This window comes from Rattus norvegicus, chromosome 2 (genome assembly GCF_021556685.1).
Source record: "Rattus norvegicus strain SHRSP/BbbUtx chromosome 2, alternate assembly SHRSP_T2T, whole genome shotgun sequence".
Taxonomy (NCBI): domain Eukaryota; kingdom Metazoa; phylum Chordata; class Mammalia; order Rodentia; family Muridae; genus Rattus; species Rattus norvegicus.
In genome coordinates this window covers 145,073,467-145,145,555 of record NC_141535.1, presented here as the reverse complement: position 1 = coordinate 145,145,555, position 72,089 = coordinate 145,073,467, and the positions used below count along the sequence as shown (strand labels likewise).

Here is a 72,089-nt window from a genome sequence, read left to right as displayed (position 1 = left end):
AATGCAAATGAAAACAACCCTGAGATTTCACCTCACACCAGTGAGAATGGCTAAGATTAAAAACTCAGTAGACAGGAAATGCTGGTTAGGATGTGGAGAAAGAGGAAAACTCCTCCATTGTTGGTGGGATTGCAGACTGGTACAACTATTCAGGAAATCAGTGTGGAGGTTCCTCAGAAATTTGGACATTGACCTACATGAGGATCCAGCTATACCTCTCTTGGGCATATACCCAAAAGATGCCCAAACACATAACAAAGACACATGCTCCACTATGTTCATAGTCGCCTTATTTATAATAGCCAGAAGCTGGAAAGAACCCAGATGCCCTTCAACAGAGGAATGGATACAGAGAATGTAGTATATTGACACAATGGAATACTACTAAGCTATCTAAAACAATTACATTATGAAGATCATAGGCAAATGGATGGAATTAGGAAATATCATCCTGAGTGAGGTAACCCAATGACACAAAAACACATATGGTATGCACTCACTGATAAGTGGTTTTTAGCCCAAATGCTTGAATTGCCTTAGATGCACAGAACACATGAAACTCAAGAAGGATGACCAAAATGCAAATGCTTCACTCTTCTTTAAAAGAGGAACTAGAATACCCTTGGCAGGGAATAGGGAGGCAAAGTTTAGAACAGAGGCAGAAGGGACACCCATTCAGAGCCTGCCCCACATGTGGCCCATACATATACAGCCACCATATACAAACTAGATAAGATGGATGAAGCAAAGAAGTGCAGGCCAACAGGAACCGGATGTAGATCTCTCCTGAGAGACATACCCAGAATACAGGAAATACATAGGCGAATGCCAGCAGCAAACCACTGAACTGAGAATGGGACCCCCGTTGAAGGAATCAGAGAAAGGACTGGAAGAGCTTGAAGGGGCTCGAGACCCCATATGTACAACAATGCCAACCAACCAGAGCTTCCAGGGACTAAGCCACTACCCAAAGGCTATATATGGACTGACCCTGGGCTCCAACCTCATAGGTAGCAGTGAATATCCTAGTAAGAGCACCAGTAGAGGGGAAGCCCTTGGTCTTGCCAAGACTGAACACCTAGTGAATGTGATTGTTAGGGGGAGGGTGGTAATGTGGGGAGGATGGGGAGGGGAAGCCCTTATAGAAGGGGAAGGGGAAGGGTTAGGGGGATGTTGGCCTGGAAAACGGGAAGGGGAATAACAATTGATATGTAAATAAGAAAGACTCAAGTTAATAAAAATAAAAAAATTAAATTAAAAAACCAAAAGGCTATAGTGGTTTCAATGCCTTCATTTAAAAGTGCAGTGTCATTCCAAAAAAACAAAAAAAAACAACAAAAAAAAAAAACAAAAAAAAACTTAATCTTATTAAGAATCATAAAATATCCTGAGCAGCAAAAGAGTTCTAGGAAAAGAATGCAGTTTGACAAATACTCACAAATCCTCATAATAAATTTCTTACAGTGCCTGGCCTTAGGAATGAAATACGGGTGACACAGACTTAAAAATAGATGCATAAATGCTCCCAAGAGGAAAAGGCAGAAGGAAATAATCAAATTAAGGGCTGAAATCAACCAAATAGAAACACAAAGAACCATCCAAAAGATCAATAAAACCAGGAGCTTGTTCTTTGAAAAAGTCAACAAGATAAATAAACACTTCACCAGACTAACCAGAGGGCACGAGAGAGTGTACAAATTAACAAAATCAGAAAAGAAAAGGAAGACATATTAATAAAATCTGAGGAAATTAAAAAAAAATCACCAAATCCTACTACAGATGCCTATATTCCACAAAAGTGGAAAATCTGGTTGAAATGGACAATTTTCTAGACAGATATCAAGCACCAAAGTTAAATCAGGCACCATCTAAACAGTCCCATAACCCCTAAAGAAATGGAAGCAGTTATTAAAAGTCTCCCGGTCTTCCTGGTTGCTGCCGCTGCAGAGAGCCCGTGGGCAGCACCCCACGAGCGAACCTGAGCCTCGGGACCACAGGTAAGACCAAATTTTCTGCTGCAAGAAAACTGCCTGGTGAGCTTGGGACACACGGAAGCAGAATTTCTCTAGGACCAGGAACGTTCTGTGTTTACCGGACATCCCACACCCGCGGATCCCGGCCCGCAGCAGCTCTCTGCTCCCAGACCCGGTGAGAGAGAGACCCAACCGCCTGGTCAGGTGGGCACTCCTGAGGCTGCAGAGCGGAAGAGACCACCAACACTGCTCACCCCTGCCCACATCCCTGGCCCAAGAGGAAACTGTATAAGGCCTCTGGGCTCCCGTGGGGGAGGGCCCAGGAGCGGCAGGACACCTGCCTGAGACACGGCTGGAACCTGAAAGAAACAGAAAGGATAAACAGTTCTCTGCAACCAAATCCCGTGGGAGGGAGAGCTAAACCTTCAGAGAGGCAGACAAGCCTGGGAAACCAGAAGAGACTGCTCCCTGCACACACATCTCGGACGCCAGAGGAAAAAGCCAAAGACCATCTGGAACCCTGGTGCACTGAAGCTCCCGGAAGGGGCAGCACAGATCTTCCTGGTTGCTGCCGCTGCAGAGAGCCCTTGGGCAGCACCCCACGAGCGAACTTGAGCCTCAGGACCACAGGTAAGACCAAATTTTCTGCTGCAAGAAAGCTGCCTGGTGAACTCAAGACACAGGCCCACAGGAACAGCTGAAGACCTGTAGAGAGGAAAAACTACACGCCCGAAAGCAGAACACTCTGTCCCCATAACTGACTGAAAGAGAGGAAAACAGGTCTACAGCACTCCAGACACACAGGCTTATAGGACAGTCTAGCCACTGTCAGAAATAGCAGAACAAAGTAACACTAGAGATAATCTGATGGCGAGAGGCAAGCGCAGGAAGCCAAGCAACAGAAACCAAGACTACATGGCACCATCGGAGCCCAATTCTCCCATCAAAACAAACATGGAATATCCAAACACACCAGAAAAGCAAGATCTAGTTTAAAAATCATATTTGATCATGATGCTGGAGGACTTCAAGAAAGACATGAAGAACTCCCTTAGAGAACAAGTAGAAGCCTACAGAGAGGAATCGCAAAAATGCCTGAAAGAATCGCAAAAACCCCTGAAAGAATTCCAGGAAAACATAAATAAACAAGTAGAAGCCCATAGAGAGGAGACACAAAAATCCCTGAAAGAATTCCAGGAAAACATAAATAAACAAGTAGAAGCCCATAGAGAGGAGACACAAAAATCCCTGAAAGAATTCCAGGAAAACACAATCAAACAGTTGAAGGAATTAAAAATGGAAATAGAAGCAATCAAGAAAGAACACATGGAAACAACCCTGGATATAGAAAACCAAAAGAAGAGACAAGGAGCTGTAGATACAAGCTTCACCAACAGAATACAAGAGATGGAAGAGAGAATCTCAGGAGCAGAAGATTCCATAGAAATCATTGACTCAACTGTCAAAGATAATGTAAAGCGGAAAAAGCTACTGGTCCAAAACATACAGGAAATCCAGGACTCAATGAGAAGATCAAACCTAAGGATAATAGGTATAGAAGAGAGTGAAGACTCCCAGCTCAAAGGACCAGTAAATATCTTCAACAAAATCATAGAAGAAAACTTCCCTAACCTAAAAAAAGAGACACCCATAGACATACAAGAAGCCTACAGAACTCCAAATAGATTGGACCAGAAAAGAAACACCTCCCGTCACATAATTGTCAAAACACCAAACGCACAAAATAAAGAAAGAATATTAAAAGCAGTAAGGGAAAAAGGTCAAGTAACATATAAAGGGAGACCTATCAGAATCACAACAGACTTCTCACCAGAAACTATGAAGGCCAGAAGATCTTGGACTGATGTCATACAGACCCTAAGAGAACACAAATGCCAGCCCAGGTTACTGTATCCAGCAAAACTCTCAATTAACATTGATGGAGAAACCAAGATATTCCATGACAAAACCAAATTTACACAATATCTTTCTACAAATCCAGCACTACAAAGGATAATAAATGGTAAAGCCCAACATAAGGAGGCAAGCTATACCCTAGAAGAAGCAAGAAACTAATCGTCTTGGCAACAAAACAAAGAGAATGAAAGCACACAAACATAACCTCACATCCAAATATGAATATAAAGGGAAGCAATAATCACTATTCCTTAATATCACTCAATATCAATGGCATCAACTCCCCAATAAAAAGACATAGATTAACAAACTGGATACGCAACGAGGACCCTGCATTCTGCTGCCTACAGGAAACACACCTCAGAGACAAAGACAGACACTACCTCAGAGTGAAAGGCTGGAAAGCAACTTTCCAAGCAAATGGTCAGAAGAAGCAAGCTGGAGTAGCCATTCTAATATCAAATAAAATCAATTTCCAACTAAAAGTCATCAAAAAAGATAAGGAAGGACACTTCATATTCATCAAAGGAAAAATCCACCAAGATGAACTCTCAATCCTAAATATCTATGCCCCAAATACAAGGGCACCTACATACGTAAAAGAAACCTTACTAAAGCTCAAAACACACATTGCACCTCACACAATAATAGTGGGAGATTTCAACACCCCACTCTCATCAATGGACAGATCATGGAAACAGAAATTAAACAGTGATGTCGACAGACTAAGAGAAGTCATGAGCCAAATGGACTTAACAGATATTTATAGAACATTCTATCCTAAAGCAAAAGGATATATCTTCTTCTCAGCTCCTCATGGCACTTTCTCCAAAATTGACCATATAATTGGTCAAAAAACGGGCCTCAACAGGTACAGAAAGATAGAAATAATCCCATGCGTGCTATCGGACCACCACGGCCTAAAACTGGTCTTCAATAACAATAAGGGAAGAATGCCCACATATACGTGGAAATTGAACAATGCTCTACTCAATGATAACCTGGTCAAGGAAGAAATAAAGAAAGAAATTAAAAACTTTTTAGAATTTAATGAAAATGAAGATACAACATACCCAAACTTATGGGACACAATGAAAGCTGTGCTAAGAGGAAAACTCATAGCGCTGAGTGCCTGCAGAAAGAAACAGGAAAGAGCATATGTCAGCAGCTTGACAGCACACCTAAAAGCTCTAGAACAAAAAGAAGCAAATACACCCAGGAGGAGTAGAAGGCAGGAAATAATCAAACTCAGAGCTGAAATCAACCAAGTAGGAACAAAAAGGACCATAGAAAGAATCAACAGAACCAAAAGTTGGTTCTTTGAGAAAATCAACAAGATAGATAAACCCTTAGCCAGACTAACGAGAGGACACAGAGAGTGCGTCCAAATTAACAAAATCAGAAATGAAAAGGGAGACATAACTACAGATTCAGAGGAAATTCAAAAAATCATCAGATCTTACTATAAAAACCTATATTCAACAAAATTTGAAAATCTTCAGGAAATGGACAATTTCCTAGACAGATACCAGGTATCGAAGTTAAATCAGGAACAGATAAACCAGTTAAACAACCCCATAACTCCTAAAGAAATAGAAGCAGTCATTAAAGGTCTCCCAACCAAAAAGAGCCCAGGTCCAGACGGGTTTAGTGCAGAATTCTATCAAACCTTCATAGAAGACCTCATACCAATATTATCCAAACTATTCCACAAAATTGAAACAGATGGAGCACTACCGAATTCCTTCTACGAAGCCACAATTACTCTTATACCTAAACCACACAAAGACACAACAAAGAATGAGACTTTCAGATAAATTTCCCTTATGAATATCGACGCAAAAATACTCAATAAAATTCTGGCAAACCGAATTCAAGAGCACATCAAAACAATCATCCACCATGATCAAGTAGGCTTCATCCCAGGCATGCAGGGATGGTTTAATATACGGAAAACCATCAACGTGATCCATTATATAAACGAACTGAAAGAACAGAACCACATGATCATTTCATTAGATGCTGAGAAAGCATTTGACAAAATTCAACACCCCTTCATGATAAGAGTCCTGGAAAGAATAGGAATTCAAGGCCCATACCTAAATATAGTAAAAGCCATATACAGCAAACCAGTTGCTAACATTAAACTAAATGGAGAGAAACTTGAAGCAATCCCACTAAAATCAGGGACTAGACAAGGCTGCCCACTCTCTCCCTACTTATTCAATATAGTTCTTGAAGTTCTAGCCAGAGCAATCAGACAACAAAAGGAGATCAAGGGGATACAGATCGGAAAAGAAGAGGTCAAAATATCACTATTTGCAGATGACATGATAGTATATTTAAGTGATCCCAAAAGTTCCACCAGAGAACTACTAAATCTGATAAACAACTTCAGCTAAGTGGCTGGGTATAAAATTAACTCAAATAAATCAGTTGCCTTCCTCTACACAAAAGAGAAACAAGCCGAGAAAGAAATTAGGGAAACGACACCCTTCATAATAGACCAAAATAATATAAAGTACCTCGGTGTGACTTTAACCAAGCAAGTAAAAGATCTGTACAATAAGAACTTCAAGACACTGAGGGAAGAAATTGAAGAAGACCTCAGAAGATGGAAAGATCTCCCATGCTCATGGATTGGCAGGATTAATATAGTAAAAATGGCCATTTTACCAAAAGCAATCTACAGATTCAATGCAATCCCCATCAAAATACCAATCCAATTCTTCAAAGAGTTAGACAGAACAATTTGCAAATTCATCTGGAATAACAAAAAACCCAGGATAGCTAAAGCTATCCTCAACAATAAAAGTACTTCAGGGGGAATCACTATCCCTGAACTCAAGCAGTATTACATAGCAATAGTGATAAAAACTGCATGGTATTGGTACAGAGACAGACAGATAGACCAATGGAATAGAATTGAAGACCCAGAAATGAACCCACACACCTATGGTCACTTGATTTTTGACAAAGGAGCCAAAACCATCCAATGGAAAAAAGATAGCATTTTCAGCAAATGGTGCTGGTTCAACTGGAGGGCAACATGTAGAAGAATGCAGATCGATCCATGCTTATCACCCTGTACAAAGCTTGAGTCCAAGTGGATCAAGGACCTCCACATCAAACCATATACACTCAAACTAATAGAAGAAAAACTAGGGAAGCATCTGGAACACATAGGCACTGGAAAAAATTTCCTGAACAAAACACCAATGGCTTATGCTCTAAGATCAAGAATCGACAAATGGGATTTCATAAAACTGCAAAGCTTCTGTAAGGCAAAGGACACTGTGGTTAGGACAAAACGGCAACCAACAGATTGGGAAAAGATCTTTACCAATCCTACAACAGATAGAGGCCTTATATTCAAAATATACAAAGAACTCAAGAAGTTAGACCGCAGGGAAACAAATAACCCTATTAAAAAATGGGGTTCAGAGCTAAACAAAGAATTCACAGCTGAGGAATGCCGAATGGCTGAGAAACACCTAAAGAAATGTTCAACATCTTTAGTCATAAGGGAAATGCAAATCAAAACAACCCTGAGATTTCACCTCACACCAGTGAGAATGGCTAAGATCAAAAACTCAGGTGACAGCAGATGCTGGCGAGGATGTGCAGAAAGAGGAACACTCCTCCATTGTTGGTGGGATTGCAGACTGGTAAAACCATTCTGGAAATCAGTCTGGAGGTTCCTCAGAAAATTGGACATTGAACTGCCTGAGGATCCAGCTATACCTCTCTTGGGCATATACCCAAAAGATGCCTCAACATATAAAAGAGACACGTGCTCCACTATTCATCGCAGCCTTATTTATAATAGCCAGAAAATGGAAAGAACCCAGATGCCCTTCAACAGAGGAATGGATACAGAAAATGTGGTACATCTCCACAATGGAATATTACTCAGCTATCAAAAACAACGAGTTCATGAAATTCGTAGGCAAATGGTTGGAACTGGAAAATATCATCCTGAGTGAGCTAACCCAATCACAGAAAGACATACATGGTATGTACTCATTGATAAGTGGCTATTAGCCCAAATGCTTGAATTACCCTAGATGCCTAGAACAAACGAAACTCAAGACGGATGATCAAAATGTGAATGCTTCACTCCTTCTTTATATGAGGAAAAAGAATACCCTTGGCAGGGAAGGGAGAGCAAAGATTAAAACAGAGACTGAAGGAACACCCATTCAGAGCCTGCCCCACATGTGGCCCATACATATACAGCCACCCAATTAGACAAGATGGATGAAGCAAAGAAGTGCAGACCGACAGGAGCCGGATGTAGATCGCTCCTGAGAGACACAGCCAGAATACAGCAAATACAGAGGCGAATGCCAGCAGCAAACCACTGAACTGAGAATAGGTCCCCTGTTGAAGGAATCAGAGAAAGAACTGGAAGAGCTTGATGGGGCTCGAGACCCCAAAAGTACAACAATACCAAGCAACCAGAGCTTCCAGGGACTAAGCCACTACTTAAAGACTATACATGGACTGACCCTGGACTCTGACCCCATAGGTAGCAATGAATATCCTAGTAAGAGCACCAGTGGAAGGGGAAGCCCTGGGTCCTGCTAAGACTGAACCCCCAGTGAACTAGTCTATGGGGGGAGGGCGGCAATGGGGGGAGGGTTGGGAGGGGAACACCCATAAGGAAGGGGAGGGGGGAGGGGGATGTTTGCCCGGAAACCGGGAAAGGGAATAACACTCGAAATGTATATAAGAAATACTCAAGTTAATAAAAAAAAGAAAAGAAAAGAAATTCTCCCAAATAAAACAAACAAACAAACAAAAAAGGCTAGGACCAGATAGGTTGAGTGCAGAATTCTGTAAGACCTTCACAGAAGACCTCATACTAATACTGTCCAAACTATTCCACAAAATAGAAACAGAAGGAACACTGCCCAAGTTCTTCTATGAAGCCACAATTACTCTTATAACTAAACAATACACAGACCTAACAAAGAAAGAGAACTTCAGATGAATTTCCCTTGTGAAATCAATGCAAAAATACTCATTAAAATTGTCTCAAACTGAATCGGGGAACACATTAAAACGATCATCATCAAGTATGCTTCATCCTATGGGTGCAGGAATGGTTTAATACATCTAAATCCATCAAAATAATCAAATATACACAATACCCAAAGAAAAAAACTGCATTATGATCTCATTAGATGCTGAGAAAGACTTTGACAAAATTCAACAGGCCTTCAAGTTAAAAGTCCTGGAAAGATCAGAAATTCAAGGCCTATACCTAAACATAATAAAAGCGATATACAGCAAACCATTAGAAAACATCAAACTAAATAGAGAGAAACTTGAAGCAATCCCACTAAAATCATGGACTAGACAAGGCTGCCTACTCTCTCCCTACTTATTCAATATAGTACTCCAAGTCCTAGTCAGAGAAATTGTACAATAAAAGGTGGTCAGAGGGATACAAATTGAAAAGGAAGAAGTCAAAATATCAGTATTTGCAGATGATATGATAGTATATGTAAGTGACACCAAAAGTACCACCAGAGAACAATTAAGCCTGATAAACAACTTCAGCAAAGTGACTGGATATAAAATTAACTCAAACAACTCAGTAGTCTTCCTCTACTCAAAGGATAAACGGGCTGAGAAAGAAATGAGGGAAATGACACCCTTCACAATAGTCACAAATATCATAAAATACCTTGGGGTTATTCTAACCAAACAAGCGAAAGATCTGTAGGACAAAAACTTCAAGTATCTGAAGAAAGAAACTGAAGATCTCAGAAGATGAAAAGACCTCCCATGCTTATGGATTAGCAGGATTACTATAATAAAAATGGCCATCTTGCCCAAAATAATCTACAGATTCAATGCAATCACCATCAAATTCCAACTAAATTCTTTACAGAGTTATAAAGAGCAATTTGCAAATTCATTTGGAATAACAAAAACCCAGGATAGCAAAAACTATACTCAAAAATAAAAGAACGTCTGTGGGAATCACCATCCTTGACTCAAGCAGTATTACAGAGCAACAGTGATACAAACTATATGGTTTTGGAACAGAAACAGGCAGATAGCTTAATGGAGTAGAATTGAAGACCCAGAAATGAACCCACACACCTATGGTCACTTGATCTTTGACAAAAGAGCTAAAAATCGTCCAGAGGAAAAAAAGATAGCATTTTCAACAAATGGTGCTGGCTCAACTGACGGTCAGCATGTAGAAGAATGCAAATTGATCCATTCTTAACACCCTGTACAAAGACTACAAATGGATCAAGGATCTCCACATAAAACCACATACACTCACACTAATAGAAGAAAAGGTGGGGAAGAGCCTGGAACATATGGGCACTGCGGAAAATCTCCTGAACAGAACACAAATGGCTTATGCTCTAAGATCAAGACTCAACAAATGGGATCTCATAAAACTGCAAAGCTTCTGTAAGGCAAAGGACACTGTCATTAGGACAAAACGGCAACCAACAGATTGGGAAAAGATCTTTACCGTCCTACATCCAATAGAGGACTAATATCCAATATATACAAAGAACTCAAAAAGTTATACTCCAGATAATCAAATAATCCTATTAAAAATGAGATAGAGCATTAAGCAATGAATTCTCAGCTGAGGAATATTGAATGGCTAAGAAGTACCTAAAGCAATGTTCAACATCCTTGGTCATCAGGGAAATGCAAATCAAAACAACCTTGAGATTACACCTCATACTATTCAGAATGGCTAGGTTCAAAATCTCAGGTGACAACAGATGCTGGCAAGGATGTGGAGAAAGAGGAACACTCCTCCACTGTTGGTGGGATTTCAAGCCATTACAACCAGTCTGGAAATCAGTCTGGAGGTTCCTCAGAAAATTGGACATATTACTACCTGAGGAACCATCTATACCACTCTTGGGCATATACCCAAAAGATGCTCCAACATATAACAAGGACACATGCTCCACTATGTTCATAGCAGCCTTATTTATAAAAACCAGGAGATGGAAAGAACCCAGATGTCCCTCAACAGAGGAATGGATACTGAAAATGTGGTACATTTACACAATGGAGTACTACTCAGCTATTAAAAAACAATGACTTCATAAAATTCATAGGCCAATGGATGGAACTAGAAAATATCCTGGGTGAGGTAACCCAATTACCAAAAAACAAACAAACAAACAAACAAAAAACACCACACATGTTATGCACTCACTGATAAGTGGTTATTAGCCCAAAAGCTAAGATTATCCAAGAAACAATCCACAGACCAAATGAAGCTCAAGAAGAAGGACAACCAGAATGGGGACACTTCAGACCTTCTTAAAAGGGGGAACAAAAAATATTCAAAGGACGAGATATGGAGACAAAGTTTGGAGCAGAGACTGAAGGAATGGCCATTCACTGCCTGCTCCACATGGGGATCCAGCGCATATACATGCAGCCACCAAACCCAGACAATATTGCTGATGCCCAGAAGTACGTGCTGACAGGAGCCTGATATAGCTGTGTCCTGAGAGACTCTGCCAGAGTCTGACAAATACAGAGGTGGATGCTCACAGCCAACCATTCAACTGATTACGGGGTCCCCATTGGAGGAGTTAGAGAAAGGATTGAAGGAGCTGAAGGGGCTTGTAACCCCAAAAGAGCAGCAATACCAACCAACCAGGCTTCCCAAGGACTAAACCACCAACCAAAGAGTGCACATGGACAGACCTATGGCTCCATCTGTATGTGTAGCAGATGATGACCTTCTTGAACAGCAATTGGAGGAGAAGCCCTTGGTCCTGCCAAGGCTGGACCACCCCCCCACCACTGTAGGAAAATGTCAGGTTGGGAAGGTGGGAAGGGGTGGGTGGTTGGGTGGGGGAACACCCTCATAGAAGATGGGGGAGAGGGATGGAATAGGGGTTTATGGATGGGAAACTGGGAAAAGGGATAACATATGAAATGTTAATTAAATAATAGCCAATTTAAAAAACAGATGCATAGATCAAAGTACTCAATATATCAGACTAGACGCCATGAAAATAATTCATGTGACCTCATTGTCCTAAAGTCAGACAAATATCCCAGAAATATGCCTCAGAAGAAGCACCTGTGATAGAGGTGGAAGATCTGAACCCACTCCACCTCATCTTGCTTGGTACTTGTCGGATACTTGTCTGCCTTCTGATAGCCTAATGCCACTTCAATTTTTTAATCAAATTGGTCCCTCACACTCTCCCACCCTCTCCCATATTCATGTCCATATCCATTCCTGTGGCCTTCCCTCCTCTCTCTCCCCCTAACCCTCCCCACTCTCCCTCACTTCCCTCTCCCTCTCCTCTTACTTTATCTATTTTTATTCTTCCCCTCCCTCTTCCCTTTCACTCTTTCTCTCTCTTCTCCCATTCTTCCTTCTCTTTTTCCTGCTTCTCCTCTCCCATCTCTTCGTGTCTCTTCCTCCCTGCTTGCCTCTTTTATATTTTGAGAAAAGGCATTGCCTCATAGGAAAACTGACCTGGAGCTTGCTATGCTGCCCTGATTTACTTTGAACTCATAATTTTTCTTGCAAGTGAACTCCCACATACTGGAAACTTAGCTGTGCACCACCATACCTGGCTTAAATTTGTTTCACGCTAAGACCAAGCAAAATAAATAGTGGGTTGATATTTCCAGGATGTAAACACAGGATTGTTTTGTTAAACTTGTTTGTAGCCTCTTTAGTGTTGTTCCATCCATGTGACTTTTGACTCTGATGTTCAGATAGACATCAAAGCAGGGTTGCGTTAAGATTGTGACCTGGAACATCTACACAATGGAATGTTACTCAGCTATCAAAAACAATGACTTTATGAAATTCATAGGCAAATGGATGGAACTGGAAAATATCCTGAGTGAGGTAACATAACCACAGAAAACACACATGGTATGCACTCACTGATAAGTGGCTATTAGCCCAAATGCTTGAATTACCCTAGATCCCTAGAACAAACGAAACTCAAGACGGATGATCAAAATGTGAATGCTTCACTCCTTCTTTAAATGAGGAAAAAGAATACCCTTGGCTGGGAAGGGAGAGGCAAAGATTAAAACAGAGACTGAAGGAACACCCATTCAGAGCCTGCCCCACATGTGGCCCATACATATATAGCCACCCAATTAGACAAGATGGATGAAGCAAAGAAGTGCAGACCGACAGGAGCCGGATGTAGATCTCTCCTGAGAGACATACCCAGAATACAGCAAATACAGAGGCGAATGCCAGCAGCAAACCACTGAACTGAGAACAGGACCCCCGTTGAAGGAATCAGAGAAAAGACTGGAAGAGCTTGAAGGGGCTCGAGACCCCATATGTACAACAATGCCAACCAACCAGAGCTTCCAGGGACTAAGCCACTACCCAAAGGCTATATATGGACTGACCCTGGGCTCCAACCTCATAGGTAGCAGTGAATATCCTAGTAAGAGCACCAGTGGAAGGGGAAGCCCTTGGTCTTTCCAAGACTGAACACCTAGTGAACGTGATTTTTGGGGGGAGAGTGGTAATGGGGGGAGGATGGGGAGGGGAAGCCCTTATAGAGGGGTGGGGTTAGGGGAATGTTAGCCCGGAAACCGGGAAGGGTAATAACCATCGAAGTGTAAATAAGATTAAAAAAAAAAAGAAAGAAAAAGGAAAGGTTATGACCTGGAAAGGCTTCTGTCCCACAGGTTAACGAGGAAGGTGGGAGACTGCTCACCTGAGTCAGGTATTCTATGGAAGAGTGGATAGAATGTGATTAAGAGAAAGAAGAATTTTCACAGGAGAACAGATGATGCCAGTTCTTACTCAACTTTTAAATTTTTTCATTTAATCTGAATATATGGAATAACAGAATCCACAAGTATTTATTTAATCAAAGTGTAGTCTTTCCATGATTGTACAAGTTAACTATATAAACCTACAAGCTTTATGTTTAATATGTGGTGAGCTACCTACAAATCTAGGTGTCACATGAATTGGTGTGTAAGTTGGAAAAGAATAGCAATTTTATTTCATTGAAAGTCTCTAAAGGATTTGTGCTGTGGGTGTTAGCTTTAAGGATGATCAAATGTTACCTCACATTTTATCTTGCTTTCATGCTGTTGCCACTACTCTTTGCAAAGGGCAATAGAACAAAGGGATTTCTTATCTCTTGTTCATTTGCTCTAATTAGGTTCCAAAATGCGTCTGCTCTTCTCGTGTTCTGCAGTGAAATATGTACTCACTGTTCTCCTAAGATTTTGCCACTGTTGCCTACTTTATCAGACATTTTGTAGTAAACTCTGTTTCACAAAACCTCAAAGTTGCATAACCAGTTTTAACAGTGACTTGATCTTAGAACTCAATTGCAGGTCACTATTGCTAAAGCCACCATTGTACCTACCCTTGTCTCACTGCTCCATATATGGGATGCCATTCACTATCACAGCACGAAGGTTTGCAGGAGATTTATCATGGGCTACAAAACTCTGTGCTTTGGATTCTCTTGTATTTTATTTGCTTACTTTCTTTATTTACCCATTCCAGAAAATGTTGAAGAACCCTGGAAAGTGAAATATGTGGATACTCTTATAAAAGCAGCTTCATGTATGGTAATATTATTTTCAATGGGAAATTGGAATATCATGTTATAAGTATATTTGAAAATTCTTTTATTTCAAAGGGTTTGAAACTTTTTTCAAGGTTTTTTTTCCTTTGTTTTGTTGTCAGTTGGTCGGTTGGGTGTTTTTGTTATGTTTTTGTTTGTTTATTATTGTTGCTGGTTGGTTGTGGGGCTTTTTTGTTATGTTTTTTGTTTTTATTTTGTTTTGTTGGTTTTGAATTTTTTTTTAGTTTCTTTGTTTCCTTGTTTTGATTTTGCTTTTAAGAATAGATTTCTCTGTGTAGCTCTGTCTGTCCTGAAACTTGCTCTACAGACTAGGCTGTCCCCCAACTCACAGTTCTCTCTCCTGAGTTTTGGATCAAAGGTGTGTGCCACAATCACCTGACTTTCTTTGTGATGAGTAAACCAGATAATCCTGATTTTAAAAAAATTCTTAACTTATTTTCTATAAATGGGGACATACAGTGTTTGTTATAATACTAAATGTAGTTATCATATATCAACATCAGGATAAAAAATTAGTGTGTCTGAATGGAATGTTTGGGAATTAACAGGCTTGCATATGTTTGGTGCTTTCAACAATGTTATAGGTTAATACAGTCTTTGAAAACTCACTGGTTTATTTCCATTAAGTTTAAATTTTTGATGCACTTAATTATTTGTTATTCTAGTGATTTTGTCTTATTAACTAGTTCTCAAGATTTCTCCTCACAGAAGCTTTGTATATTTGTATTAATTTACTGAGGCTTCCAAATAAATTTTGATTTGAGTATATTTGTCAATATTAACTATGTGAACAGTTTTCCTTATGATGATGTTGGCGGGGGTGGTGGTGGTGGTGGTGGTGGTGGTGATGATGATGATAACAGCATTATAAGTTAGTACAACTAATATATTTACAATTAGATGAAATATGCTTTAATAACATGCAGAAGAGATATTGGTCTTTATTTTGTTTCCCGAATCTTTTTAACTACATTTATTTGTGGAAGATAATTGGCTTTTCTATCTGGTTTTAATAGTCTGTTGTGATATCCCATCTGCAAAATCTTATCAGAGCTGCACTATGTACTCACAAGCAAAACAGATTTATTTGTAATCTGAAATTTCACTGACATGTCCCCAAGACCTGCAGTGGCCCAAAACCAGTTCTTGCCATCTACTGCTATTATTATCTTTCTTGAGTCCCAAGTTGCTGGCTGGAATTTAAACCTCTTTTTTAATGGCAGTGATATAATTTGAACAAAAGTCTACCACATAGAATAGATCATGCTACCATTAACCAAATTATGCTTTTGGCTGGAAGCCTTACCGATACAGAAATGACAGGAAGCTTAGGTGGAAGACAGAAGAAAACAACGAATGACAGCATCATGCAAAAGTGTAGATGAGAAATTACTATCTAATGCATAAGAGAAGGGCTGCAGGCTTTCGCATCTAGACATCTAACACATCTTATTCCCAGAGTTCAACATTTGCTGGGTCATCCTGGGACCACTTTTTTTCTCTACTAATTCATATTTCACTTTACTGAACACGAGAAGAGGTGGATGGACAGTATGCTTCAGTAGAGAAGCTGCTATATCTTCTCTGAGTCTATCATGAATAAGAGACTGACCCTGATCTCCTAATCAATAAGAATATATTCTGAAAACACACAATAGTTGAATTTGACTCTTATTTCTCATATTTCAAATGTAAAGGCTGATGCATGAAGATGCATAAATGATTTTACTTGTAATACATATATATGAATGAACTGAGTTATTTAAATAGTCTTCATAGTGGTTGACAGAATTCCACTTACAGTAAATTGATAAGTACTTGGTTATTGTTATCACTAAATTAGCAGCTCAGATCATTTCCAAAAGAAGTTAATTTTGAAATATATTTCATGAAATATAAATCTGAAGATCTGATAGTGTGGAAAATTTAGTATTTGATGGTAATTCAGTTAAATTGTACACCATTTAAGATAGTCAAAAGCAAATAAACATAAACTCAGTTTAGTCTACTTAATTTTCCATCTTTCTTTTCTTATCAAGATTAACATAGATACTACATTGTAGCATTGGCACTAGAATAGGAAAGTGTATGTTACCAAAACCCACTCAGTAACTTCTAAATGAGATCAGGCATACTCAGTATGATATACCTTTATACTCAATAATATTGAGAATCTTAGCCAATAAAATATGGAGAAGAACAACATGAATCCCATGATTGGAGCTAAGACAAATATGGAAGTTAACTCTATAATGACATATTTACTTAACTGAGACTATCTTTATCATTAATTGTAACATTGATTGAGCGAAAATTTATTGTGTTACTATTGTACCTTGACTTATTTTAATTTTCATACAATATATTTTTTATAATTCTGAATTTTCTTTTTTATTGGATATTTTCTTTACTGAAATTTAAATGTTACCCTCTTTCCCAGTATCCCCTCTGGAGACAACCTAAACCATCCCACCTCCCCTTGCTTCTATGAAGGTGCTCTGCCATCCACCCACCCAGTCATTCCTGCCTCCATGCCCTGGCATTCCCCTACACCTGGGCACTGAGCCTTCACAGAACCAAGAGCCACTCCTTCCACTGAAGCCTAAAAAGACCATCCTCTGCTACATATGCAACTGGAACCATGGGTCCCTCTACATGTACTTTTTGGTTGGTTGTTTAGTCCCTGGAAGCATTGCAGTATCTGGTTGGTTGATATTGTTGTTCTACCTATGAATTGCAAACCCCTTCAGCTACTTCAGTCCTTTCTCTAATTCCTCCATTGGAGATCCCATGCTCAATCCAATGGTTGGTTGTGAGCATCTTCCTCCGTATTTGTCAGGCTCTGGAAGAGCCTCTAAGGCTCCTGCTAGCAAGCATTTCTTGGCATTCACCATAGTGTCTGGGTTTGATGTCAGTATATGGGATAGATTACCAGGTGGGGCAATCTATAGATGGCTTTTCCTTCAGTCTCTGCACCACTCTTTGTCATCCCATGAGAATTTTGTTCCCCCTTCTAAGAAGAACTGAAGTAGTCCCACTTTGGTTGTCCTTCTTGAGCTTCATGTGGTCTATGGATTGTATCTTGGGTAATTCAAGCTTTTGAGCAAATATCCACTTATCAATGAGTGCGTACCATGTGTGGTTTATTCTGTGATAATCACCCAGGATGATACTTTCTAGTTCCATCCATTTGGCTATGAAATTCATGAAGTCATTGTTTTGAATAGCTGAGTAATACTCCATTGTGTAAAAGTATCACACTTTCTATTTTCATTCCTCTGTTGAAGGGCATCTGGGTTCTTTCCAGCTTCTGGCTATTATAAATAAGTCTCCTATGAACATAGTGGAGCACGTGTCTTTGTAATATGTTGGAGCATCTTTTGGGTATATGCCCAGGAGAGATATACTTGGTCCTCAGGTAGAACTATGTCTAATTTTCTGAGTAAACACCAGACTGATTTCCAGAGTGGTTGTACCAGTTTGCAATCCTACCAACAATGGAGGAGTGTTCCTCTTTCTCCACATACTCGCAAGCATGTGTTGTCAACTGAGTGTTGGATCATAGCCAATCTGACTGGTGTGAGGTGGAATCTCAAGGTTGTTTTGATTTGCATTTGCCTGATGACTATGGATGCTGAACATTTTTTAGATGCTTCACAGCCATTTGGTATCCCTCAGTTGAAATTCTTTGCTTAGATCTGTTCCCCAATTTTAATAGGGTTATTTGGTTCTCTAGTGTCTAACTTACTGAGTTCTTTATATATATATATATATTGGATATTAGCCCTCTATCAGATGTATGACTGATAAAGATCTTTTCCAAATAAGTAGGGTAACATTTTGTCCTATTAAGAGTGTCTTCTGCCTTGCTGAAGCTTTGCAATTTTATGAGGTCTCAATTGTCAACTGTTGATCTTAGAGCATAAGCCATTGGTGTTCTGTTCAGGAATTTTTCCCTATGCCCATGTATTTGAGATTCTGCCCCACTTTCTTTTCTATGACTTTCAGTGTATCTGGATTTATGTGAAGGTACTTGATCCACTTGGATCTGAACTTTGTATAGGGTATTCAGAATGAGTCAATTTGTAGTCTTCAACATGCTGTCTTCCAGTTGAACCAGTACCATTTCTTGAAAATGCTGTCTTTTCCCACAGGATGGTTTTAGCTCCTTTATCAAAGATCAAGTGACCATAGGTCTGTGGGTTCATTTCTGGGTCTTCAATTCTATTCCATTGATCTACCTGCCTGACTCTGTACCAATACCATACAGTTTGTATTCCTATTGATTTGTAATACAGTTTGAGGTCAGAAATGGTGATTCCCTCAGAAATTATTTTATTATTGAAAATAGTTTTCACTCCCCTGTTCTTTTTCAATCTTTATTAAATTGGGTGTTTCTTATTTACATTTCAAATGTTATGCCCTTTCCTGGATTCCAGGCTAACATCCCCTTACATGGATGCTCCCCTCCCCATCGTCCCCACATTACCACTCTCCCCACAAGAATCCTGATCACTGGGGGTCCAGCCTTGGCAGGATCAAGGGCTTCCCCTTCCACTGGTACCCTTACTAGGCTATTCATTGCGACCTATAGCGTTGGAGCCCAGGGTCATTCCATGTATAGTCTTTGGGTAGGGGCTTAGTCCCTGGAAGCTCTGGTTGGTTGGCATTGTTGTTCATATGGGGTCTCAAGCCCCTTCAAGCTCTTTCAGTCCTTTCTAAGATTCCTTCAACAGGGGTCCCGTTCTCAGTTCATGGGTTAATGATGGCATTCGCCTATGTATTTGCTGTATTCTGGCTGTGTCTCTCAGGAGAGATCTACATCCTGATCCTGTCAGCCTGCAAATCTTTGCTTCATTCATCTTATCTAGTTTAGTGGCTGTATATGTAAGGGCCACATGTGGGACAGGCTCTGAATGGGCATTTCTTCAGCCTCTGTTCTAAACTTTCCCTCCCTATCCCCTGCCAAGGGTATTCTTGTTCCCCTTTTAAAGAAGGAGTGAAGCATCCACATTTTGTTCATCCTTCTTGAGTTTCATGTGTCTGTGCAACTGGGGTAATTCGAGCATTTGGACTAATATTCACTTATCTGTGAGTACATGCCAGGTGTGTTTTTCTGTGATTGGGTTACCTCACTCAGGATGATATTTTCCAGTTCCATCCATTTGCCTATGACTTTCAAATAATCATTGTTTTTGATAACTGAGTAGTATTCCATTGTGTTGATGTACCGCATTTTCTTGTCCATTCCTCTGTTGAAGGGCATCTGGGTTCTTTCCAGCTTCTGGTTATTATAAATAAGTCTCCTATGAACATAGTGGAGCATGTGTCTTTGTTATATGTTGGAGCATCTTTTAGGCATATGCCCAAGAGAGGTATAGCTGGGTCCTCAGGTAGTGCACTGTCCAATTGTCTGAGTAACCTCCAGACTGATTTCCAGAATGGTTATACCAGTCTGCAATCCCACAAACAATGGAGGAGTGTTTCGCTTTCTCCACATCCTCGTCAGCATCTGCTGTCACCTGAGTTTTTGATCTTAGCCATTGTGAGTTGTGTGAGGTATTATCTCAGGGTTGTATTGATTCCCTTAGGACTAAGGATGTTGAACACTTCTATAGGTCCTTCTCAGCCATTCTACATTCCTCAGCTGTGAATTCTTTGTTTAGCTCTGCATCCCATTTTTAATAGGGTTATTTGTCCCCCTGCAGTCTAACGTCAAGAGTTCTTTTTATATATTTGGATATAAGCCCTCTATCAGTTGTAGGATTGGTAAAGATCTTTTCCAATCTATTGATTGCCGTTTTGTCTTAACAACAATGTCCTTTGCCTTACAGAGGCTTTCTAGTTCTATGAGATCTCATTTGACAATTATTGGTCTTAGAGCATAAGCCATTGGTGTTTTGTTCAGGAAATTTTCTCCAGTGCCCATGTGTTTGAGATTCTTCGCCATTCTTTCTTCTATTAGTTTGATTGTACCTGGCTTGATGTGGAGGTCAGTGATCCACTTAGACTTAACGCTTTGTTCAGGGTGATAAGAATGGATCGATCTGCATTCATCTACATTTTGACCTCCAGTTGAACCAGCACCATTTGCTGAAAATGCTATCTTTTTTCCATTGGATGTTTTTGGCTCCTTGGTCAAAAATCAAGTGACCATAGGTATGTGAGTTCATTCCTGGGTCTTCAATTCTATTCCACTGGTCTATCTGCCTCTCTCTGCACCAATACCATACAGTTTTTATCACTATTGCTCTGTAATACTGCTTGAGTTCAGGGATAGTGATTCCCCCAGAAGTCCTTTTAATGTTGAAGATAGTTTTCGCTATCCTAGGTATTTTGTTATTCCAGATGAATTTGGAAATTATTCTGTCTAACTCTCTGAAGAATTGGATTGGTATTTTGATGGGAATTGCATTGAATCTGTAGATCGCTTTTGGTAAAATGGCCGTTATTACTATAATCTTGCCAATGCATGAGGATGGGAGATCTTTCCATCTTCTGGTATCTTCTTCAATTTCTTTCTTCAGAGTATTGAAGTTCTTATCATACAGATCTTTCACTTGCTTGGTTAAAGTCACGCTGAGGTATTTTATATTATTTCGGACTATTATGAAGGGTGTCATTTCCCTAATTTCTTTCTCTGCTTGTTTCTCTTTTGTGTAGAGGAATGCTACTGATTTATTTGAGTTAATTTTATACCCAGCCACTTTGCTGAAGGTGTTTATCGGGTTTAGTAGTTCTGGTGGAACTTTTTGGATCACTTAAATATACTATCATATCATCTTCAAATAGTGATACTTTGACTTCTTCCTTTCCAATCTGTATCCCTTTGATCTCCTTTTGTTGTCTGATTGCTCTGGCTAGGATGTTGAGTACTGTATTGAATAAGTAGGGAGAGAGTGGGCAGCCTTGTCTTGTCCCTGATTTTAGAGGGATTGCTTCAATTTTCCCCCATCTGGGTTAATGTTAGCTACTGGTTTGTTATATATGGCTTTTACTATGTATAGGTATGGGCCTTGAATTCCTGTTCTTTCCAGGACATTTATCATGAAGGCATGTTGAATTTTGTCAAATGCTTTCTCAGCATCTAATGAAATAATCATGTAGTTTTTATCTTTCAGTTTGTTTATACAGTGGATTACATTAAGGGTTCTCCCTATATTAAACCATCCCTGCATGCCGGGGATGAAGCCTACTTGATCATGGTGGATGGTTGTTTGGATGTACTCTTGGATTCGGTTTGCCAGAATTTTATTGAGTATTTTTGCGTCAATATTCATAAGAGAAATTGGTCTGAAGTTCTCTTTCTTTGTTGGGTCTTTGTGTGGTTTCGGTATAAGAGTAATTGGGGCTTCATAGAAGGAATTCGGTAGTGCTCCATCTGTTTCAATTTTGTGGAATAGTTTGGATAGTATTGGTATGAGGTCTTCTATGAAGGTCTGATAGAATTCTGTACTGAATCCATCTGGACCTTGGCTCTTTCTTGTTGGGGGACTTTTAATGACTGCTTCTATTTCTTTAGGAGTTATGGGGTTATTTAAATGGTTTATCTGTTCCTGATTTAACTTTGGTACCTGGTATTTTTCTAGAAAATTGTCCATTTTCTCAGATTTTCAAGTTTTGTTGAATAAAGGCTTTGTAGTAGGATCTGATGATTTTTTGAATTTCCTCTGATTCTGCAGTTATGTCTCCCTCTTCATTTCTGATTTTGTTAATTTGGACACACTCTCTGTGTCCTCTCATTAGTCTGGCTGAGGGCTTATCTATCTTGTTGAGTTTCTCAAAGAACCAACTTTTGGTTCTGTTGATTCTTTCTATGGTCCTTTTTGTTTCTACTTGGTTGATTTCAGCTCTGAGTTTGATTATTTTGTGCCTTCTACTCCTCTTGGGTGTATTTGCTTCTTTTTGTTCTAGAGCTTTTAGGTGTGCTGTCAAGCTGCTGATATATTCTCACTCCAGTTTCTTTCTACGGGCACTCGGAGCTATGAGTTTTCTTTTGATGAATATGAAGTGTCCTTCCTTATCTTTTTTGATGACTTTTGGTTGAAAATTGATTTTAGTCGATATTAGAATGGCTACTCCAGCTTGATCTTCAGACCATTTTCTTGGGAATTTGTTTTCCAGCCTTTTACTCTGAGGTAGTGTCTGTCTTTCTCTCTGAGTTGTGTTCCCTGTAGGAAGCAAAATGCTGGGTCCTCATTCCATATCCAATTTGTTAATCTGTGTCTTTTCATTGGGGAATTGAGTCCATTGATGTTGAAAGATTTTAAGGAATAGAGATTGTTGTTTCCTGTTATCTTCATATTTTGAGGTGAGATTTTGTTCGTGTGCTTGTCTTCTCTTTGTTTTTTTGCAAAACGATTAGTTTCTTGCCTTTTCTAGGTTGTAGCTTGCTTCCTTTGTTGGGCTTTACCCTTTGTAGGGCTGGATATATAGAAAGATCTTGTGTAAATTTGGTTTTGTCATAGAATATCTTGGTTTCTACATCTATGTTAAGTGAGCGTTTTGCTGGATACAGTTACCTGGGCTGGCACTTGTGTTCTCTTAGAGTCTGTATGACATCTGTCCAGTATCTTTTGGCTTTTATAGTCTCTGGTGAGAAGTCTGGTGTAATTCTGATAGGTTTGACTTTATATTTTACTTGACCTTTTCCCTTACTGCTTTTAATATTCTTTCTTTGTTTTGTGTATTTGGTGTTTTGACTATTATGTGATGGAAGGAGTGTCTTTTCTGGTCCAATCTATTTGGAGTTCTGTGGGCTTCTTGTATGTTTATGGGCATCACTTTCTTTAGGTTAGGGAAGTTTTCTTCTGTGATATTGTTGAAGATACTTACTGGTCCTTTGAGTTGGAAGTCTTTGCTCTCTTCTATACCTATTATCCTTAGGTTTGATCTTCTCATTGTGTCCTGGATTTCCTGTATGTTTTGGGCCAGTAGCTTTCCGTTTTACATTATCTTTGACAGTTGTGTCAATGATTTCTATGGAATCTTCTCCTCCTGAGATTCTCTTCTATCTCTTGTATTCTGTTCCATGACTCCTTGTCTCTCCCTTTGGTTTTCTGTATCCAGGGTTGTCTCCCTTTGTGCTTTCTTTATTGTTTCTATTTCCATTTTCAGATCCTGGATGTTTTTGTTCAATTCCTTCACCTGTTTGGTTGTGTTTCTTGTAATTATTTAAGGGATTTTTCTGTTTCTTCTTTAATTGCTTCTACCTGTTTACCTTTGTCCACATGTATTTCTTTAAGGGAATTTTTTATGTCCTTCTTAAAAACCTCCATCATTATCATGAGATGTGATTTTAAATCTACATCTTTCATTTCTGGTGTTTTGGGGTTTCCAAGACTTGCTGTGTTGGGAGAACTGGGTTATGATGATGCCAAGTAACCTTGGTTTCTGTTGCTTCTGTGCTTGTGATTGCCTCTTGCCATCTGGTTATCTCTGGTGTTAGTTGGTCTTGCTGTCTCTGACTGGAGCCTGTACCTCCTGTGAGCCTGTTAACCTGTAATAATAAGTGTGCCAGCACTCCTGGGAGACCAGCTCTCTCCAGGTGATTTGGGTCTGGAGAGTTGTGCCACAGTGTTATATTTGAGGCACACAGATTGAGACAGGAAAGAGCCTGTTCCCAGTTGCTCAGCAGTTTCTGAGCCCTGTGGTCTCTTGCCAGGTCCCTCTTTGGCCAGTTATTGAAGCAAAAAATGTTCTTCTCACCTGTAGACATAGGAGTGGCAGCCCTCCTAGGAGACCAGCTCTCTCTGGGTGGAATTTGGGCCCAGATATCTGTGCCACAGGGCTAACTCCAGGGCAATTTCACTTGGAAAAAGTGTCTCTTACTCTATTTTATATATGAATATAAGAAGTTAGTTTATGAAATTAGTTCATAATTTGAGATTAATCTTGTTTTAAAGTGCTTTATATTTGCACACAGAAAAGCTCAATCATATTTTAGTACATATTTGAAAATTATATACTATATTGTGATCATGTTTCCCTTCTCCCATCTCTTCCCAGGCATTCTCTCCAATCATCCAATTCTACCCCCTCTTTCTCTCTTTCTCTAGAAAACAGGAAAATTTAAACAAAATAAAACACCGAAGAAACAGAAAAAACTCAGTGTGTGTGCTCGACGCACGCGCACGCACACACACACACACACACAAACTATAAAAACACAACATTGGAAGCCATAAATTAGAAGGAAATCCCAGTAAGATTTAGTGTAAAATGCCTAAAAAAGCAATATTAGTCAACAAACTAAAAAGCACTACACAGTTCATTTTGTGTTGGCTGCTGCTGGACCTACCCTTAAGTGTGATTTACATACCCAGTGAGACTCCATTAGAAAAAAATGAATTTGCATTGCAAGTGCTGATTGGTTGGAGATAGTTTCTTGGTTAGCTATTGGAGCTCATGTCCACTCTTCTCTCTCAGCACTGTGGTCCATCTGACTTGAACCTGTGCAGGCCCTATCCATACTGTCATGGTCTCTATGAGTTCCTGTGTATGTCAGTTTTGTTGTATTTTGAAAAGCTTGTTTCCTTGATCTCACCACTTTCCTCTGTCTCTTAGAATCTTTTCATTGCCTCTTCCACATATCCTGAGGGGAGGCGTTTGATAAAGGTATCCTATTCCAATATCAATATTATAAGTTTCTCACTTTCTGCACACTGTCCAATTGTGGGTCTCTGTTTTTTGTTCCCATAAATCACAGAAGGGAGCTTCTCTGATGATGTCTGAGCTATTCTGAGATCTATATGTAAAATAGAATTGTATTAGGAGTCATGTATTATCTTTTAGCAAAACAATAATGTTCGGTTTTCCCCTAAGCCCATAACCTATCCAGTCTCAGGTTTTAGCCACCTGACCAGAGTCGAGTATGGTTTCTGTCTCATTGAGTGGACCTTAAATCCACTCAGAGTCATTGGTTTCTCCCACAATCTTTGTACAACTATTGCACAAGGGTATAACTTAGATAGGTTCCCCAATGTAAATCACAGGCTTTGTGGCTGGGCTGTTCTTTACATTTCTCCCCTGGTAGTGGGCAGAGTGCTTCCCAGTACCATGGACAATAGTCAGTAGGGGAGAAGGCTCTAGTTAGGCACCACTCAACTTCTCTATGTTGAACGAGATATGTAGATCTTATCTTCTTGTTTTCAGTTTGTGGCATACAACCATTAGTCTTGACAATAGCTTGAGTTGTTGAGAGATTTTTTTCTTGGGACCCATTTGACCCTTTAATTAATTATATGTAACCCATTTCTGGCATATATATATATATATATATATATATATATATATATATCCTTACTGTTGGATGTTTCTCCTACTATTGTGTTCCTTAATTCACTTTTCCCCTTGCTTGCCATTAATCCTCCTGTTCCAGATTCCCCACTATTCCTCCATAACAATATAATCTATTTCCTCTCCCTTGAGATATCCTCTACTTTCTCATAGTCCCTTACTCTATGCCTAATCTCTATGGCTATATAGGTTTTGCATACCTATTGAAAGCTTAAAAATTAATGTCCACATATAAGAGAATGCATACAATATTTGGGTTACCTCACTCAGGATGGTTTTATTTTTTTCTAGCTCCATCCATTTACCGGTAAATTTCATGATTATAACTTTATAGCTGAATAGGTTTATATGTATAAAATATCAAATTTTCATTATCTATTCACCTGCTGGTGGGCTTCTAGACTCTTTCCCCATTTCTGGCTGTTATAATGAGAAAAGTCATGAAAAGATTTGACCAAGTGCCTCTGTAGTAGGTTATCAAGTCCTTCAGTTATATAGCCACGAGTGGTATAGCTGGATCTTGAGGTAGATTTTGAGCTTCCTGAGGAACCACTACCCTGCTATTCATTGTGGTTATTCATGTTTGCAATGTTATAATCAATGTCTTTCTTTCCCCATATTCTCACCAGCATGAGCTGTTATTTTATTGACCTTAGCCATTCTGAGTATTGGAAGATAAAGTTGTTTTGATATTCATTTCCTTGATGACTAAGCACAGGAACATTTCTCTAAATCTTTTTTCTCAGGCAATTGTGGGTTTTTGTTTTTGTTTTTGTTTTTGTTTTGAGAACTCTCATTTTAGTTTTATATCCCATTTTTAAGTTGGTTCTTTGCTTAATGTTCAGATGTTTTAGTTCTTCATATAGTTTTGATATTAGTCTCCTGTTGGATGTATATTTGGTAAGGATCTTTATTCATTCTATAGCCCGTTATTTCATCCAAATTATATTATCCTTTACTGTATAGAATCCTTTCAGTTTCATTTGATCTCATTTATGAATTGTTGTTCTTAGTTCCTGTGCTAATATTGTCTCACGAAGTATGATTCTTCCTGCACCAGTGAGATCAAAACTATTCTTACATTTTCTTCTATCAAATTCAGGGTATCTGGCAATTGAAGTTGAGTTTATGCATGTGAAATATAGGACTCTATTTGCATTCTTCTACATGCAGCAAACCACTTTGACTGCCACTGTATGTTGAAGATGTAATCTTTCTTCCAGTATGTATTTCTTTCTTCTTTGTCAAAAATCAGATGTCTATAGGTATACAGATTTATTTCTGAGACTTCAATTTGATTCTATTGATATGTGCATCTGTTTTTATGCAAATGCCATGCTGATTTTATTATTATAGTTCTGTAGGACAGTTTGAGACTGGGGATAGTGATACCTCTAGCAGTTCTTTTTTTATTTAGGATTGTTTTAGCTATCATGACTATTCTGTTTTCTTATGACACTGAAAGTTATCACTGCAATTTCTCCAAAGAACTCTGTTGGAATTTTGATAAGGATTGCATTGAATCTGAATATTGCTTTCGGTAAGGTTGACATTTTTATTGTATTAATCCTACTGAACCATGAGCAAGGGAGATTTGTTTATTTGCTAATATCTTGTTCAATATTTTTTTAAGATTGTAATGATCTGACTTTATTTTACACTAGGTAGGGGGCACAAAGCAATCCTCTTTAATAAAGTTGACCATTAGCTTCACTTAGAACATTTTAATAATGCACATTTAAAAAAGTATTTGTCTTACAAATTGTTCTTCAATCCAAATATACAACAGTGTGGAAAACAACATTTAGAAAACAAAAGCCAATGTGAAAAGACAGAGTAAAACAGCTAAGACAGTACAGGCTTGATATGGCTCAGACTTTACAGCTTTCTTACTGCATCATCTATGTCAGAGATCTGTTCCTTCAGCTGGCTCCATTGTTCCATGTTTAAAGAAATACCTTTTCTCCCTGGTTTCATTTCACCTTCTGAGTCCATCCAATATTCTCTAATATCAATTAGAATTTTTGCAATCTGGAACACATTATCATCTGCTGCTGCTACTCTACTTGCAGGATGCCAGCGCTCTAGAACTCTCACCAGGCTTTTGTTTCTTCACAGGTTTCTCTGGAACAACTTGCTTTTTCCTCTTTAACTTTTTTTCAACTTCGCTGTCAGAATCACTGCCTGAAGAGCTGGAAGGAACAAGTTCCTTTGATTTAGTCATTGTTCCACTCCAGCCGTCCAAGAGCCTCTAGCTCGCTCGCTTGCTCTGGACTCCTTATTCAATATTTTTCTTCAATGTCTTAAAGGTTTTATCAAACAAGTCTTTCATTGGCTTGGTTAGAGTTACTCCGAGAAATTGTAATTTTTTGAGGCTATTGTGAATGGTATTATTTCACTATTTTCTTTTTTCAAACTGTTTGTCATTTATATAGGAAGGTTGATGGTTTTTGTGAAGTATTTATTCACTTTAGATGTTCATATATATATATATATATATATATATATATATATATATATATATATATATATATATATATATATATATATATATAGACAAACTCCCAAAGTAGTTTTGATATTCATTTCCTTGATGACTAAGCACAGGAATATTTCTCTAAGTGTTTCTTCTCAGTCAATTGTGTTTCATAACAACCATCCCCATCATGGCAACTCTCATTGGCCTGATTCTTGTGACATTGGTGATAGGATCGATGGTGATTCTTCTGGTATGGAAGAAATAAAGGGTAAGTTACCTACTTTGTGTGGCTTCAAAAGCTCCTGACTTTTCTGTCAGTGGCTGGCATCTGTGTCCAGGTCTCTGTCTCCTGTCAGTATGACATAAGGAAGTGAATTCAGTCCAGACCTGAGCATCACTCCTGTCCACGCTGCCTGTTTGTCTTCCACTGTCATCTCTCCTGATCCAGGACACGCAGGCCTGTGAGACCTTTATCAGAGACTGAACTTTAGTTTCCCTTGAGCTGTATGTATGTTCCTCCATCTTGAACATGAGTATCTAGGTAAATTTTTATGTGAATTCTGCCCATAGTTTGCTTAATGAGTAAACCCAACCAAAGCAAGAAGAGTAAAATAATAACCGTGTCCTATCTTGGACATATCTATGCTTTCCTAGGTGCCTCTCTTTCTATTTCAACTCATGTTTATGTCTATCCATTTCTCTTCCTAATAAACTTGAATTTAGCTTCAAAAAATAAATAAAATAAATAAAATCATATCATCTGTGAATATATACTCATATATTCTAAGAAGTTTCCACGACATTGATTTCTGCATCACATACCAAATGCCTGCCAGTCTCAACCGTCTCTCTCAAATCTCTCTCTACCTTGCCTAATCACCCACTTCCCATCACCAGTCACCCTCCAACCACTTGCAAAGGCTATTCTATTTCCCCTTCCCAGAGGATCCATGTGTCCTCCCTTGAGCTATTCTTAATTAGCCTTTCTATTTCTGTGGGATGTAACATGTTTATCCTATATTTAAGAGCTAATGACAATTTATAAGTTGGTACATATCATGTTTGGCTGTCTGGGTCAGGTTTAGTTCACTCAGGATGCTTTTTTTTTTAATTCCATTCATTTGTCTACAGTTTTTTTTTCTTTTTTGTCTTTATTTTATTGGATATTTTGCAATTTATTTACATTTCAAATGTTATCCCCTATCCCGCTTTCCCATTCATAAACACCCCATCCATTCTCCCTCATCCTTCTTCTATAAGTGTGTTCTCCCATCCATTCACCCACGACTTCTTGCCTTCCCACCAGATATTATCTTACAGTAGGGGTCGAGTCTTGGCAAGACCAAGGGCTTCTCCTCCCATTGGTGCCCAATAAGGACATCCTCTGCTACATCTACACTTGGAGACATGAGTTTGTCCGTGTGTACACTTTGGATGGTGGTTTAGTACCTGGGAGTTCTGGTTAGTTGGGACTGTTGTTCTGATGAGGTTGCTAATCCTTTCAGCTCCTTCAAACCTTTCTCTAACTCCTACAATGGGGACCCAATTCTCAGTTCAGTGGTTGTCTATGAGAGTCCACCTCTGTATTTGTCATGCTCAGGTAGAGCCTTTCAGGAGACAGCTATATCAGGCTCCTTTCAACATGCACCTCTTGGCATCTCGAATATCATCACAGATTAGTAGCTTTATGTATTTGGGCTGTATCCCCAGATGGGGCAGGCCCTGAATGGCCATTCCATCAGCCTCTGCTCCAAACTTTGTCTCCATAACTACTCCTATGAATATTTTTGTTCCACCTTCTAAGAAGAGCTAAAGCATCTGCACTTTGGTTGTGCTTCTTCTTGAGCTTCATGTGGTCTGTGGATCGTATTTTGGGTGACCCAAAGGCTAAGATTCACATATCAGCAAATACATACCATGTGTGGGGTTTTTTTGTGTGATTGGGTTACCTCACTCAGGATGATAATTTCTAATTCCATCCATTTGCCTATGAATTTCATGAGTAGTACTTCACTGTGCAAATGTACCACATTTTCTATATCCATTCCTCTGTTGAGGGACATCTGGATTCTTTCCATATTCTGGCTATTATAAAAAAGGCTGCTATGAACATAGTGGAGCATGTATCCTTGTTATGTGTGAGGGAATCATTTGGATATATGCCCAGGAGTGGTGTAGCTGTGTCCTCAGGTAATACTATGTCCAATTTTCTGAAGAACCTCTAGACTGATTTCCAGGGTGGTTGTACCAGTTTGCAATTCCATCAATGATGAAGGAGTATTCCTATTTCTCCATATCCTCAACAGCATATGCTGTCACCTGATTTTTTTATCTTAACCATTCTGACTGGTGTGAGGTGGAATCTCATGGTTGTTTTGATTTGTATTTACCTAATAACTAAGAGTGTTGAACATTTCTTTAGGGGTTTCCCAGCCACTCTATATTCCTCAGTTGAGAATTCTTCTTTACCTCTGTACCCCATTTATAATAGGGTTATTTGATACTCTAGTGTCTAACCTCTTGGTTTCTTTGAATAGGTTGAATATTAGCCCCCTATCTGTTGTAGGATTGGTAAAGATCTTTTCCCAGTCTGTTTATTGCCTTTTTATCCTGATGACAGTGTACTTAGCCTTATAGAAACTTTGCAATTTTATGAGATCAATTCTTGATCTTTGAGCATAAGCCATTGGTGTTCTGTTAAGAAAATTTTCCCCACTGCCCATATGTTCAAGGCTCTTCCCCACTTTTTCTTCTACTAGTTTGAGTGTATCTGGTTTGATGTGGAGGTCCTTGATCCACTTGGACTTGAGTTTTTTACAGGATGATAAGAATAGATTGATTTGTATTCATCTATGTGCTGACCAGTAAAACCAACACCATTTGTTGGAAATGCCATCTTTTTTCCACTGGATGATTTTAGCTCCTTTGTCAAAGATCAAGTGACCATAGGTGTATGGCTTCATTTCTGGGTCTTCAATCCCATTCCATTGATCTACCTGCTTGTCTCTGTACCAATACCATGCGGTCTTTATCACTATTGCTCTGTAATATGGCTTGAGGTCAGGGATGGTAATTCCCACAGAAGTTCTTGCATTGTTGAGGATAGTTATTGCTATCCTGGGTATTTGTTATTCCAAATGAATTTGCAAATTTCTCTTTCTAACTCTGTAAAGAACTGAGTTAGAATTATGATGAGGATCGCATTGAATCCGTAGATTGCTTTTGTCAAGATAGTAATTTTTATAATATTAATCCTGCCAATCCATGAGCATGGGAGATCTTTCCATCTTCTGAGATCTTCAATTTCTTTCTTCAGAGACTTGATGTTCTTGTCATACAAATCTTTCACTTCCTTGGTTAGAGTCACACTGAGATATTTTATACTATTTGTGGCTATTGTGAAGGGTGTTGTTTCCCTAATTTCTTTCTCAGCCTATTTATTCTTTAAGTAGAGAAAGGCTAGTAGTTTGTTGGAGTTAATTTTATACACAGACAATTTGCTGAAGGTGTTTATCAGGTTTGGTAGTTCTCTGGTGGAACCTTTGGGATCACTTAAGTATAGTACTGTATCATCTGCAAATAATGACATTTTGACTTCTTCCTTTCCAATCTGTATCCCTGTGATCTCCTTTTGTTGTCTGATTGTTCTGGCTAGGACTTCAAGTACTATATTGAATAAATAGGAGAGAGTGGACAGCCTTGTCTAGTCCCTGATTTTAGTGGGATTGATACTAGTTTCTCTCCATTTAGTTTGATGTTGATATACTCGTATGCTGTATATGGCTTTTACTGTGTTTAGGTATGGGCCTTGAATTCCTGATCTTTCCAAAAATTTTAACATGAAGGAGTGTTGAATTTGTCAAATGCTTTCTCAGCACCTAATGAGATAATCATGTGGTCTTGTTTTTTGAGTTTGTTTATATAGTAGATTACATTGATGGATTTCAATATATTGAACCATCCCTGCATCCCTGGGATGAAGCGTACTTCATCAACATGGATGATTATTTTGATGTGTCTTGGATTCAGTTTGCAAGAATTTTACTGAGTATTTTTGTGTCAATATTCATACGGGAAATTGGTCTGAAGTTCTCTTTCTTTGTTGGGTCTTTGTGCAGTTTAGGTATAATTGTGGTTTCATAGAAGGAATTGGGAATGTTCCTTCTGTTTCTATTTTGTGGATTAGTTTGGACAGTATTGGTATTTGGTCTTTTATGAAGGTCTGATAGAATTCTCTACTAAACACACATGGTCCTGGACTTTTATTTGGTTGGAAGACTTTTAATAATTGCTTCTATTTCTTTAGGAGTTATCCCACTCTTTAGATGGTTTATCTGATCCTGATTTAACTTTGGCACCTGGTATCTGTCTAGAAATTATCCATTTCTTCCAGATTTTCCCGTTTTGCAGTAGGATCTGATAACTTTTCTAAGTTCCTCATTACATACTCATCTAGTATGTCTCCTTTTTCATTTCTGATTTTGTTAATTTGGATACTCTCTTTGTGCCCTCTGGTTAGTCTGGCTAAGTGTTTACCTATGTTGTTGATTTTCTCAAAGAAGCAGCTCCTGGTTTTGTTGTTATTTTGTATATTTTTGTTTCTACTTGGTTGGTTTCAGTCCTGACTTTGATTATTTCCTCTCCTTTGATTATTTCCTGATTTTGATTATTTTCTGCTCCTCTGTGATGTATTCTATTCTTTTGTTCTAGAGTTTTTAGATGTGCTGTCAAGCTGCTAGTGTATGCTCTCTCCAGTTTCATTTTGGAGGAACTCATAGCTATGAGTTTTGTCTTAGCACTGCTCTCATTATGTCCTATAAGTTTGGGTATTTTGTGCCTTCATTTTCATTAAATTCTAAAAAGTATTTAATGTCTTTATTTCTTCCTTGACCAGGATATCATTGAATAGAGCACTGTTCGACTTCCATGTGTATGTAGGCTTTCTGTCATTTTTGTTGTTGTTGAAGGCCAACCTTCAACCACTGCCATCACTCTATGGTGATCTGATAGAATGTCTGTGATTATTTCAGTCTTCTTGTATCTGTTGAGGCCGGTTTTTGACTTATTATATGATCAGTTTTATAGGAGGAATCAGAGAACAAGATATATTCTTTTGTTTTAGGATGATATATTCTATAAATATCTGTTAAATCTATTTGGTTCATAACTTCTCTTACTTTCTGTGTCTCTGTTTAGTTTCTGCTTTCATGATCTGTCCATTGAAGAGATTGGGGTGTTGAAGTCCCCCACTATTATTCTGTGATATGCAATGTGTGCTTTGAGTTTTTGTAAGGTTTCTTTTATGAATGTAAGTACCCTTGCATTTGGAGTATAGATTTTCAGGATTGAGAATTCTTCTTGGTGAATCTTCCCTTTGATCAATATGAACTGTCCTTCTGTATCTTTTCTGATAACTTTTGGTTGAAAGTCTATTTTATTCAATATTAGAATGGCTACTACATTGTGTTTCTTGGGACCATTGGCCTGGAAATTTTTTTCCAGCCTTTTGCTCTGAGGTAGTGTCTTTTTCACTGAGGTGTGTTTCCTGTATACAGCAAAATGCTGGGTCCTCTTTATGCATATACTCTGTTAGTCTAAGTCTCATTTTCAGAAATGGAGTCCATTCATGTTGAGAGATATTAGGTGCCTATGATAGTTTTTTCCAACTATTTTTGTTATTAGAGGTGGAAATATGTTTTTGTGGCTATCTTCTTTTGGGTTAGTTGAATTTAGATTATTTTCGTGCTTTTTCCAGGGTGTAGTTTCCTTCCTGGTGTTGGAGTTTTCCATTTATTATCCTTTGTAGGGCTGGGTTTGTGGAAAGATATTGTGTAAATTTTGTTTTGTCATAGAATATCTTGGCTTCTCCATCTATGCTAATTGAGAGTTTTGCTGGGTATAGTAACCTGGGCTGGCATTTGTGTTCTTTTTTTAATGTTTTATTATATATTTCTTTACTTACATTTCAAAGGTTATTCCCCTTCCTGGTTTTCTGTCCATAAGCCCCCATTCCCTCCCTTTCTCCTCCCCCACACTGGTATTCACCCTATACATCCCCCTTATTGCTCTCCCCCATATTCCTCTGCACTGGAGGTCCAACCTTGACAAGACCAAGGTCTTTCCCTTCCACTGGTGCCCCAACAAGGCTATTCTCTGCTGCATATGCAGTTGGAGCGCTGGGTCAGTCCACGTATAGTCTTTTCAGTAATGGTTTAGTTCCTGGAAGCTCAGGCTGGTTGGCATTGTTGTTTTAATGGGGTTGCAAGCTCCTTCAACTCTTTCAATACTTCCTCTAATTCCCCCTAAAGGGGTCCTATTCTCAGTTCGATAGTTTGCTGCTAGCATTGACCTCTGTATTGGACATGCTCTAGATGTGTCTCTCAGAAGAGATCTATATCCAGTCCCTTTCCATGTGCATTTTTTAGCTTCATCAATCTTATCTAGTTTGGGTGGCTGCATATATATGGGCCACATGTGTGTCAGGCTCTGAATGGCCATTCCTTGAGTTACTGCTTTAAACTTTGCTTTCATATCCCCTCCTATGAATATTTTCCCCCTTTTAAGAAGGAATGGGAGCATCAGCATTTTGGCCATCCTTCTTCTTGAACTTCCTGTGGTCTGCAGATTGCATCTTGAGTAATTTGAGTTTTTTGGATAATATGCACTTATCAATGAGTGCATACCAAGTGTGTTTTTCTGTGATTGATTAACCTCATTCAGGATGATCTTTTCTAGTTCATTCTGTTTGACTATGAATTTCATGAAGTCATTGTTTTTGACAGCTGAGTAGTACTCCACTGTGTAGATGTACTACATTTTTTAATCCATTTCTCTGTTGCACAGCATCTGGGTTCTTTCCAGCTTCTGGCTATTATAAATAAGGCTACTATGAACATAGTAGAGCATGTGTCTTTGTTGTATGTTGGAGCATCTTTTGGGTATATGCCCAAAAGTGGTATAGCTGGGTTCTCAGGTAGTATAATGTCCAATTTTCTGCAGAACCTCCAGACTGATTTCCAGGGTGGTTGTACCAGTTTCCAATCCCACCAACAATGGGGCAGTGTTCCTCTTTCCAGGTCTTCAATTCTGTTGCACTCAACTACCTGCCTGTCTCTGTACCAATACCATACAGTTTTTATGACTTTTGCTCTGTAATTTTGCTTGAAGTCAGGGATGGTGATTCCCCAAGAAGTTCTTTCATTCTTGAGTATGGTTTTTCACTATCCAGTGTTTTTTGCTATTCCAAATGAATTTGCAAATTGCTCTTTCTATCTCTATAAAGAATTGAGTAGGAATTTTGATGGGGATTGCATTGAATCTGTAGGATGCTTTTGCCAAAATGGCCATCTTTAATATATTAATCCTGCCAATCCATGAGCATGGAAGATCTTTCCATCTTCTGAGATCTTCCTCAATTTCTTTCTTCAGAGATTTGAAGGTCTTGTCATACAGATCTTTCACTTGTTTGGTAAAGTCACACCAAGATGTTTTATATTACTTGGGACTATTGTAGAGGGTATCATTTCTTTAATTTCTTTTTCAGCCTGTTTATCCTTTGATTAGAGGACGGCTACTGATTTCTTTGAGTTAATTTTATCCACCGACACTTTGCTGATGTTGTTTATTAAGTAGTTAAGGTTAAGTAGTTCTCTGGTGTAACTTTTAGGATCCCGTAAGTACACTATCATATCATCTGTAAATAGTGATATTTTGATTTCTTCCCTTCCAATTGTTATCCCTTTGACCTCCTTTCTCTGTCTGATTGCTCTGGCTAGGACTTAGAGTACTAAATTGAGTAAATAGAGAGAGAGTGGGCAGCCTTATCTAGTCCCTTATTTTAGTGGGATTGCTTCAAGTTTCTCTCCATTTAGTTTGATGTTAGCTACTGGTTTGCTGTATATGGCTTTTACTATGTTTCGATATGGGCCTTGAATTCCTGATCTTTCCAGGACTTACATCATGAAGGGATGTTGAATTTAGTCAAATGCTTTCTCAGCATCTAATGAAATGACCATGTGGTTCTTATCTTTGAATTTGTTTATATAGTGGATTACATTGATGGATTTTCGTATATTAAACCATCCCTGCATCCCTGGGATGAAGCCTACTTGATCATGATGGATGATTGTTTTGATGTGTTCTTGGATTCGGTTTGCAAGAATTTTATTGAGTATTTTTGCATCAATATTCATAAGGGAAATTGGTCTGAAGTTCTCTTTCTTTGTTGGGTCGTTGTGTGGTTTTGGTATAAGAGTAATTGTGGCTTTGTGGAAGGAATTTGGTAGTGCTCAGTCTGTTTCAGTTTTGTGGAATCGTTTGGACAGTATTGGTATGATGTCTTCTATGAAGGTCTGATAGAATTCTGCACTGAACCCATCTGGACCTGGGCTCTTTTTGGTTGGAAGACTTTTAATGACTGCTTCTATTTGCTTAGGAGTTATGTGGTTGTTTAGATGATTTATTTGTTCCTGATTTAACCTTGGCACCTAGTATCTATCTAGAAAACTGTTCATTTCCTCCAGATTTTCCAGTTTTGTTGAATATAGGCTTTTGTAGTAGGATCTGTTGATTCTTTTAATATCTTCAGATTCTGTTGTGATGTCTCCCCTTTCATTTCTGATTTTCTTAATTTGGATACACTTTCTATGGCCTCTGGTTAGTCTGGCTAAGGGTTTATCTATCTTGTTGATTTTCTCAAAGAACCAGCTCCTGCTTTTGTTGATTCTTTGTATAGTCCTTTTCCTTTCTACTTGGTTGATTTTAGCTCTGAGTTTGATTATTTCTTGCCTTCTACTCCTCTTTGGGGTTTATTTATTTCTTTTTGTTCTAGAGCTTTAAGGTGTGCTGTCAAGCTGTTGACATATTCTCTCTCCTGTTTCTCTTTGCAAGCACTCAGAGCTAAGAGTTTTCCTCTTAGTACTACTTTCATTGTGTTCTATTACGGTCTGTATGACATTTGCCCAGGATGTTCTGGCTTTCACAGTCTTGGTGAGAAGTCTGGTGTAATTCTGATAAGTCTGTCTTTAAAGTTGATTGACCTTTTTCCCTTACTGCTTTTAATATTCTTTCTTTCTTTTTTGTGCATTTGGTGTTTTGACTATTATGTGACAGGAGTAATTTCTTTTCTAGTTCACTCCATTTGGAGTTCTGTGGGCTTCTTGTATGTTCATGGGCATCTCTTTCTTTAGTTAGGGAATTTGTCTTCTCTAATTTTGTTGAAGATATTTACTGACATTTTATGTTGAGAATCTTCGCTCTCTTCTGTACTATTTTTCTTAGGTTTGATCTTCTCATTGTGTCCTGGATTTCCTGGATGATTTGGGTTAGGAACTTTTTGACTTTGACATTTTCTTTGACAGTTGTGTGTTTTCTATGGTATCTTCTGCCCCTGAGATTCTCTCTTCTATATCTTGTATTCTATTGGTGATGCTTGGGTCTGTGACTTCTGATTTCTTTCCTAGTTTTTCTATCTCCGGGGTTGTCTCCCTTTGTGATGCTTTATTATTTCTATCCCCATTTTTAGATCTTGGATATTTTTGTTCACTTCCTTCACCTGTTTGCTTGTGTTTTCCTCTTATTCTTTAAGTGATTTTTGTGTTTTTTTTTCCTTAAGGACTGGTACTTGTTTTCCTGTTTTGTTCTGTATTTCTTTAAGAAAGTTATTTATGTTCTTCTTAAAGTCCTCTAACATCATGAGATATGATTTTAAATCAAAATCTTGCCTTTCTGGTGTGATGGGGTATCCAGGACTTGCTGTGGTGGTAGAACTGGTTTCTAATGATGTCTACTGGCCTTGGTTTCTGTTGCTTAGGTTCTTGCCCTTATCTCTGCTTATCTCTTGTGTTAGCTGGTCTTGCTGTCTCTGACAGTGGTTTGACCCTCCTATAAGCCTGTGTGTCAGCACTCCTGGAGACTGACTTTATTCCAGCAGGATCTGTGCTCTCAGGATTGTCTACACTTCTTAGAATCTACTCATAGGATCTGTACCAAGATCAGCTCAGGTTGTAGGCAGAAACTGGAAGCATCCTGTCCCAGACTGCTTCTTGGTTCTTGTGTCTAGAGGGCTCCAGTTAGGTTCCTCTTGGGCCAGGAATGTGGTCAGAAGAGGTGGTCTCACCTGTGCTCTCAGGGTTGGCCACAATTCTAAGAATCCAGCTCTCTACCCATGGGACCTGAGTACAGAGAGCCGTGTCCCAAGGTCAGCTCTGGGTACAGGAAAAATCCAGAAAGATCCTGTCCCAGACTATTCTTCAGTCATGTGTTCTAAGGGCTCCAGGTGGGTTCCTCTTGGGCCAGGGAATGTGAGCAGAAATGTGGCCTCACCTGTGCTCTCAGGATTGTCTGCACTTCTGAGAATCCAGTTCTCTTCCCCCTACAATTTTCATAATTCCATTGTTTAATAACTGAGTAATACTCAGTTGTATAAATGTATCCATTTTTCTTTATCCATTCTTCATTTGTGGGATCTCTAGTTTGTTTCCAGTCTCTGGCTATTATAAGTAAAGCAGCTATGAAGATAGTTGAGAACATGTCCTTGTGGTAGGATAGAGCATCATTTGGGTATATACCCAGAAGTGGTATAGCTGAGTTCTTGAGGAAGATTGATTCCCAATTTTCTGAAAAACCTCCAAATGGGTGTCCTTTGTGGCTATACAAGTTTGGTCTCCTGCCAATAATGGAAGAGTATTGTCTTTTTCTCCACGTCCTCACCAGTATATCATGTCATTTATGGTTTTGATCTTAGCTTTATAACAGACATATAATAGACTCACAATGTTATTTTGATTTATTTTGATTTCTATTTCTCTGATAGATAAGAATTTTGAACATTTCTTTAATGTTTCTCAGTCATTTGAGTTTTCTCTGTTAATTCTTGATTTAGAATTGCACCCACCTTAATTGAGTTATTTTTTGATGCTGAGTTTCTTGAATTATGCATACAATCTAGATATTAACCGTCTGTCAGATATGGAATTGGTAAAAATCTTTTCTCATTCTATAAAAAATGTTTTTTTTCTATTGATAATGTTTTTTGCCTTACAGAAGATTTTCAATTTCATGATCTCCCATTTGATTGTCTTAGTACTTGAGTTATCAGTGTTTTATTCAGGCAGTTGTCTCCTGTGCCAGAACATTCAAGGCAATTCCCCATGTTCTATTCAATCAGGTTCAGTGTATTTGATTTTATGTTGAGGTCCTTGATTCCCCTTGGATTTGAATTCCTGCATATGAAAAATATAGATCTATTTACATTCTTTCCACATGCAGATGTCCACATAGACCAGCACCATTTGTTGAAGATGCTTTCTTTTATCCATTGTGTATCTCAGACTTCTTTATCAAATAACCGGCACTTATAGGCATGTTGAGTTGATTTACATCTGTGTCTTCGATTTGATTCAGTGGATTAATCTGTTTGTTTTTATGCCAATTACATGAGAGTTTCATTACTATATCATTGTATTATATCTTAAAATTGGGGATGGTGATACCTCCAGATGAAAATGAATATTGACCTTTCAAGGTCTATAAAGAATTGTGTGAGAGTTTTGATGGAGATTTCATTAAATCTGTATATTGGCTCTCAGTACAATGGCCATTTTTATCGTGTTAATTCTATCAGTCCATGAACACGGGTCATTTTTGCATCTGCTAACATCTATTTCAAAGATTTGTTTTTGTCAATCATGTCTTTTACTTGCTTTTTTAGGATTATTGCAAAATACCTTATATTATTTGTAGATATTATGGAGGATATAATTTCCCTGAATTCTTCCTTTGTCTGTCATTTGTACATAGGAGGGCTACTGATTTTTAATTTGTATTTATTTTTTAAGTTAATTTTGTATTTGGCTACCTTGATGAAGATGCTTATCACCTGCAGGAGTTCCGTGGTAGAATGTTTAGGGGTACTCATGTACACAATCATATTATCTGTAAATAGTGATATTTTGACTTCTGCCTTTCCAATTTATAGCCCCTTGATTTTCTCCAGTTCTCTGATTGCTCTAGTTAGAACTTCAAGTACTACATTGAGTAGGTGTGGAGAGAATGGACAGCCTTGTCTTGTTCCAGTTTTCAATGGAATTACTTTGAGTTTCTCTACATTAATTAGTTGTTGACTATAGGCTTGTTGTAAATGTCCTTGTATCCTTAATCTTTCCATGAATTTTATCTTGAAGGGGTGTTGGATTTTGTCAAAAGCTTTTTTGGCATCTAATGAGATGGTCATGTGTTTTGTTCTGTTTTGTTTTTCATTCAGTTTTTCGTGCTGAATTACATACTGATATTTTACATTGAACCAACCTTTCATCTCTGGAAAGAATCCTATTTGATCGTGATAGATGATCTTAGATTCAGGTTTTGAGTATTTCCTTGAGTATTTTCCATCTATGTCCATAAGGGAAATTGGTATGTAATTCTTTCCTTTGTTGAATCTTTGTGTGGTTTGGGTATCAGAACGACTATGTCCTCCTAGAATAAATTTGGCAATGTTCCTTCTGTTTCTATTTTGTGAAATAATTTGAAGAGTGTTGGTGTTAGCTCTTCTTTAAAATCTGGCATAATTCTGTGCTAAAACTCTCTGGCCCTGGACTTTTTTCTTAATATGCATTTTTATATAAGCATATTTTATGTGTACATATTTGTTTTCAAGTTGAGAGCTTTATACTATTGTAAAATCTCTTGAGTGTGACAAAACAGAAGTTCTGATACCATCAACAGCACTTGTCACTCCTCACATAATTCTTTATACAACTATGATTTTCCTGTTCTACTTATTGCATTCCCTTAGAATTAAGCATTTTATTACCTTTTTTACATCTATAATATATCATCTACTTATACAATGAAGATGATGTGTACCACTAACCTAAATAAATGGGATTACACATTGTTCTTCCAATTCCTATCTGTATAACAGTGCTCAGCTATGAGAGTTTCTGGAGTCATTGATGTAGATGGGTATACCTTTATGACTTTAGTATCATGAGACAGTTACAACAATATCTTCTCTGGAATATTTTAGTCACATAAAAAGATACAATGATCTAACGGAATTGGTCAGTAATGCTTTAGATAGCTTATCATAAATATTCGAGAGAGCCTGACTTCAATGGTATAAGTAAAAAGTAGCTTCTTTTCCCTTCAAGTGATTTTAAGGAAAAACAAGACACTGCTTTGCAGCTGAAAATGGGGATCATAAACTATTATAATTATGGTAACTGTATAACATTTTAAAATATTAAAACTAAATTACAGACAATGGAAACTGCATAATGAGCAAAGGCATTTCTGTGCAAGCATGAGGATCTGCATTCCAGTCTCCAGAACTCACAGAGAGCTTCTGGGTTAGAAATATTGGCATATATAACTGGAGCAATAGAACTTGTCTTAAACAAGGTTAAAAGATAAAGACCAACACCACAGTGTAGCTTCCACAAGCACACATGGTTGACATGTTTAAACACACACACACACACACACACACACACACACAGAGAGAGAGAGAGAGAGAGAGAGAGAGAGAGAGGGAGAGAGAGAGAGAGAAAATTTTATAATACTAAATTGAGTGACCAATAAAATAAAAATAAAATATTGGAATATACATAAAATGCCACATTACATATATTTTTTGTTTCAGATAAAACTATATTTAAGTCATACCTATGCAAAATACATTGAAATTTGTGGTGGTGTTGAATGATATTACTATTATTTCTAAACATTTCATACTTAAGTTATTTATTTTTTACTTGTACTTTGTGCATTTTCTGGTTTATTAATTCTTTGAGAATTATGTACAATTAAGTTTTACCAGTCTTCAAACTCCTTTCTTAACTGTTCAAATGTCCTAACTTGTGTTCTTTTTTTCCTACTAATCATCTCCAACATGTACTTCCTGAATACTCTTGGATGTGCAGCTAACAACTGGAGATCAGGTGTTATACTAGAAGCCAACCCCTTAAAAAGAACTGAATCCCCCCTCCCCCGTCCAGCTAATAACTGCCAATAGCTCATTGCCTAGGGGTAGGAAATCTTGTGTATTTCCCTCTACCAAGATGGGATTTAGTGTGACTTGGGTTTCATAGGCCTGTGCATGCTGTCACCATCACACATTCAGCTACAATACTGGAGAACACTGGGTTGTTGTTGTTGTTGTTGTTGTTGTTGTTGTTGTTGTTGTTGTTTAATTCATTCGGTATCTCTGGCTTATATAGTCTTTCAATCTCCTCTTCTACAATGATCTTTGAACTTTGGCAGGAGAGAAGGCAGTAGAGATGTTCCACTTAGAGTTGAGTCCAGTTTGCGTCTGTGTTAATCACAATATACTCCAAACAGATGCTTCTGTGATAAGAATTGAGAGATGCATTAATCTATGGCTGTAACAATAAGTCATTAGGAGTTAGTTTAATATTATGTACATTTACTAGACTAGCAGTAGTAGATTGCCTGGTATGGCCTATGACCTGTCTATGCACAGATTCTTGAGCCAACAATGGGATCGGTTATATGTTTCATCTTGTATAATGGAGTTTAAATCCAATAAGAATGTGATTGTTTAACCCATACTGTTCAAATCTCTATTGCAATAGTAGGTAAGTCTTGCCAGCCCCAGTGACTATAGTAGTTCACAGGGTCAGAGTTGGGCAAGATTGGTGATTATATTTCTTTTCTGATAGTATGCATAGCAACTTCCAGTCTGATAACGACTAGAAAGTAGGGATAAAGTTTCCAGGTCAGTACCAATATAATATCTGCAAGCATTTGTGTATTTAGTTAGTCAGTTAGCTAGCTAGTTAATTAGTTAGTTAGTTAGGTAGGTATTGACCATTTTATTCATTTACCTGATAAATTTCCTTTTCCTGCCCTTTCATGAGCCTGCTGGAATCCATTTTTTAAACACATTTTCCTCCTACTTTTACATCTTCAATCTTTCGTGCAATCCAATGAGTTTAATTGTTTCTTGGTAAAAATTGCAGGGAGATTATTTACTAGAGCAAGGGTAAATGATTAACAGATATTAAAGAAAATTATGCCTCCTTCCTCAACAACCAATATCTGTCAGTATGTCCTCAGGGAGGAAGGGGATTTTATTTGCTCATCCCCTACCATGAGACTTTTCATGAACTTAATCTTGTGCTAGTCTGGTGCAGATGAACAAAGTGAGATATACTTGCTATCAATATACAGTTAAAAAATAAAATCAGTCCTCCAGAGTATTATCACATTATTTGTTTTTATCGTTACGTATGTTTATTTGTTGTTATTAAAATAAAAATGTATAATGGTTAAAATTTTGTCATGCTTTTGTAGGCCACATTATTTGAAAACATAGGTCTCATGAAGTATGAAAAAATATTTTCAATTGTGGCAACATTTTACATTGCACAACCAGTTTCAGATGAAAATGTTACAGTGATTGACACAGACTTCAGTAACATCCCTGTTCGTCTGCATGTGCCAAAGAGGAAGTCAGAGAGAAAGAGACCAGCTATTATTTTCATTCATGGTGGTATCTTTGTCTTCGGAAGTTGCAGTAAGTGTATTTCTGATGTGTGTGTTGTTCATATATTTATATTCAAATAAGTGTTGTGTATCGACCAAGTTTTGTCAACATAATGTTGACTTGGGTAATATGTACTTCTTAGTAGAGATACATTAGAATGTATGGGTCATTGTTCACACATATTTCTTCATTTACAGCTTGGTAACTAAAACAGTCATGTAGATATATGATCGTTTTTTTAGGAAAATGTTACTTTTAAATAAACATGTGGATAGCCTAGACTCAGAAGTTTAAAAGATAAATTTGGAATTCAGATTAAAACACTCTAATCACATAAATTGTATAAAACCCTAATGTGAACCAGATGCTGTAGCTGTTGGATCTGAAATATAATTGTTGTCATACTGCAGTCCACATTTGTTCAAGTAGTAGATTATGATATGAAAATAACATTTGAGGCTTAGAACTCAAAGCATAACTTGGTGTTAGAATGAAAAAAAATGAAATAAACCTGAGTAATCAGTTCCTGTCATAAATCTCTGTATTGCTGTCCAGAGGTGAGACAGACAGACAGACAGATAGGATAAACAGAGAGACAGAGACAGAGAGAGGAGAGAGACAGAGACATACAGAAAGACAGAGAGACAAAGAGAAGTGAGGTGGGATAGAGAGAATTTTAGACTTGATGACTTATGGATTTACTATAGATAAAAGTGTTAAAATGTTGTGTTGTGTACTTAACAGACGCAACAATTAATAGCACTCCTGTTTTCAATGAACTTTAGCTTAATCATAAAATCCAGTATTTTCTCTTCATAATCTGTTATTATTTCAAGTTACACAAAAATGCCACTGTGAAAAGCTAGGCATCCAACTGAGGGAGCATGTTTCTGAAACGTATTTCAGATACTTCTGCTGAGTTGGTACCTGTTCAGATAGGTATTATCATCATTTTTTTCATGGTGAAAAAACTAATAGATTATGAAATGTTTTCAATGTCCAACAGTTAGAAAGGAGAGGAACCAACCTATAAGGCCTATTAGCAGAAACCAGGGCATTAAGGCTCCCATTGAGCTGTCCATGCATGTGCTTCATGTTGCTGAAAAATGCCTCAGAAGCAGTTAGGACCACTGTTTTGCTTGTGACATTTCTAAATTGCCATCCTGTTTCCAACCTTACCTGCTCCTTCTTTGTCATAAGTGCGTATGTTTGGTATCTCCCAGTCCACCTCTCTCCTTACCTGTCTACACTGTCTGAAGCTTACTGGCTTCTTATTGATCCCTTCTTCATTACTCTCTGTTTACATCCTGGGATAAGACATGTTTATCTTTTGGTCAAGATGAGTCTCTATTTTACCAGGAATTATATTTCCTTCCAAATTGTCACCTGATTTGTGTTTCTTCTACCTGCAGTTGTAGCCCCTTTGTTGATTCCTGAGTAGGCACTGGCTTTTCTGCCTTGTTCTCTGTCAGCCCGTGATTGTTCTTTCTAGTTATTTCCTTAAAATTCTTTATTTTCTGAGACTTATTTCCATGCTTGTCTCTTCTTTCCCTTTTGACTCTTTCTTAGAACAGTTTAATCTGAGAGAAACCACTGCTCTCTGCTACTCTGTTAGCTTATATGAAGGAAATTTCTGTGTCCTTCCTTTTTCCTCCTTTGCTTTATCCCTTCATTTGCAACTTCAACATTAAAACAAGAGAAAAGTGAAAACCAGGTTGAAATGAGTTAATTGTTTATACTTTACCAATATTAATATTCCCTACATTGCAGTATTTTATTCTTTGGTTGTTGGTTCCATGTTTTTCTATACTTAATTTTTTGTTTCTACTCTAGCCCCCATGCCCATCCTATTGATATGGGGTGTTTCCCATCTCTAACGTTGTTGCTGGATTTAATCAATCAACTCAGTTGCAGACTGGTCTGCATACCTGATTATTAGTGAATCATGAGAATTCCTTAACAGATGCCATCATATTACTTTCTCAAGGAGTAGACAGAGAAATAAATAAATTTCCCAAGAACAAAAGAAAGGCAAACATCCCTAGTGAATGATCACTGTGCTCTACTTTGCAATCTCTAATTTCCTAAACTTTATGACATGTTCCGGTCACAGAATTCTGAGCACAGTGTTCTTGTCCACATTTGCCAGCTTACCATTTAGATTGCTCCTAATCTTCTTTCCTTAATCCAAAGGCTTATCCCCATTACTTCATTTCTGGTACCTTCTTTCTCACCTTCCATGATTTGAAAATACAGCTACATGAATTATTGATAAATAATTGAGACCTATTGACTACCTAGTGATAAACCTTTTGTTGTATTTAAGTATAGATCTTCCATTCCTATTTCCATAATTTTGGCCACTTCCTCCCTGTACTCTAAGTTTATATTTCAACTAAATTTGGTTATATATATTTCTCTGAACTCTAAAAATTCTCATAAATTTATTATTTTTCACTAAAAATTTAAATTTTTCTCAAATTTATTTCCTCTGATTATTATGATTTTATCTCTAACATGATGTTTGGAAATTTATATATTTTAGGTAAATTAATATATATTTCTATCAAAGAAAAATATTGGCATTGCTACATTCCTTTGTTCTCTTTTAAATTCTTTTAACTTGATTGTAACTCTATTTTAGCCACAGTTAACTTTTTTAAGGAACTACAAATGTAAGACTGTATTATTACTTGATTTTATAAAAATTAAATGTCTTTTCTATATAGGAAGGTAATATGAAGTTCACTTCTAAGTTTATCAAATATGCATGACCTCATGTAAGCCTTTGGCAAAGGAAAATTTATTTGTTTTAATTACAGCAAAAGTGCATCTTGCTTTAAGTAAGCTGATGACCCTTCATTGAAAAATTTATTTTAAAGATAACTGTGGTAAATGTTTTCCTTTTTGAAAATTTTAACACTAGCTACAAATATTTTTCAATTTAATTCCATATTTCCCAATTCTTCTAGCAAGAGTTTTATAGAATATTGTGGTAATGAGTTGTATTTCCTGAATTCTAACAGAGTATTGCTCTACATAACAACAAAAGTGGGGATTACAGGGTTCCACCAATTAGCCACAATCCACATTTCTACCATATTAATGGGTATTTGTGGGTTTCCATTGTTTCTCTATCTACAGTTCACCAATCTATATTTATTCTATTCATTTCAGAGATAACAGCTCATGACAACATGAACAGACTCATATCAAACAAGATTGGTGCTGTCGTTTTAGGAATAGAGTAAGAGAATAATAATACATTTTATCACATCCTGGGCCCTCACAGCATAGGCTTGACTTCATCAGAGCTTGCCACCTAGCCATCAAATAGCTATACCCTGTGGGGTTTTGTTATATAATTTTTTTCCTAGAATTTTTATATCGGTGTGTCCTCAAAGGCATTAGTATCTGCTGTGATTTTTGCCATTGTAGAAATAAGTTCAGAAGAATAAGCATCTTTGTTATCAGAGCTGTAACATCTCCGGAAGTATAAATTCCAAGTTTCACAAGTAGCTAACTCTATCTGCAGGTAACATACCTAAAAAGTGTGCTCATTATATTCTTGGGATGTTGGATTTTATTTGACCTGCTTATAAAACAGTATAGGGTTACTGTTCTTCTTGGTTCCAGGGTTGTTTTTATTTTTGTGAAAACATTAGGAAATTTTGAATATTTTAAGCATTATCAAAACTATATCTTATTATCTCATAACTTTTATAAACATTTCCAATAACGTACAAGAATATGAGCAAGTTCTTTTTACTTAATAGCAACTGTTTCCTCTGTCCTACTGGAACTCTCACCAGAAGAATGAAGACTTCACATTTTGCCAGTGCCATTGTGCATGGTGTACAAATGGATTTTACAGATTTACAGACCTCAGACGAAATCAGTGCAAGGAATTTCATAGTTGAGAATATAATAGGGGCCAGTAGAACCCACTAGAGACTTCAGTTCTGTCCTGCTCATAATTACTTGTTAATGGAACCAGAAAAAAAGCTTTGTTTTGAGAAATATATAAATTATAGCTGTAAGAATGATGTGCCTTCCATGTAATAATTTTAGCTAAATTTAACACAGTATCATCTTAAATAAGTTTTTTTAGTGATGTGATCTATATTATACACTATTGAGGAATTCTACACGATTTCAGGTACTTGCTATTCTTTACCTTGAAGAATATTATCATTTTAAGTCATTTTGCTAGTTTTCAAATATTTAAGAGTAAAACATAAACATCTACAAGGACCATATTATGGCCATTGTTTAATATAAGAATGTGAAATAATCACTAATTCTAGCCCCTATTAAAATAATAAAATTAAAAACGTGAACTCCATTGAGGTGTACTCCAAAGACAGAATGCACACAACAAAGAATGAAAAGACCTATGTAGTTGTACTTGAACTAAGGAAAAGCTCAAATATTTGAGTAAGATCTTTCAAATGCTTCAAATATGCATATTTCATGACTATCTTGATTTAAATTCTGATCTTCAATTTAAAGTATGAAATTCTACATTTTCGTTGAGTATGTACATACATACATTTATAAAGCCATCTGTCAATAATTTATTCATATTTTCTGCATTTAAAGTTTCTGGGTATTCCTGTCAATGATTGTAAATTGCTTTTGAGTCACCAGATATTCAGAGGGTTACTGACACGTGCAGATATCACAGGGTGAACACATCTTCTGTCTCACTTGTTCCCCTTACAACCAATATCTGAAACCCTTAACCACAATCTACTCCCCACTTTAAGACAGACCTTACCAGTGAGCTCTAGTTAATTTGTGATTAACTAGATTCAAAGTAGGGCCAACATATCAGTGTATCTGTTGAGACTGAGATATTTCCTTGCATAATTTTAACAAGGGTTTTGTTGTGCTTTTGCTTTGATTTACCTCTAAAGATACAGACTTGCTCCCAAGTATCTATTCCCAGCTGCCCTTGAAGACTGTGTTTCTGCAACCAAGTTCTTTCTCCAGGAGAAAATTCTTGCAAAATACAGAGTGGATCCCTCACGCATCTGCATTATGGGAGAGAGTTCTGGGGGTGCTTTGGCAGCAACAGTGACTCAACTGGTATGTTGTATATATGTATATATACAAGTATGTATATATATATATGTGTGTGTGTGTGTGTGTGTGTGTGTGTGTGTGTGTGTGTGTCTTTTAATCCTAACTCAAAAGAAGCTAAGCTTTAGTTGTGTTTGCATTACTTTTATGCTATTATGTGTGAAATTTAAACAAGTCAATTATCCATTTTCGTATGATATTACTCTAGATGTAGTTTTATTGTCTAATGCTAGAGAAGGCTTTTACAATCTTACATTTTTTAGGGGTTGGGGGAAGGTTCTGGGCATTAAATCCAGAGCAGCATGCTTGCTAAGCATACATGTTGCCATACAACTATGAAAACTTTACTTTTAAACTTAAACTGTTTCTAAAAGGGCTTTTAATAAAATTCCCTGAGTTTCTCTGTAGTTTGTAGTTTCTCTGGCCTTATAAGCCTCCTGCACCAACAACTCAAAAAGAACCAGGTATTTAGGAAACTGTAATGATTCTGACTCACCATGCCAATGTTAGAAAAATACATTATTTATGAGCCACTCTATTCATTAGAGTAATGGATTTTGCATTCATGATTTATTGAGTTTCTACAGATAAAATATAAAAATTATCAATATTTTTCTATTACTGTCATTGATGAGTGCATTAGATACTTTTTTCCTCTGAGACTAAATATCTGAGAAGAAGCAATTAAAGGGAGGAGGGTATTTTAACAGCTCCTAGTTTGAAACATTTGGTAAGCAATGGCAGGAGAAGCATGGCAGTGAGGGGTTGCTTATGTCTGTGGCGATGGGAGCATTGTACTGAATGTAAAGCCATTTTCTGATTCAGTTGTAAGGGTGACACTCTTCCCTCAAAGTCCAGGTTGGTGTCACAAAAGGCTGTCACATGTAAAATGATTGTGACAAGCAGAAATGTGGCCAGCAAGTCTCCTTTCCGTGCTTAAAGGGTCAGATGTTTTGGACCAGGTTAGACCCTGTGACCCATCTGACTTGCCAAGGGTAAGGCATCTACTGCTGCTCTGAATCAGCTGTTCAGAGTCCTAGATAAGTGTCCATACTGCCAATTATACAGCAATTGCGCTTTTCAGTGAAAAAGTATCTTTTCCCAGTCACCAGAGTCTCTACAGGGAATTTTGCATAAGATATTCTGAAATCATTTTAGTGTGCTAGGTTCTAAATTCCGGAGCTTATATTAAATGATATTGATATTAATGAACATTTTTGATGGCTTTTATTTAAAAAGTTTCTTTATAATAAAGTTTAAAATAAAATTTAAAACTGAAAACTTAGAGGTAAAGACACTATTTCTATCATGAAGTTTCACTAGCTTTAGTACAATGGCTATTAGAAGAAGAAGGAATCTAGTGGTTCAGAAAAGCACAGGACTAGTGAAATTTGAAGCCCAGACCCTCTTCCCAATGGGTAATGTATTGTGGCATTTATTCCAAACTATTTTGATTTAGAGCATGTGGAATTTTCAACTACTACCTAGAGAACTATTCTCCTTTCTCTACGTTAAATACAATAGTTTTTACTTAATGTGTGTGTGCGCGCATGTGTGTGTGTGTGTGTGTGTGTGTGTGTGTGTGTGTGTGTGTGTGTACACATGGGTTTATGTTAGTATACACATTTAAAAATGTGTGTACTTGTGTATGCATGTTTACATGTATGTTATACATGTAGATTCCAGAGGTTGACATTGGGTGTCTTCTTCTATATATCTCTGCCTTTATTTCTTCTATATTTCAATTTTTGAAACTGGGTCTTTTATGGGGCCTGAGATCTCTGAGTCAGCTAGATTTGCTGTACATTTAACTTCAGGATTCCCCTTGAGTCCACTCTACCTACACAGTGCTGAGGTAACAGGTGTATGCTGCTATGCCCAGATTTCTGTGTTCTGGATATCTGTACTCAGGTCATCAAGTTTACATCAACAAATAATTTACTGACTGAGCCATCTCCATGTACTCCACATCTGATTGGAGTGATTTCTCATTTATTTTCTTTTGTATTTCAATATGAAATTAAAAGGTCAAACTACCTTATAACTTTGGTGTTCCTCGGGTACTAAGCATGTGTACTAGGTAACTTGTGGGCAGTAGCCCTGCTACACTTGAAGAAGCTGTAACAATCCTGCCTCAGTTTTGAAACTGTGCTCCCTGAAGAATTTTTCTCTACTCTTCTGAGGGGCTTCATTTAATTTAGAAAATTCCTATTCCAAAACCACTGGTAAGTAACAAGAACCTGGAAAGGTTCTCTTGAGAAATATTTTATTTCTTGACTTTCTTCCTGACTTGTGCAACCTGCCTCCTATTGGTCTGTAATCTGGAATAGTTCAGATGGTTAGCCTTGTGATGAGCTAAGGAGATTTCATAGACTTCTTTCATTTTGTGTAAGTCCTTTGACTTTATGAGGGCGTGGCCCTCATGTTTTTTTGCCCATGCACAAGTTCCAGAAACAATGACTGAGACTTAACCATATATGAATAAATGCCTAGGCCACAAGCTTTGGCTTATCCCCACTAGCTCAATTATCCCATTTACTCTATTCTAACTACCTCCATGTGGTTGATTACCTCTCCTCAGGCTCATGTGGTCATCTTTCTCAGAGTTTGGGGCAGATCTCATGGCACCTGACTCTATCCCAGAAGTCCTCTCTCTATACCAAAACTTCCACCTCCTTATTTTCTGCCTAAACTCATAGGCCAACAGCATTTTATTGACAACTGATGATTTCATGCACAGCACAAGAGATTTTCCGTATGCTCAAGAGCTTTTTGAATAGCTTGGGATTTTCCAAAGAATGGCAGAAGATACAGTCACTGACGCAGATGTGCTATAGAAGGTGGTGCCATCGAGGTTCTCATGCTCACAGAAGAAATCTAGGTTCGCTGCTGTGGAGTGTATAAGAAGACTTTAACCGTAGACTCTCAACTCCTCTTATTTCTGATAAAAAAAACTGAGGTTTCACACACAACATTTCACATCCTTTTCTAATCTTCTGCTTTTCATACATTATTCTCTGTCTCCTCTATCACTGTTATCACACCACACCACTTAAATAAATGTTAAGTGTTTTCTTTAGCATTCCAGGTTCCGTTAGACTTTACTTACTATGTAACTATTGGCAATTGCATTTTATTGTATTTGTAGACTTTGCTTATTATATGACTCAAATATCCTTTTAGGGAAACTTAACATTGTAAGACATGCTTATTGTTATAGCAGTTGGGAAACTGAGGCAGGAGGACACTATGTTATCACAACCTGAGATTCGCAACAAGGCTTTATTACAAACAACAAAAGCTAAATCTCTTAAAAGAAACAAAGAACAAATACATTATAGTTATTCTGTCATCTTTAACTAGGATGTTTCTGATCATCCTGACCATTTTCCCGTTTGCTTGTCACATGTGAATAAATGTGTGAGAAACAGACTATGCATTGTTCCTGAACAGATGAAATTATGAGGAAAAATCACTGATAATGCTTCAGATTGATAAATTTATTTTACCTCAGGCTAGTAAAGTAAAGCTGCCAATCCTTTTGTTTGAAAGCTATTGACTCATGAGTATTCATTATATTCATAGCTACGGAGTGATCCAGAATTCAAAAATAGAATCAAGGCACAAGCCTTAATATACCCCGGCCTACAGTTGGTTGACACCTTCCTGCCATCTCATCGAGAGTATCCACATGGTCCAATCCTGCACAGGGAGATGATGTTCAAGTTGGCGTCTCTATATGTAACTGAAGACTCATCAATGATCCAGGCCTTACTGAGGAACGAACACATGCCCGAAGAATCGAGACACCTGTTCAAGTTTGTTAACTGGAGTAACTTCCTTCCTGAGAAGTACAAAAAGAACTATGTTTACACTGAACCAGTTCTTGGGAAGGTGAATGCTTCCTACCCAGTGCTTATGGATAGCAGGCTGTTTCCTTTGCTAGCCAATGACTCCCAGTTACAGAGTTTACCACTAACTTATATCCTCACTTGCGAACATGATCTCTTAAGAGATGATAGTTTCATTTACATCGCTCGACTTAGAAATGTTGGAGTTCAAGTTTTTCACGACCACATGGAGGAAGGAATTCATGGAGCTCTATCCTTCACTATGGGTGCCGTGGCTTTAAATCTAGGATTTAAAATAAGAGATAGGTATATTCATTGGTTAGAGGAAAACCTATGAATTAGAGGTACATGTAGCTATGAAGTGACGTAGTTAGAAAAGTATCTGATAGCTATATTTTGAAATATTGTATGATGAATGGGGCACAAAATAATCTGAGTTTTGAGTAAAACTATTCAGTTTGAATAAATATTACTGAATATGTTTGAGAAAGTTCATCTCCTAGGTCTTAGAAATGTTGCTAAAATGAGGATATTCATTCATTATTGCCATCAATTATCATTTGTCAGGAAAGACGTACTCTTGAGCATTTATTTTAATGGTAGGATAGTGCGAAATGTGATGAAATACAGGTTTGTGATATAAATGGAATCTTGAGGACTAGCTCAGTTAGCATATTACTCTCCAGTACTCCAGAAGCAGCAAGGTACAGAGATCTGAGAGTTCAAGGTCAAGATGGTCTATATAGTTAATTCTAGTACAACCGTGGCTATATAGTGGCATGCTGTTTCAAAAAAATTTTAACAAAAAAAAAAAAAGAGGAAAAGAGACCACGAATGAGAAGAAAGTGTGATAAAGTACAATTGTAGTGACATTTGTATGGACTGAGACTTGCAGTGCACTTCTATGGTTTTTCTATTTAAGTGCTGTCCATGCATTATCTTTGTCAGTTCTAGGTAAATTAAGGTTCTTGTTATTCATGTCTCATGAAGTTTATACACTGCTTTTCCAAAGAACAATTTCTGTATTGGAAAAAAGGTTAACATCTTACGGCAAATCATTCCTAAAGCATAAATATGTACTTTAACTTTTGGGGGGTCAAACGTGAGAGTGGATTGCATTCGTTGATAGACAATGCCTCTGAATGGAGGGATGTTACCCAGCCAACTACAGGCTGAAGGTATAACTATTTATAGTATTCTTTTGAATTCATGTGGTGATCTATTGTGCACACAGAGACTGCATATCCAGGGAGTTATCTGAGTGATAATCTCCAGACATGCTTGCTTTCCTGTGATGATGGTACCCATGTTCCTGTCAGCACAAATAAATTCATAAAAATAGCAGCATTTTCACTAGGAAACATTAAAATCAATGTTCAATTTTCTGAAATCTTGGTGATTCTGATGCTTGGGTATGATTGTGTGACATTTTTGATCCTTATTCTTAATACTGAATAAACTCTGTGAAAAGAAATTTAAGTATGTTTTGTGAATTTAACTGGTAATCTAATCCTTCTCTCCAAATTTATTTTCACTAGTGTTTTCCTGCAGTTTGAGCTTCTTTGTTCTTCTCAGCTATGATTACCTCATTGATCTCTTAGACTTCACCATATGAGCCTTGTCCCTGGCATTCAGACATTAATTTTGCTATTGCATTTAATCACAAATTAATTAATTGTAAAGATTAATTACATTTATTTTGCTATTGCAAATAAATCGGGAAAGGTTAACTACAGGGTTTCTCTGCTATTGTTTATCAAGCTATAACATCTTAAGTAACATCACTCTGCATATTCTGCATATTGCATTTGTAAAGAGAAAGAAGGTTGGCCATCATATCAAACCAGACTTCATGAAAATTGCTTGTCTTCATTAAGTATTAATCACAAGTTGAGAAAGAATTAGAAAGACATAGGTAGCCATGTAAAGTGAATGTGTTTTCCCTCAGATACTAGTTTATTTTTTGAGAAGACATAACCAAAAGATGAAAGGGAAGGACCTAAGGACCCTATAAAATACCCAATCCAGGTTCTGCTTAGCAGAATCCAGCTTAGGATCTCTCCCATTTTGATAAAAGCTCTTTAATATAAAGCTGGGGTTTTGGGGGTTTTTTGTTTGTTTGTTTGTTTGTTTGTTTGTTTTGCTTTCTCTGTGACTTGGTCTTCTGTCTTTCCTGAATGTTCAATTCTTTGTCCTTTTCATAGAATGAGTTCAGCCATCTCCTAGACAACCACCTGAACCTTCTTCATGTTTTTTCCTTTTACAGTATGTTATGTTTCATTGAACTTGAAATCTCTGTTTAACAATAACAAACTTCCTATTTTATTAGTCAACTTGCTGTTAATACTTCTATAGTTTCTGCAAAACAAGAACATATGGATAGAAAACTAGAAACTTAGTATGATAGCTATTCTTGGTGGTCAACTGACTATATTTGAATGAACTACAATCTAGAAATGGAGGGCACACCTGTGAGAGATTTTCTGGTTGGTTTGAAGTGCATGAATCCATTTCTAATCTGGACTTTTGACACAGGAAGACATACACCTTTGATCCAGATTTTCAGGCAGGACACACACCTTTAATCTGAGTCCCATCTCTGGCTGAGTCTATATAAGGACCTGGAAGAAGGAAGCTCTTGGTCTCTGCCTGCCTGCTCTCACCTTGCTAGCACAACCATTCCTTCACAGGCATTAGAGCCTACTTCTTCACCATACACTAAAGACCAGTAAAACCATCCAGTCTTCTGAGACTGAGCAACTACTAGATTCTTGGACTTTCCATTCACAGCTGGTCATCATTGGATTATTTAACTGTAAATTATTGCAATAATTCATATGCATAGATAGATAGATAGATAGATAGATAGATAGATAGATAGATAGATAGATAGATAGATAGATAGATATCCGTTCCATAAGTTCTGTGACTCTAGAGAACCCCAACTAATACACTCAGTTAAATGATTTAGAAGTATTACACCTAGGACCTAGAGTATAACCATATAACATCTGTTAACTTTACAGTGTCTGGCTGGCTTTATATAGATTTGTGTCACTCCTCTAAGTTATACAGCATTAAAATGAAAATGAGATAGAATCAAAATCATTAGAAAGAATGTGGCATCATGAAAATATGAGTTGATTATTTAAAAGTCATGTACTGACCTGAACTTTGCCCCTCTCACTTTCAATCCTCTGGAGCTGCCCAAGGATTTACTACATAGCAGCAAGAATTTAACCCTTTCAACATACTTCAACAATTGTTCAGCACTGTGCTCAAACTACTTAGGTTGGTGATTGTTTAGACACTATCATGAGACAAAATGTTGGGTTAAAGAAATCTCTTCGACATTCAAACACAAATGTTCTTGTCCCAGAGATGGCCACTTCATAGAGACACATAGCTGACCTCACCTCAGTCTGCTCTCAATTATGACTTTTGTTTTCTTCCACTACCTAGCCACCACTTTTGTTTGTGCAGATTTTTAGCTGAAATATTGAGGTCAGACTACCATTCAGATAAATGTAAGGTTTATGTGATTTTAGGAGTTTATTTTGAGAACTGCAGCCTTAGTGTTGTTACTGACCCATTGGAAACATGATACTTTTAATCTCTCAGGGTTTTTATAACACTCAGCTTAGGGTCAATTCTTCTGTGAGTATTTGGATGTCCTAAAATATCATCTGTGTTAGCCTAACCATTGATGTGGCTACACTGGAGTAATTTTATCAAATGGATCAGAAAGCAATTTATAATCCAAACTATTACCATCATGAGTGAATGGCACAGAGTGGTTCTTATTAGCATGCCAAACCAATAAGAACAAATGGTGACCCCAATTAAAGAGAAAGGATCTGTTCTATTTGCAGTGTGTTGTGTTTCCCTGATTCCCTCAATATGGCTCCTTTATCTTTGGTGCAATCAAACTTATTTACCTATATGTCCATAATTTCACTTCACATTTGCCTGGAGTTGGGCAATTTCTGCACTCTTTTTTGGGTTTTCACTTTTGCTAAAAAGGTTCCACTTGTTCCCCTTTTTCCTAGCACCTCCAAATAGCTCAACTTTTATTTAATACTTTTCTCTCTGTTTTTAAAACAGGTCATTTACCTTTTGGTGCTGTATTTTATTTACTATTATACATCCTTACACCCATAGACTAGAACCAATCTGTTCATGGTGTGTGATATTTTTGTTGGCCTTCTGAATCTAGAATAAAGTCATTTTGCTGGGAATTGTTTTATCTGTATTCACCAGGGAGACTAGTCTGTGCTTTCCTTCCATTTATGTTACTTCGTTTTTTGTTGTTTTTTTTGTTTTTTTTTGTTTTGTTTTGTTTTTATGAAAGCAATGCTTCAATGTAGAAATTAGTTCTTTTGTTTGTATCAAATTTGTAAGTATCTGTAATTTGCAGATTATATGCTGCATTGATTAACCACACATTCTCCTACAAATGTTCTTTTCATGATCCTACTCCTGAGGTTGTATTATTTTTCTTCTTTCTGCAAAAAAATACTTGACAATAAACAATATTGAAATGGAATGAGGTCTTCTGCTAGAAGTGGAGAGTATATTATCCTGGTAGGGAAAACTGCAACGTGGCAGACTGCCTCGTCACATTGTATAAGCATTCAGGAAGCAAAGAGAGGAAAAGAGATGCTCGTGCTCAGCTCACTCTGTTACTTACAAACTGGCATTCAAGATGAGTCTCTGCACCCCCACTGACCTTGACATTAGAAACTACCATGAAATTGGTAAAGGGGTCTCCAAGTGATGATAGGAGGAGTTGTATGGAAACATCTCATTTAGGAGAGGAGTAAGTATTCCAGAATTACTCTCTATAAGAGAGCTCAGATGTGGAGCTCTCTGTGAGTTCTCATATGCTGCCAGAGGAAGATTCTCTGATGATGTTATGTGGGTCTATGGGTATAGCAGAATGTCAATGGGGGGCATTTAATGGCTATGATTCTTTAGCAGAGAAGTAGTATTTGTTTTTTCCCTAGGTCTATGACCTCTCCAGATCCTTGGCCTAAAGTTTAAGGAAGACATAGGTTGCATCTCATGGAGTGAGACTTAAATCTAATCAGAGTGGTTCATTACTCCCATAAATTTGTGCCACTGATGTACCATCATATCATTCAGGAAGATCATTGAATCATTGCACATATGAACTCAAATTTACTGTTTCAACATGGACAGGGCCATCACAGATTCAAATCAGATAGAATCCTGGCCTCAAGGAGACTATGACAGAGGTTACCATCTCTAGCCAAGAAGCTATTGGAAACTGGCACTCACTGTGGTAGTTTGAATAGGTATACCGCCCCCATGGACTTACATGTTTGAATGCCAATAGGGAGTGGCACTATTAGAAGGTGTGGCTTTTTTGACATAGTTATGGCCTTGTTAGAGAAAGTATGTCACTGTAAGAGTAGGGTTTGAGGTCTCCTATGCTCAGTCTACATCCAGTATGGCACGAAGTCTCTTTCTGAAGCCCTTGGATCAAGATGTAAAACTCTCAGCTTCTCCAGCACTACACCTCATTCATTGCATGTTGCCTGTCATGGTGATAATGGAATTAATTTCAGAAACTATAAACCAGTCCCAGCTAAATGTTTTATTTTATTTTTTTAATGTTTTATTTTATAAGAGTTGCCATGGCCGTGGTATCTCTTCACATAAAAGTCCAGGTTGTGATCAAACACTTAGAGATAGGTGCATGTTCAATACAAAATTAATTTTTGTAATTTTGTCTCCAAAATATTGTCAGGAATTCCTTAGTTGTGGGGGGCTAGTGAATCTATAATCTTCAGAGCAAGTGGATAGGGTGACACCAAGAAATATTTATGGTCCTTTTTGAAAAATATGACAAAGCAAACTATATCTCATCAAATAATGATTGGAAACCTTCAGCAAAAGAATTGATGATGAGCTTTTTAAAACATTTTAACACATATATGAGCAATGACTGAGGGGGATAAAAGAGTAGGGTCAAATTTGCAGGGTGCACAAAGTAAAAATTCAGCAATTAAATAATTAGTAAACACTAAAGAGTGAGGAAAATAGATAATGCTTGTTACTATATAGAAAAAAGAAATTGGGTAAGCATATAAGTACACCGAATAGAAATAGTCTAAACCAATACAAAACAGAAAAAAGATAGTTTTTAAAAACATAACATAAATACAAAGATAACAGAAAAATTAACCCTTTTAGGTAAAATAATAAATGAATATGTTAAATATGCAGCGTATAAACAAACACATGGCAAATACAAAATAATCATAGAATACCACAACTGAAGCATACTAGCCATTTCAATAAATGAGGAAAGTGCTACTTTCTTATTTAAAGAAAACAATTTCAACTTGGTTTATAACAAGATCAGAATCTGTGGGGCAAGGTAGACAATGGACAAACCAGATCAAAGTGTTTCAAATTGACTGAAAACTAAAAGAATGAAATTCTGCATCCAGGAAGGCAAGTAGGTATGATTTGCTCTATTTTCACACTAAATATAAATGAAACCAGTAAAGAGTGCACATAAAAAAGCACTAATAGTCTGAAAGCTGAAGAGAAGATGGATGCTGGACGAGAAGTCCTAAACCTATATAGCACAGCATAGTGGTCTGCTGTTCTGGTTGTTTCTGATTTATTTTTCCAAGAGTTTGAGCATAAAATACCAGTAACCTCCAAAGTCAGTCAAAACAAAGACAAAAATTCTCTTCTCTCTAGCTAAATCATGAAAGGGATCGATTAGTAAGATAGTGCTACCTCTAGAAACAGAGAAACATGTTCCATCCCATCTCAGGAAAGTCTCCTGCAAGGGTCTAAATGTCTGCTCCCATGAACCTTCACTATACCATCTCAAGAACATAGAACCAAAAAGGTGTTAGAACACAAGATAAGTAGACAGAAATCAACTCTGCCTGTCAATTTATTGAATTTGAAAGTTGAATTTCAATTTTGCAATAGTTGATAAGATATCACACTTAAAAATCAAAAAAGTACTTGTGGGGAAAAACCCAAACAAACAACAAAACAGAACAAATTACCAAATTGCAGTGATACCAAAAGAAGTTTGAAGAGACAGAAGGTTTGGAAATAAACAATAAAGATGTTTTCCAAAGCCACAAAAATGTACAATGGCCACTTCCTGGGCCCCTGGAAATTAGAAAGCTTGAACTAGGTAGGCGTTACGTATAAAATAATCAAAGTGGTTTTTGAGGATACTGCTTAAGAAAGTTCCAAGGCTTGGACAACCTGGACTGACCTTTCAATGCCCTTGGTGGAAATTTGCTACACACCTCTTCCTTGTACTTATATTTCTCACTGTTTTTTTTCTTTTTTTTTTTTTTTTTTTTTTTTTTTTGGAGCTGGGGACCGAACCCAGGGCCTTGCACTTGCCAGGCAAGCGCTTTACCACTGAGCTAAATCCCCAACCCATATTTCTCACTGTTAAAGGCTACTTACTTCCAAAATCTAGAACTGGGGTAACAGAAACTGGTGTAAATAAGAGTGAAGTTAGTGAAATTTCCCTGAAAAAAAAAACAGCTATGTACAAAATTGAGTCTTTCTTTGAATTTTCTATTTAGATACACAGTCTATTAATGATTGTTATTAGTAAGCATGAAAAAATGATTTGAGGAAAATTATTTAAAAAAGAAATTTAGGGAAATTCTAGAAGCTGACAAACTGAATCACTAGGTCTTTTTATGTTCAGCTTCAGAAATAAGGAACCAGAATGAATAGGAAAATATTTTGATCATACAATTAATGAAAAACCTTGGTTCTTCCTGAAGGCAAAGTAATCAGTTTGAGGATTCCAGGTGTTCTTCTGTTCTTTACAGAATTGTAATAAAGATAGGAATTGTATTGACACAAGGATACATGACAGATACACAGGAAAACATTTGTCTCAGTGAATTGCCTGCCTTTCTAACAGACTTGTCTGACCAGGACTTTCTGATATTATTGAAAAACAAAGAACAGACTGCCTTTGCTTAAGCAACTGGCTGCACAGTATTTTAATGTGTGTGTGTGTGTGTGTGTGTGTGTGTGTGTGTGTGTGTGTGTGTGTGTGTGTGTGTGTGTGAAATATACAGGAAGGAAGTGAAGAATGAAGCAAGGATTAGAGAGATTGGACTGTTGCAGAAAGACAAGTTTGGTAAGTAGGAAGTAACCTTTGATCTATTAATTCTCTGCCAGAGTGAAACAAAATCAAATTCAAATAGTGTCATCCTGTCTAGTTTCTGTAATTGTAAAGCTTTACAACATCAGTCTTAAGGAAGAAAATATTGAGTTAAAAATAAAATTGATTTTATCACAATGTTAATGTTTAGCTCTTATAAAATTACTTTTGCTTGCTTTGTTTCTTTTTCAATATACTTATGTAATCAAGGAAGACTTTAGAAGAAAAATGTATTCTGAAAGACTGTGTAATCAATGAATAAAGTTTCTGAGGAAACTATTTTATATATGAATAAAACCTGTGAGAGACACAGGTTGTCAGCATAGGTCAAGCCATACTGAGATGTGCTTCCTCTCTGTCCCATCTCTCATTAAACTAAATGGTATCCTGAATCTGATTCTTCCTTCAATGCTCCTGAATCCACCTGCTTCAAGCCCTGTGCTTACCCTGAGCTGGTCCCCAGCATGATGGAACTTAGAAATAATGCTTCCTGTGCCCCCTATCTACCCTGAGTCTGTTGGCCAACAGCCTGAGGGGAGAAAGGGAGAAGAATCTTCCAGATAGCTCTGTACAAGGTCACTGGTCACACACAGCCAGACCCCTGTGTTCATGGACACACTCCAGGCAAAGACACTTTCCAGACAGTGACAGAGACAGAGAAACCCTGCTAAGAATGGGAGTCTGCCATTTTACAAGTTCAGAAAGCTACCCCAACATAGTAACCTTAATAATAAGGTTCCCCCATAGCCTCCCATCCCCATAATAGAGTTGAAACATGGACTTGATGGTCATGAGTATTCAATTAAGGTCACATCATAACCTCCAAGTCTTAAAGAATGAATTGGATTACTATCAATCATAGCGTTACCCTGGCAGTAGGAGTTTCTGAACTCAGGCTCCATCCTTAGAGTGCAGTCTCACAAGGTAATGAGTTAGCCATTCTATTTCAGAGTTAGATTTTGGAGTTGTTAGCCTCTGCCTAATACTTTGAGCACACTTCTTTCCAATGTCCCCTAACATTGTATATTGGACATATTCTAAGTGGAGTTGATGGATTAGAGGATGTGCCGACCCCATCTCTCCATATAGTTGAAGCAAGGTCCTCCTGGTGGTCTGTTATAAGGGAAAGATTGTGGTTCTCCTGGATCATGGATGGCAATTGTTATTAGCTATTTTCCAGTCTGAACTCTTGTCCATTTTGCATAGTTTCTTGCTCTGTCATTAAGACCTTAAGAGTTGTTTTAAATAAAATTTGAGGGGGATGAAGGTCACCCAGTTTGAGGTATCTTTTTATTAGTGTCTGAGAAAAAGAAGTGTGTAAATAGTCTCCAACCTAGGATGTAGGTTAGAATCTAGGTTAGCATATTTAAGAAGTATGTCTCTCAACCAGCTCACGGGGTTTGGTTGGTTTTTTTTCTTTTTCTTGTTTAAAATCAGGTTCTCACCAGCCCCCTCAGGTTATTTCTTGGATCTTATCATACTGTGCTGCCTTGAGAAAAGCTTTCCCCATTTCCCTCATTATGTGGGTTATGAAATGGGACATACCAAACAGACTGGAGAGTCAGACACACAGTTCCACTGAGGTTCAGAAGAGGGCACTGGTATATCCTGGTGGATATTGGTGTGACCCCTGAGCATGAGAAAAATCTGCAAAGGCTACAACCAAGGCCCAAATATGGCTTTAATTTTGGTTTTGTTTGATTTGGTTTGGTTTGGTGTTGTTATTCTTCGTGTTCTTGTTTGCTGTTGTTGATGTTTGGTTAGTTGGTTCTGTTGTTTTGTTTGTTTGTTTGTTTGTTTGTTTGTTTGTTTGTTTTTTGCTGTGGTGCAAGAGGAGTCAATGATCTAGATGTGCTAGAAAGTCACATTGTGAGAATATAAAATGTGTCAGAATTCCATTGGGTGTTGAGTAGGCTCTGTAGACAAGACCCCCAGACAATTCCAATTTGGGAAGGTCAGAAAGGGAGAAAGGGATATGTTAATGGAGACTGTTCTTGGCTCAAGCGACTTTCTGTGAGTGTAGTTGGGAAGCAAGAACTGTAGAAACCTGAAAGTACTGGATGTTTGAGTCAATCAATAAAAACTGAAAGGTGAGGAGCAGAGAGAGGAGAGGGTTAGAAGCAAGAGAAGAGGTCCAGAGGGGATTTGATTCTTTGTAGCAGCTTTAAGCAGAAAAAAACTATAGCAACAACCAGGGGGGAAAGTTTGAAAGGGTCCCTAGTTCTGGGGACTAGGAGGAGGGTCCAGTTACAGAGAGTTCGGTGCAGTTGGCAGGAATTTGGGGCTATGTCAAAGACACATAGAAAGAAAGGTGTGATCTACAGGATTGGAGTAGAAAGATGAGACCAGAATTTTAGATTCAGGTGCTGTTTCCCAGACACAGGGGTAATCTTTTGAATGGAACAGTATTTTTGTGTAGTAACAAAATTTGATATATAGGGAAGCATTGACAGAGAAGGCTTCAGAATTATAAGCAAGTTTAAATATAAGGGATTTCAGACTATTTGCTATTCCTCTGAGCTCCTGGGGTCTCAATGCATTTAAAATCAAAGATACCATTATCAGAATGCTGGCTGTCATTATCTAGTTTGTTTTGTGGATAAGGAGTGTGAGCAAAGAAAATCAGTGTCTTGTGTTTAATAGCACCCACAGAATGAACAGGCTTAAGTCTGTGAATATGACAACCAAGATGAAAATCTTTAGGTTGACATGACTGAGTACCAGCCTTTAAGTAATCTAAAAATCTGGAAAAGGAACCTACATCTTTGGGACTTTCAACTTACACTGTGGAAATTTGTTGAATGTCTCAAGGAAGACCAAATTCAAATTCTAACCTTCCTAAGATTTAACAGGTCAGAGTAAACTTTGGAAGAACAGCTGACCTAACAGGTCTTTAATCATGCTGCCCTGGTGAGGATCTAAGAGTATTGAGGTTTAGGCCTGCCATACAGAGGAGGTCTTATCTCCATTCTTAAAGGTCCAGAAGGGAAGTGTACTGTGGTTTGTGACAGCAGGCCTAGTTAATACTGTAACTGGTACTACAGAAAACATGTGACTTAGACTATGTGACTACAAAGACATTTGGTAATGGAATGGGGAAGATCAGTTTATGACCATAATCAAGCTACCTTGGACCCTGGGTCCCCAGAGCCTTGAACTTGTTTCCCATTCTTGTGGAATTCTCTGATAAGGGCCTAAGTGACCTGGGTGCTCTAACAGTAACATTTCTCCCACATTAAGATGAGCTAATAAACTTCATACCTTGCACTCCAAAGGTACCCATATCTCCTACATGAAAATTCTTCAAACTTTTCATTTTTTATTTTATATTTGGTTGTAAAGATTTTTGAGCTTCTGTAAGACAAAAGGCACAAGACACAATCAATAGAACAAAACAACAGCCTACAGAAAAAGAGCTCCACAAGCTCTATATTTGATAGAGGGCTAATATCCAAAAGTTAAAAAGAATTCAAGAAATCAACAAGCCAACAACACAATTTAAAAATGGAGTACAGAGCTAAACAGAGAATTCTCAACAGAATCATGTCCAAGAAGAAAATGTCCAAAGTCCTTACTCATCAGAGAAATGCAAATCAAAACAACACTGAGATTCCATTTTTCACCTGTCTGAATGGCTAAGATCAATAACTCAGTGACAGTACATGCTGTCAAGAATGTGGAGCAAGGGGAACACTCCAGCATTGCTGGTGGGAAAGTAAACTTGGACAGTCACTTTGAAAATCAAGTTGGCAGTTTCTCGGAAAACTGGCAACAGGTTTACCTCAAGACATAGCTATAACATTCCTGGGCATACATCCCAGTATACCACATGAACACTTACTCAACTATGTCCATAAAAGCTTTATCCATAATAGCCAGAAACTAAAAGCAACTCAACTAAAGAATATATAAGGAAAATGTGGTATATCTACACAGTGGAATACTATTCAATTATTAAAAACAGACTTCATGAAATTTGCAGACAAATAAATGGAACTTGAGAATATAATCCTGAGTAAGGTATCCTAGACCAAGAGAGATACATATGGTATGTACACTTATAAGTAGACATTAGCCATAAAGTGCAGGATAATCATGCTACAATATACAGACCAAAAAAAAAAACTAGGTAATAAGGAGGGCCCAAGGGAGGGTGTGCAAATCCTACTCAGAAAAAGAAACTACACAGTCATTGGAGGTGGATGGAAAAGCAGAATTGGGTAGGAGAGAGGGTGAGGAGGAGAACAATCAGGTGTGAGGAAGCAGGTGGGAAAGGGGTGGGGGTGAGAATGGAAATCAGTGAGGGGCTTCTCTGATGACTAGCTGGAGGCCTGGGATGAGGATGATATGGGGAGTGTATGGTGTGACTCTAGCTGAGATTTCTATCAGAGAGGGTTATAGAGACTGAACTGACCACCTCCTGTAGCCAGGCAGAACTTTCAGAGGAGGAAGGGGACACCAATCTATCTACAAAAACTTCAACCCAAAATTTGTCTTGCCTATAAAATGTGAATGGATAAAGATTGATCAGAGACTACAGGAGCAGCCAACCAATGACTGCACCAACTTGAGACCTCATCCCATGTGAGAGAGCCAACCCCTGACACTGTTATGAGAGAGCCAACCCCTGACACTGTTAATGATATTATACTATGCTTGCAAACAGGAACCTGTCTCCTGAGAGGCTTCATTGAGAAATGGATTGAAGCAGAGGTAGAGACCCACAGCCAAACATGAGAAGAAGCTCTGGGAGCTTTGTAGAAGAGTGGGAGGGATAAACTTGAGCAAGCTGGAGGGGAGGGGTGGAAGACACCACAATACCAAAAACATCAAATAGCCTGGGCCCATTATGGTTCAGAGAGATAAGGCTACTACCCAGGGAGCACACAGGGGTGAAACCAAGGCCACACTACAGCAAATGTGTAGCTTGGTCTACATGTGGGTCCCCTAACAAGTGGAATGAGGGTTGTCATGGTTTCTTTTCCCTAACATTATATCTTCTTCCCCTATCTGGACTGCCTGTTTGGGTCTCAGAGGTAGAGAACTGCCTAGTCCTCCTGAGACTACATACCATAAAATGGGGTGGTAACAAAGGGGAGTTCCCCATCTATGAGAAGGGGAAGGAGCAATGGGAATAGGAAATGGGAAAAGGTGGGACTGGGGGGAGGAGAGAAGGGATGAGCTGCTCTTATCAGGATGTAAAGTCGATAAAAATTATTAAAAAAAATTTGGAGGAATATCATTTATACTAAACTACATGTTGAAAGAAAGAAAAAACATTAAATAAATCAAAGCTATCATTTAACATATGTTAAAATACACTAAATGCTTTAGTCATTGGCTGCTCTAAGATAAATTCTAGTCCAGATAATTCACAAATGATAACACATACTGATAATAATAATAGCGTGCCAAGATGACCAACTTCACTTTACATTCTTGGCTTCTCTAGACAGACACTAGTCTCACACTAAAACTCCACTGATTCTGTTACTTGTCTGAGGATCATGTATTCCATGTTTTCCTTCTGAACTCTACTTCCTACACTTCCCTTCAGATATGGATACTAGACTCAAATTGCCAAATTCACCAGCATCAGGTGCATGAGAAAAAGATCTGAGAATGTTCTGAAAATTGACCCTGGGAATCTTCTACTCTACCAAACGTGTAATTCTGGGCTTAGAAACCTCATTTAGTTCTCTTAGGGTATGTTCAACTAGAGGTTCAACTGGAGGTCAAGATGTAGAAGATTGCAAATTGATCCATCTTACCACCTTGTACAAAGCTTAAGTCCAAGTGGATCAAGGACCTTCACATCAAACCAGATATACTCAAACTAATAGAAGAAAAAGTGGGGAAAAGTCTCGATCACATGGGCACTGGAGAAAATTTCCTGAATAAAACACCAATGGCTTATGCTCTAAGATCAAGAATCACAAATGGGATCTCATAAAACTGCAAAGCTTCTGTAAGGCAAAGGACACTGTGGTTAGGACAAAACAGCAACCAACAGATTGGGCAAAGATCTTTACCAATCCTACAACAGATAGAGGGCTTATATCCAAAATATACAAAGAACTCAAGAAGTTAGACTCCAGAGAGCCAAATATCCCTATTAAAAATAGGATATGGAGCTAACAAAGAATTCTCAGCTGAGCAATATCAAATGGCTGCGAAACACCTAAACAAATGTTCAACATCCTTAGTCATCAGGGAAATGCAAATCAAAACAACCCTGAGATCCCAGCTCACACCAGTCCGAATGGCTAAGATAAAAAAACTCAGGCAATAGCAAATGCTGGCGAGGATGTGGAGAAAGAGAAACACTCCTCTATTGTTGGTGGAATTGCAAACTGGTACAACCATTCTGGAAATCAGTCTGGAGTTTCCTCAGAAAATTGGACGTTGAACTACCTGAGGACTCAGCTATACCTCTCCTGGGCATATACCCAAAAGATTCTCCAACATACAACAAAGACACATGCTCCACTATGTTCATAGCAGCCTTATTTGTAATAGCCAGAAGCTGGGAAGAACTCGGATGCCCTTCAACAGAGGAATGCATACAGAAAATGTGGTACATCTACACAATGGAATACTACTCAGCTATCAAAAACAATGACTTCCTGAAATTCATAGGCAAATGGATTGAACTAGAAAATTCCATCCTGAGTGAGGTAACCCAATTGCAAAAAACACACATGGTATCCACTCACTGATAAGTGGATATTAGTCCAAAAGCTCAAATTACCCAAAATACAATCCACAGGCCACAGGAAGCTCAAGGATGACCAAAGTGCAGATGCTTCCCTTCTTCTTAAAAGGGGGAACACAAATTTTCATAGGAGGAGATATGGAGGCAAAGTTTGGAGCAGAGACTGAAGGAATGGCCATCCAGAGCCTGCCCCACATGTGGCATGTATATATCCACCAAAACTAGATAAGATGGATGAAGCTAAAAAGTGCATGCTGACAGGAGCTGGATATAGATGTCTCCTAAGAGACACAGCCAGAGCATGTCAAATACAAAGGTGAATGCTAGCAGGAAACCATTGAACTGAGAACAGGACCCGATTAGAGGAATTAGAGAAAGGATTGAAAGAGCTTAAGGGGCTTGAAACCCCATAAGAACAACAATGTCAACCAACAAGAGCTCCCAGGGACTAAACCACTACCCAAAGACTATACATGGACTGACTCATGGCTCCAACTGCATATGTAGCAGAGGATGGCCTTGTTGGGCACCAATGGAAGGAGAAGCCCTTGGTCCTCCCAAGGTTGGACACCCAGTGAAGTGGAATGTCAGGGGGTGCGAAGGAGGTTGGAGGGGAGTAGCCTTATAGAAGATAGGATAGGGGGCTTATGTCCAGAAAACCGGGAAAGGGAATAACGTTTGAAATGTAAATAAACAAATCCAATAAAAGAAAAAAAAAGAAAAGAAACTTCACTTAGCTCAAGATGAGCCAGCACTACTTCAGATATGCCAGTGTTGCTGTAAAATTATAAAAAATATAATGGGGTCTTTTACCCTGCACTAGTCCAGCACTGCAGTGCCCCAAGATATCTGGTAGATTTCTTCATCTCCGTCAGCAAAGCCTCTCACCTGCTTTGCTCTATCCATATCACAGTTTTGATCACTTTTCTCTGAGTCTGGCAACAATCTCTCTACCCATCTAGTTCCCAAGGCAAGTTGGCACCATGCCAGAAATAAACATCCCAATTCAGTGGTGGCCTGGTGTTTACAGCCACCACATACTCTCTTGAACTTAAATCACCACATGAAAGAACACACAACACAATAACTTCTGATCCAATTGATAAGATATAATTGCCCATCTAGACATACAAAGCCTTGTATACATCCATCCCTTAATAATCATCACAACCTGTAAATGTGCAGAGAAGAATCTTAACATCAGCCTCCATGTTCTCTCCGCTGCTTCTCCGCTCTCGCTCCAGTCTCCTCCTGCCCATTCTTCCTTCTTGTCAAATGACAGGCCTCATTTTATCTTGTACCTGCCTTCACCTGTATGACATCATCCTACATGCCACTCAAACATCAACATAGAATTGCCTGAAAACTTAACCCTAAGTCCTACAACTGACCAATCACCTGACAAAGTTTTATAACAGAAAACAGAAGTTCAAACACATTCGGTATCAAACACACTCAGTAAATTTTCATACCAAGAGACTCTACCAACATGAGTCTAGAATTCATTCTTCATAAAAAGGCTGTTGGATGTTTCATCTTTCTTTTTCTGTTATGATTAATCTTAACTGTCAACTTAATGAAATTTAGAATCAAAAGAAAATTAAATATCTTGACATGCCTATTAGTAATTATCTAGATTAAGTTACACTAGATAAGAAGACTCTCCTTAAATTTGGGCAGTACAATTCTATGGACTAGGATTTGGGGCTAAATAAGAAAAAGAAAGCATCCTAAGAAATGGAATTTTTATCCCCCCCCCATTCTTCTTGATAGTGGAATCAATGTGACCAGCCTTGGTTTTGCTGTCATGATGTACTACATCACCTGGGCCTAAAAGCCAAAATAACCCTTTCTCCCTTACATTGTTTTTTGGTATTTCCTCTTAGCAAGACAAGCAAATGGCATCGTGTCCCATCCTCATGTCTTCATAACATTAATCACTTAAGATAGAGTTTAGGCATCATCTTTTCCCAAATCTTCCATGTAATTTTCTCTTCTTGTTCCTCCTTCTCGGAATTAGGATTATTCATTTGCATCTTTTAATCACCAACTCTGGGCATTGGCATTTAGTTATAGATATATAGATATAGTTATAGTTATCAAGTATATCTACTTCCATTCTACTGACAATATGATTAATTGTATCTTAGACACTTTAGTACTTCAAGTCTGACCACATATAAACAAACTTTAAGTACTTAAAGAATAAGAGCACTATGGTTTGAGATATGACAGTTTTTGTAGACTGGCGCAACAGACTATGAGTCATTAAATAACAATATTTGTTAAGAGAAATGTCTTGATTTTATTAACTTGAAAACCATCTATTAAATATTCTATTATGCAAAATATTACTCTACTATATCTATTCATCCTTTCCTATCAGAGCAAGGTAAACCAATTTTTTCTTTCTAGTGACAATAAATAGTGTGTGGTGCTCTTCATGTGGGTCCCTTAACAAGCAAAGTGAGGGTTGTCTTGGTTTTTTTACCCTGACACTGAATACCCTTCCACTACCTGGACTGCCTATTTGGGCCTCTGTGGTAGAGGATGTGCTATTTGTGATGATGGATTATATTTTTATCTATATACTATATTCCTACCATATTGGGGTAGGAATAATATTTGATTTTCTATATATATCCCCAAATCTTGGTATAGAAAGTGACACATAGTAACAAGATGGTACTTGATGGAAATGATCTTTCAATAAAATAGGGAAAAATATCATGCATTGCAATACAAAATTAAACCCTAAATATTTTTGACAACAAATATTATTATATAGCTACTGATCATTATAATTACTATTTTAAGTACCTTAATTTTCAATTCAAAGTCATCCAAAACTTGGTCTGGTTTTGATCTGAAATGTCAAGACTATAATGTTGCTAAATTAATCCTAAAAGAGTATGTTTCAGAGTTGGTGCCGTTGACTGGTTAGTGAACCGGTCTAGTTTCACCAGCAGCTTAATTCATAGCTGAAATTAGTGTTAGAAGGTTACTAACTTACTTACTTAGAGAAAAAGATTGCTGGGGACATACTCTAGGTCATACATGGAGTTCCCCCCCCTCTCTCCTCTCCCTCCCTCCCTCCCTCCCTCCCTCCCTCCCTCATTATCTATCCCTCTGTCTCTCTGTCTCATTCTCTCTCTGTGTCCCTCCCTCCCTTCCCTTCTGCTCTCACTTTCTCTCTACTTTCTTACTTCTCTTTCATCCCAAATAAGAAATTTAAATATACCATTTTGGACATATACACAGAATTACTTTAATTTTATACCAGACATGCTAAGATAAACTTTAAAACAGAAACCAATGGTTAGCAAGAGTAAATCTCTTGAGCTACCACAAATCAATGTTTAATTATTTTTAGATATGATTATAAACCTTAGTTCTGAGGAGTAGGTGTTTGATTTTATGCAAAAAGGGTGTTCCTTCAATTTTATTAATCCAAAATTCTCTATAATAAAAAATGAATACACTTGGGAAGCTAATGGAGAAAATGGTGTCTTGCACATTTCATAGAGAAGACAAATTATGTCAGATAAGTCTGCTTATTATATGTGCCTTAATAAAATAGGGAAAAATTATGTTTATTTTCTATTTATATTTCTATAGTCAACAGAGAGAACTTGGAAAATAATTTTTCTTAGGGTGTTCCTTTATCCATTTAGAAAAATCCCCTATAACTCCATTTTACCAGATAAATCTTATTGAATCATTTCTTATAAGGACAAATTATTGACTGTAGAAATAATAATGTACTGTTACTAGAATTAAGAGGATTTGTGTATATACATCAGCTAGTGAGAATACTCTACAAGAAAAGGTGCTGGCTTCAACCCTACCCATCTGAGGTAATCCTCAGAACTCACTTAATGGAAGGTGGTCTCTGACTACTTCAAGTTTTCCTGACATTCACCTGCCTCTTTGGTGTGTCCATCACACACACACACACACACACACACACACACACACACACACGATACATGCATGAATACATAAACAAATAAATGATTTAAATTTTAGAATAATGTCTATATATACACATGAGTTATAAATGCAATTCATAAATTGACTTCCAAAATGTTAAGGAGAAATTTGGAGTTGAAATAGTACTAGAAGTTCCAGGTTATAAGACCAAAATAGATTTAGAGTTAAAAGAATAATTTGGAGAGAAAATATAGGGATGAGAGGACCCATACCAAGAAGGTTCTTACAACTGGAAAGGAAGGAAGGAAAGAAGGGAGGAAGGAAGGAAGGAAGGAAGGAAGGAAGGAAGGAAGGAAGGAAGGAAGGAAGGAGAGGAAGTGAGGGAGGAAAAAGGGAGGGAGAAAACAACAACACAGCAAGGCAGCTAGGGAAATCGAGATGCTTTCCAAAATGAAAAACGAGGGAAGAAGACTCTCATAATCTCCTAGTGCAAGCCTGGCCTCAACTCAGTCAACCCAGCTTGTTC

The 72,089-nt window shown here is 37.7% G+C and overlaps 1 protein-coding gene and 1 pseudogene across 8 annotated transcripts; one reads left to right on the top strand and one right to left on the bottom strand.

The window, feature by feature from the left end:
- Positions 1-14,211: 14,211 nt before the first annotated feature.
- Aadacl2l (arylacetamide deacetylase-like 2 like) lies at positions 14,212-54,200 on the top strand. 8 transcript variants are annotated; one of them, XM_087619462.1, is made up of 7 exons: positions 14,240-14,327; positions 14,419-14,478; positions 40,540-40,688; positions 43,593-43,815; positions 46,963-47,032; positions 48,705-48,876; positions 52,456-54,200. In XM_087619462.1, the coding sequence occupies exons 4-7, from the start codon at positions 43,620-43,622 to the stop codon at positions 53,056-53,058; spliced, it is 1,041 nt and encodes a 346-aa protein (XP_087475588.1). In that variant the 5' UTR covers positions 14,240-14,327; positions 14,419-14,478; positions 40,540-40,688; positions 43,593-43,619; the 3' UTR covers positions 53,059-54,200.
- Positions 27,433-28,022, bottom strand: LOC103691561 (activated RNA polymerase II transcriptional coactivator p15 pseudogene; annotated as a pseudogene).
- Positions 54,201-72,089: the final 17,889 nt, after the last annotated feature.

Bases quoted from the DNA above. Each gene is read 5' to 3' on its own strand.
- Aadacl2l (XM_087619456.1), top strand. From the start codon at position 14,297: ATGGGATGCCATTCACTATCACAGCACGAAG. The intron at 14,484-43,592 runs GTAATATTATTT...ATGCTTTTGTAG, and splicing joins TAAAAGCAGCTTCATGTATG to GCCACATTATTTGAAAACAT. The intron at 48,877-52,455 runs GTATGTTGTATA...TTATATTCATAG, and splicing joins CAGCAACAGTGACTCAACTG to CTACGGAGTGATCCAGAATT.